The sequence below is a fragment of the Musca domestica genome, unplaced genomic scaffold (genome assembly GCF_030504385.1).
Source record: "Musca domestica strain aabys unplaced genomic scaffold, Musca_domestica.polishedcontigs.V.1.1 13, whole genome shotgun sequence".
Classification (NCBI taxonomy): Eukaryota; Metazoa; Arthropoda; class Insecta; order Diptera; family Muscidae; genus Musca; species Musca domestica.
The window spans coordinates 15,900,251-15,966,220 of record NW_026712172.1 but is presented as its reverse complement, the minus strand read 5'-3'; the positions used below and the strand labels follow the sequence as shown (position 1 = coordinate 15,966,220).

The window sequence follows — 65,970 nt, the reverse complement described above, 5'->3', positions numbered from 1 at the left end:
CTCAAATTTGTAGAGAAATCCCAGTATTTCATTCATATTTTGTGGGGTTTCCCCAATGTAGAAATTTTGTTGAAAAAGTGAAAGGATCAAAACCAATTGTTGCATGTTTAAAAATATACTTGACACTATAAGACTCCGGTACAGAGTTGCATTTTTCTTGTTTCTTGGAAGTTAAGCACTTGTTCTTACTGAGCCATGAGGTAAACCTACTTTAAGAGGATTTATTTCAAGCATAAGTTATGGATAGGAAAATTTTAATCCAAATTCACGCAGTGTTAAGCTCGCTCAAAAAATTTTAAACTTGAACGAAACGCTATACTTTATTTAATATATACTGCCCAATGCTCATGGCAAAACAATGGAGGTAAACTTATTCGCTAAATCGAAAATGGAAACCATCTTCTGACGAACTCACTTTTCAATTAACAGTGTATTTACCAAATATGGGTATTTCTGTGGAGTAGAAAGCTGGTTATACTGCTGTTTTGGACAGAAAACTATTCCGTGGAATTCGAAATATTTTACTCTCGTTTTGCAGATGTGGATAAGGAAAAAGGAAAGGAAATAAAACGAGCGTATTAGTTTTGTTTGAAAGAACAATTCTGGTTCTTTATTTAGAATTCAAATTTGAAGATTTGAATAGCGCTTACCAAATTCAAACAGTTGTGGTTGACGTTAAGGTAACAAGTGATTTTATTTGGAACAAAGGAAAATCGAAAAACCACAGAGAGGACACAAACGGACATATTGAGTGATTGAGCGCTACAGCACAAGCACAACTTACGAGTGCGCGCGAAACTTAACTTTTGAATTAGGGTGACCAGATCATCAAACTTTCGCATGAACATTACCGGCCCCCTTGCAGTATCACTGCAATAAAAGAATGAAACGGAAAACCCGTGTGTGTCCCCACTGCTTACAATACAAGCGATGTAAAGTAATGAATGAAATGGATATGAGATTATAGTAAGTAAGAAATATAATGATGAAACAGCGGGAGGATTACATCTAACATCAGCGCCGAAAGGAATCCGAACTCGCATCTGTAACTTCAGGAGGGACATCTGGAAAGATAAAGTTTGTGCTTTGGGGGAAAAGGAAAACAATAGTGCATTCTTCAGTTCATGTTTATTAGTAATTCATTTGAGTTTAGAAAAGAGAATAAAAAAAAAAAAATAGGGATGTCCCAATTATGAACATAGCCCATATATCGCCCAGCCAAACACCGTGCTCTGAGCCGTTGGCAACCCGCTCCTTGCATATACCCCTTCAGACACGACCTTCGGATATAGGTCTACTCCAATCACTATGTCGACCCCTGCAGATTTATAAAACGTGGGGTCTGCAAAGAACAAATGAGGGAAGTTCCTTTTGAACTCCTCCGGGAGCGATTCAGCTGGCGTCTTTGTCGTGATCCGATTGTCAACCCGGAATGTGCCCTCAATCTTCACCTTCGAATCAAACCTCGAAAATAATGTCAGTTGGCATACCGTCTCCTCTCTCAGGGTCAGCGTGTTGAACTTTATCTTCTCCACAAACGCTCTCGAAACTCTGCTGACCGGCGAAGCGGAATCCAAGAGACACCTGGCCACATTCTTCGCATCAATCCTCACCAGGACGGTAGGCAACAAAATGGTCCGATTCTGCTGGATCAAAGATGTTAGGGACCCCCTTTTCGCTGGTGCCGGTGCAGACGCAGGTTGGCGACGAGCCGCCGTAGAAGTCGACGGCTGCGGTGAAGGGGACCGAGAACTGGCTCCGGAACTAACCGAGGGCGCATGTCGTGGTAAAATCTGATCGCGGACTTTGGGATTGACGTGAAGGAGAGTGTGGTGAAACTTCTTGCGATGGCGACACCCCTTGTCACTGAAGCACGACCCATTTGAGTGATCTACTGCCAAGCAATTCACGCAGTATTTGTGCTGACGGACAGTATCTAAGCGTTCCGACATGTTCATATCCAGGAACTTGTGGCATCGACGCAACGCATGAGGACGCTGGCAGAGAGGGCATAGAAACTGTCGTTTATATGGAGCTGGATTGGAATGACTGCGTTTATTGTTGTTGGAAACGTGTTTGGGCATGGTAGCTAAGGACAAGGTAAGGACAGAACAACATAGGACGGAAAGAAATAAAAAGAAATTCGGAACTTAGTTATCGGAAAGGACAACAAGTTTTGTAATTGGACGAGTGATAACGCCTTTCTGAGTCACAAGATCTGCGACACGAACATGGCCATCAGAGCCGCGATACGTCTTGGAAACCCTACCCAGACGCCATGAATTTGGCGGAAGATTCTCATCATATATGGCGACCAGTGTGTTCTCTTCAATATCTTTCTCAGGAGTCTGCCACTTGTGGCGCTTTTGAAGCTCACGGAGATACTCTGTTTTCCACCGAGCACAGAAACTCTGATGGATCGCTTTCAAACGTTTCCAACGATTTATCAAGGAAATTGGACTCTCATCAATATTTGGATCAATAGGAGCTAAAATGGGAGTCCCGATGAGGAAATGACCTGGCGTCAACGCAGCAAAATCAGTTGGATCGCTGGAAATAGGAGACAATGGACGAGAGTTTAAACAGGACTCAATTCTGGAGAGAAGTGTCGAAAACTCTTCAAACGTGAACTTGTAGGAGCCGGCGAACTTTCGGAAATGGGTTTTGAAACTCTTAACCCCAGCTTCCCAGAGGCCACCCATATGAGGTGCTCCGGGTGGAATGAAGTGCCAACTCAGATTTTGGACGGAAAAAATTTCTATTAGCGCTGTGCGAGAGGCTTGGATAAATTCTCTCGCCAGTATTTTGGACGCCCCCACGAAGGTCGTACCGTTATCTGAATACAGATGTGCTGGACATCCGCGCCGTGAAACAAATCTATGGAAAGCCGCCAAGAACGTGGGAGTGGAAAGATCGGATGTTGCCTCCAGATGAATCGCTTTGGTCGAGAAACAAACGAAAACGCACGCATACCCTTTCGTGATCCGACATGCGCGACCGCAATAGCTCTTGATCTCAAAAGGGCCAGCGAAATCGAGGCCCGTGCGAGCGAAAGGACGAGAAATTTCAGTGCGCTCAGGAGGGAGCGCAGCCATGATCTGTCTTTGACATCGTTTCTTATACAGAAGACAAGTGCGACACTTATTGATCGTTGTTTTAATCAGGTTCTTGACTTTAGGAATCCAATACTGGGATCGTATTAATCGAAGAACAAGCTGATTTCCACCATGAATAGTGATATTGTGAATGAATTGAACGTAGAAACGAGCTAGCTTGCAATTGTATGGAAGAATGATTGGACGCTTCTCATCATCAGGAATGCCAGGAGCCGATTCTAAACGTCCGCATGAACGGATAATCCCCTTAGAGTCAAGGTACGGATTCAAGCATAGAAGGGAACTGGACGTAGAAATCGGTTTCCTGAGCGATAGGGATCTGTACTCCTCTGGAAAACTGAACTTTTGATACCATCGGATAAGAATATTCCGACCTCCAATGATATCGGAATTACAGAGTGGTTGTGCACCAGGAGAACGGTAACGAGGATGGAAACGATGAAGGAAACGATACACATATGAAAAAACTCGCAATGCTCGTTGATATGATGAAATCTTCCCCACAATATCGTCCGTCGCCTTAAAATAGGAAAAATGAACACGAACGGGTTTTCGTTCGACGCTGGTTACGGACAGTTCTTCAGTAGAAAAGTCTGACCACTGATCTGGAGACTCTCGTAACCAAACCGGCCCGTGCCACCAGAGATCATTATCAATGATATCGGATGGGAAGAGACCGCGGCTTGCTAAGTCTGCTGGGTTGGATTCGGAAGGAACATGATGGAACTTAGAAGGATCCACCACTTGAACAACATTGGAAACACGATTGGCTACGAACGTTAACCAATGGCATGGCGGTTTGGAAAGCCAGGAGAGAACGATTGTCGAGTCTGTCCAGCAGAACAAGGAATAGTTAGGAAGATCGAGAGTCGGAAGTAACGTATCAATCATCTCTGCTAAGAGGACAGCCCCACAAAGCTCTAGACGTGGAATGGATAACGTTTTGACTGGAGCAACTCTTGTTTTGGAATACACCAGGTGTGTGAATACGGAGGTACCTCGAGCTATTCGCACATATATAGCGGCCGCGTATGCCTTTTCAGAGGCATCGCAAAACCCATGAAATTGAACTTCAGCGGAAGGAACATAATGGAGCCATCTTGGAATTCGAACTTGATCAAGATTCGAGTAGTCGGATTGAAATATCTTCCACTGGGACAATGTGGCCGGACTGATAACTTCGTCCCAATCCGTACCATCGGACCATATTCTCTGCATTATAATTTTTGCCACAACGATGCATGGGGAAAGCCAGCCTGCAGAATCGAACAGTCTGGAGATCTGAGAAAGAACTTCCCTCTTGGTATAGGAACATGAAGACGGAAAAGGCGTTGTGACAAAGAAAAATGAATCTGAACGAGCGTTCCAACGAATTCCTAGCGTTTTCGCTGTGCTACTATCGTCGAAGTTTAGGAAATCTTCACACAACAAATGGTCATTTGGAAGACCCGCTAGAATATCCTTTGTGTTCGCTGTCCATTTTCGAAGGGAGAAACCAGCCGATGCCAGAGCGGATTTAAGCTCGTTTCTGGATTGAACTGCTTCGGAAATTGAATGTGCACCAGAAAGTACGTCATCCACGTACATATAATTACGGATAATCGAGCTTGCCTTCGGACAGAGGGCGAAGCCGATGTGAAATTCTCGGCGGCGGCGGCTAAAGCAATATACAGCCGGCGGCGGCTAAAAGTCGGCTGCAGCCGACGACTTTAACGTGAACAAATAATTTCGGTTGTTTTAATAACTGTCAATTCATTTAATTTAAAATAAAAATGAAAATATAAGTTTATATGCACATTTGTTGCTTATAGCACATTAAAAATTATAATAAAAAAAAACTTTAATTTGATAAAAATGGTTCGACGACCGCCTTGTTATCGTGAACAAACAATTGTTTCTTTACTGTTGCCGGATGCAGGCTGCTTCTCTTTGCATTTACACAATTCCCGGCATATGAAAATGCTTGCTCTGAAGATGTAAATGAAGAAGTAAATGGTCAAAACGTAACATGCTTAAAACAAGTTTAAGATGTGAATCTTTAACGTACTTGTTTGTTCTGTCGCCACCAATCTAGAGGCTCAACCGCCTCGACTTTCATTTCCAAATATTTTCTTATTTCTAACTCTACGTTATCTTGTACATTAGAAGAATCAACAGATTCGTCTGAATCGGATTCTGATTTAGTCAAAACTGTTTGACCCTTTCGGTCAGCGGAAAAATAATTTTTAATATTCCTTTGGCACATTTTGCATTATTTTCCTTGAACAAGCAAAAACACAACGAATCTTTGGCAAACAATATGGTTGCCACTCCATTAAAATTCGTAAGTTACAAAAGGTTGCCAAAGGTTTTGTGATAAAAAAAAAAAACAAATCTACAAAGACATAATACCCTTACCACTATGTGGTGTAATATAAATAGCCTACACGTTTTTGCCTCTCGAAGACGAGTGCGCAATGTAAATTATCGTCCAATAATGAGCATTATAATATGTTAATTTATCGATAAGATTAAAAGACATATTTAAACAAATTTGCTGTATAAATTTATATTTTTCAACGGCTTAGCCGACTCAGTCGGCTAAAAATTTGAGCCGATGAGAGCCGCATACATCAGCGGCGGCTCAGATCACTTAAAAAAAGTCGGCGGCGGCTGCACGCCGACTGCGAGCCGATCGGCTTCGTGCTCTGCCTTCGGATGGCTAACTTGGACATCATCAGCTAGTTGAAGAAGTGTGCGAATAGCCAAGTACGGAGCACAATTGACACCAAATGTGACAGTTTGTAGCTCGAAATCTTGGATGCTTTCACCTGGGTGGTTGCGGAATACAATTCTTTGGAACGGAGTATGATCGGAATGGACGAGAATTTGGCGGTACATTTTTTGGATGTCAGCATTGAACACGTAGCGGAATAAGCGCCATTTGAGAATTATCATTCTGCAACACTGGACCTGTATGCAAAATGTCGTTAAGACTTTGACCATTGGATGAAGCAGAAGACGCATTGAATACCACACGAACCTTTGTGGTAGAACTCTCCGGTTTAATAACGGAATGATGAGGCATATAGTAGTGGAGGGTATCGCTATTGGAACTCGGAGCCTGAACCGGAATCATATGGTTCAGCTGTATGTACTCTTTAACAACCTGATCATACTCTATCTTGAAATTTGGATTTCGGAGTAGGTGGCTCTCGTTGCGAAGGAATTGAGAGACCGAGCTTGGACGGGAGTGTCCTAGGAGTTTACTATTCGGAAAACCTTCCTTAAAGGGAAGACGAACGACATACCTGCCATCCTTATTCCTCGCGGTAGTTGAAGCAAATAATTCTTCACAGAATTTATCGGAATTAGAAACAAATTTCTTTCTGGGGCAATTCTCTACCTCCCAGAAACGGCAAATATCCTTATCAAGAGAAATCTCACAGAAGTTAGAGACGACAGTGGAAGTAGTCGGACTCGAAATAGGAATTGGACCAGTGAGAATCCATCCGAAGATGGTCTCTTGGCCCATTAAGGAATCGCACACATTGTGCATAACCCCTGATCTCATTATTTCCGGAATAAAATCACCTCCAATTAGCAGATCAATAATGGAACTCTTATAGAAATGTGGATCTGCTAGCTTGATGTTGGGAAGACGAGCGAATAAGGACGTCGGCAGAGTCTGTGATGGTAGATCTCCCGACAAATGGGGAAGTACAAACGCCTGCACGGAAACTTGCATGGAATTGTCAAATCTGGAGCATAAAAGAACACTGCAAAGTTTTCGAACGGAAGCTGCAGTGGTATTATTGAGGCCGGAAATCTGAACGTTCGTTCGTTCATAGGGAAGCTTTAATTTGTTGAAGAATTTCTCGGATACAAATGTTCCTTGGGAACCGGAATCAAGAAGAACCCGTGCTTGATATGAAACTCCTAAGTGCATGACATTTACAAGCGCGGTCCCCAATAATACTCCCCTAGAACTCGTCGTGAAGCAGGATTGGATAACTCCGTTCCCAGAACTAGTGGACTGTACGGAATTAGGAGTGAATGGAACAGAGCTGGCGTTCAGATTGGCGCTACTATTTGAGTTGGAAGAAGGGTTGGATGGTCGTGAATGCACTGAACTATCGTGAAGCATTGTGTTGTGTCTCTTTTGGCACTCGAAACAATTGTTTTTGCTAGTGCAATTCCGGACATGATGTGTTTTGGAGAAACAATTCAGGCATAACCCCTGCTTTTTCACCTCGGACATACGATTTTTAATGTCCATTGCTATGAATCGAGGACACTTCCGAAGAATATGCAAAGAATTGGTGCACAATAGACACTTCGGAGCAGAAACCTTAGTCTGGAAAGAACTGAATTTCGAACCTTTCGGATTTGGTTTGGAATTGGATTTACCTTTGTTGTCCTCAGATTTTGAATTGTTTCGCATTTCTGAAACGGACTCAAGGGTACGATACCGATTTGTGAGGAAGGAATCAAGGTCTTCCCACCTAGGAAGTGATGTTTTGTCTGTCAGACCTTGCTCCCACAACGTCAGAGTTGAGTCTGGAAGGCGATTGGAACAAAGGAAGACGAAAACTGGATCCCAACTTGTGACGTCGATATCGTATAATGCCAGCGCAGATATACAGGAATTAATATCGCGTTGAAGGTCCTTTAGCGCAGAAGCAGATTCAGATTTAATGAAAGGAAGATTGAAAAGAACCTTCAGTTGACCATTTACCAGAATTCGTTTATTTTCGAACCTCGAACACAAGTTCTGCCAAGCCAATTGGAATCCCTGGTTAGTCAATGGAGACCTTTGGACTATATCACGTGCTTCACCTTTGGTCTTCTGAGACAAGTGGAATAAACGCTCAACTGGACTGAGCCTGGAATTTTTGATGTACACAGCCGTGAACATGTCTCGGAATGTTGGCCATGACATATAATCGCCATCAAAGATTTCCGTGTCGCACGGAGGAAGGTGGAACGAATGACTAGAGCTTTGCTCTGCACGGTTGTCTGAAATGGGACTGCCGCCGGTTGACGCTGGAGAAGCAACCGGATCTTTTGAAACAGGTGGAGGCTGAAAACTTTCCAAAAGTTCTGTCAACCGCGCTAAACACGTACAATAAGTCACATATGTGCTATTGTACTTAGCCTGGAATGTGTCTCGATTTGAAGCTACATCCTCACCACCCTCTTCCTCATCACCTTCTTCATTAGCTTGCTCAATCATGAAAAGATCAAAGGAAGACTTTGCCTTTTCCCACAAGCCCGTGCACTCGGAAATATGGACCTTGACTAACTGAGCGGAAGTCGCCGGGATAGTTCCATCGCCGATACCAGCATTGAATGCAACCAGCTGGTCAGCATTACGAATGAAAGCGTCTAACGACATTGTTGGAAGGAGTTATGAAGAGGAACTTACGAAAATTGGAACTTTTCTTAAGTCGAAACTCAGTAGAAACAGCGAAATTGTTGGAATTCTCGAGAATATTGGGAAAAAAAAGTACGAAAATGAACGGAAATTCGGAAAATCGAGTGGTTTGATGATGTTTTCTTATAGAAAATACGACCTCTAGCGGCTAAATTCACAAGTATACAACAGAACAGGAAAAATAATTCACCGAAGTGTGAAATTTACAGAAAAAAAATTCAAAAACAAGACGTATTTTGGAATTTTGAAGCAAAAATCAGTTTTTCCAGGTCTTTTCAGCAGTTAAAAGCGACCTCTAGCGGCGATATGGAGCACTACGTATCTGAGACAGCAAATAAGCCCAGCAGGATTGAAGAAATGTTCAAAAATTATTACAATTCACGAAAAATCTAGAAAAAACAGCAAAAAATGGGAATTTTGGAGATATTTCCTTATTTACAGGGCGACACCTAGTGGCGATTATGGACACTTCAGATGACGACAAGTGGTAGGAGAATACTCTGGTGTAAACGGACCCGTAATAATGGCGGAAACCCAGAAAAAATCGGAAAAAATTGATAAAAAGTAAGATTTTTCGGCTATATTCGATTAAAAATATTTAAAGGAAAATTTAAATATTTTATGATGATTTGGAAGTAATTTTAACTTTAAACTTTGGAGTTAAAAAATCGGAACACTGTGCGTTGATAGAAACAAAAAAAGGAAAATATCAATTTGCTGACGGCAAAACGCACTTTGAGTTAATCACTTGGATATTGAATCGCACTATTGAATTTCACTTTTGGATGATTAAAGCACAAACTTACCTTGATTTTGATGGAAAAAATGGATAAGGAGGATAGTATGGATGATTGGCAATTTTGGCACGGCAGTTAAATCCGGTTCGAATGGACCAAATGTATTTACCAAATATGGGTATTTCTGTGGAGTAGAAAGCTGGTTATACTGCTGTTTTGGACAGAAAACTATTCCGTGGAATTCGAAATATTTTACTCTCGTTTTGCAGATGTGGATAAGGAAAAAGGAAAGGAAATAAAACGAGCGTATTAGTTTTGTTTGAAAGAACAATTCTGGTTCTTTATTTAGAATTCAAATTTGAAGATTTGAATAGCGCTTACCAAATTCAAACAGTTGTGGTTGACGTTAAGGTAACAAGTGATTTTATTTGGAACAAAGGAAAATCGAAAAACCACAGAGAGGACACAAACGGACATATTGAGTGATTGAGCGCTACAGCACAAGCACAACTTACGAGTGCGCGCGAAACTTAACTTTTGAATTAGGGTGACCAGATCATCAAACTTTCGCATGAACAAACAGCGTTGCCTAAAATTCGACGAAGCGTACAAAACTTCAAACTTCACCACTATGGTAAACTGTTTTCTACGTCCATATTACCCAAATATGTCAGGTCCATATCTTAAAATCTACCATATATGCCTATCAACATTTTCAAAACATTCAAATGAAAGGGATACCTAATATTTTAATTTTTTATTATTTTTTTTATTTTTACTTATATTTATTATTGTTTAACAAAATGAAATTAATAACTTATAATCTTATAATTTAGTATCAATATGGCATTTTGGATAGCCACTTTCTCCGATTCACATAAATGCTTTTCGTAAAATATTGAAAAATTAATGCCAAAGCAACTGTGATAGAGCAGAAAAATAGATATTTTGAATACAAATCAAGTTTTGTAAGCCGAATATATATAGCTAGGAATGCATATATTTTGATGTCTTATTCTTCAAAAGGATTTAAATTAGAATCATATTGATTTGCAGGTGTTGCTTCATCAGTTTCATCATCAAAGGGATTTGTTGATTTCGAGGAGGATACTACTTTAAATTGTTGACTCTTTGGTGGCGTTGGATTTTCAAATGGATTATTCGTGGCTTTCATTTGTATTTCCATAATTTTCGATTTTCCAAAATCATTGATCAATGGTTTAATACTTTGTATTTGTTGAAATTTATTTGTGTTTTGAAGATTTGGACGTTTGTGTGCGAACACGCCCAGGCATAGTTTTTCGGAAATATGTTGTAAGGGTGTTGTGGAGCCTGTCTCATTCCTGGCCACAACTAAATCCGGGGATTTTGTATCAGAATACTTTTGTGAAATGCTCAAACACACCAAACATCCACTGATTTCCGAATAGGAGGACAAACATTCCCTGTGATATGCATGCTGGCAGAGATAATATATCGCCGGAGGTTTCAGTAGTTGCTTGCAAATATCACATTTACTATTACGAAATTCCATGGGTTTTTCCTGATAGTCAGAGAGCAATGATTTAATTTGTTTAAGTTTCTTATCGGCCGCCATGACATCCTGGAAATTTTCAAATGCCAATTGTTTGAGGAAAATATCCTTGGGCAAGGCCTTATTCAAGTGCGATAAATTGAAATGGGTATTTGCGGAAATCTTTTGGAGAATTGTCAGTGTGTATTGCGTGTTACAGTGCAGAGTTTTACTTAGAATATATTTAACAAAGGCCGAAGATTGGGCAGATTGCAGATTATCTTTGCTCAGGGTTTGCATCCACATCAGAGAATACTTGTTGGTATCCAAATCAATGGCACTGGTATCCATGGGTAAATCAAAACAACACTTCAAAAAGCTACTAAAATTCAGGGCATTCAAACCAAATGTTTCATACATTAACTTAATGCCGGGCAGATATTTATGGCTGCGACAAATGATGAAAAGATCATTGAGACTCAAGTGTAAACCATGCTCCTTGATGGTGTCCATGAGTGTGGTTGCATCCATGCCCGAAGATTTCCATTTTTGTAAAAGGATTTCTGCCCATATTATGTTTATGGCTGCATTTTGGCGATATTCCAAATCTAAAGTGTCCAATACCTGTAAAACTAAATCTTTTTGGCTCAGCAGCAGGGGTAGAATAATTTTAATGAAAATTTCAATTGAGACTTGAACATCCAATTTTTGGGACAAAATGTGTTTGATAACTTCCTTTATATCCGAGGAATAATGCCTCACTAGCCAATTTCCATATTCGGCAAAAACTTCAATGGCCTTATCATCGCTTAATTCTGAGAAAAATTTACGTATATCTTTTTCACGGCAAATGGAATCAAACATACCCATGTGTCCACCATTTTGGAAAATTTTATTCATATCTCCAGGCAATTCCAGACGGCGATCACAATTTCTCAATAAATCGAAATATTCCTGGGACGCCACTTCTGTTTGCATCAAGCTTCTTAAATATTGAATTAAAAATTCATTATATCGGAAATTTAGCAGTTTACTTATCACCCGAAAGGGTGGCACTTGGCCAATAGTTTTAATATACATGTTTACCGATTCGCCGATATCACCTTTTTGTAGCAGATGATCACCATAATTTAAAAACACATTGGCCACCAAATCGGGATACATAACCTGGCCTTCGACCAATTTCAAAGCAATATCATAGAGATTTTTGTTGTACAGCAACTGCAGTTTATATCTCAGCTCCTGATCGCGTAGCGTATAGATCACACCATCTTTGGTGAAAATTAAACAATTATCGAAATCTGAGGTCGGAAAAATGCACTCAATCTCTGCAAGTTCTTCATTAAGTACCATCATATTATTCTCAATATTAATGATGACCAACTGGCTAGTTCTTCGACTGGAATTCACCTGGACATTGTTGGCCTTTACCACAATTAAATGTTTACCAAACCATCGAACAATCTGTTTAGAGCCGTTAATGGCAAAACAAGGACCTCGGCCCTCTATGGTGTAACAATAGAGGGCATCTTCCCGGGCCACCACAAAATAACGTTCAGCATTTGGATCTCTTGGCGGTTTTAAAGCACAGCAACTGATGGGTGCAACCATGTCATCAATGACCATTTTGGATTCATTGTAATTGCCATTGGCCAGAATGGTATAACAAAATACGCCAGCATCAGAACAAACAAACATGTTCAACTCCCCACTGCGGTCCTTGCGCAGAAATTCAATGCCCTTTATGGGCTTTACACATACTTGCAGGGTTTTACAATTGGACGAGATGTCCCGGGATATAATTGTTTTGTACAACAATATGTGGCCCTTTTCCAGACCAGCTGCCAAATACAATTGGTTGTCCATATAGTATGATTTCAATACCGAAATTTTACAGTGTCTTGCCAAGGTGGCACAACTAACCGGCACAGCAGGACGTCTTTTCAACAACTTGGAAACACTATAGACTTTCAGCGCACTTTCTGTGGGCGATATCTCCTCATGTATGGTCAACAAATCCGAGTCGTCGGTGATACAACAGTGATTAATGGCATTATTGGAAGCCTGAAATGTTATACACTCCCAGTCGCCCAAGAAGACATACACGAGACCATCGACAGTACAAAATATCTTGTACTGCATGTTGCTGCAATGGGCTGTAATGGTGTCACGTATGTTTACATATTTGCTGTGGACATTCAAGACTTCCAGCTTGAAGAAATTACACATCTTCCACTCTAGCACACCCATTTTCCCAACTCTTCGATTTTCTCACACGGCAACCGATTGGAATTTTAATTTTTTAATTTGATTCTTATGATTTCCACGTCCTGTGCGTGGAATAAGCACAGAAAACAATTTTTTTTGTTAATGACTAAATTTTCCTGCTATCTTTGTTAGTGTTTAGCAAAAAAGCAAAAAAACACAGGCCCAATGACAGTTTTGTCAATTAACGGATTAACAGGGTTGCCAAATTAACAAAAATAACTGCGAAAGCCGGTATGTTTATATTGGCATGTTTTTGGTAATTGGAACTTTACTCCGCGCTATAGCCTTAGATACACACACTTTATACTAATTTAATTAATATAGTTGTTTCCAGTGTAAAAAAATTGTAAAATTGATATATCATTGTAAATTAACTTTTCCCACAGCCTATAAATCTCTCTCCCAATTCCCTCTCTCTCTCTTATTAAATTTACCTTGGCAATACTCTTTGAGGAAACAAAAACAATAGCAGCTGCTCAAAACAAAAAGAAACACACAAAAGGGAGCAAGCAAATATGAAGAACTCATTCTGAACTGAAAGAAAAAAATCTAATTGTGAAATAATTATAATAAAGTGCAGTGCATTGTTCAATAATGGCTGGTTTAATCGACAAAAGGTGACGGGATGAAAATGTGCAATAAAAATATTTAAATTTATTTATTTTCGAATTACAGAAAACGTAGCAGGGAAGATGATGTCTCCTGCGACTCGACGCCCTTATCGAAACGCATCAACAATTTACATTTATCTAATTTCGAGGAAGCTGCTCATGATAACCTGCATAACAATAACAACAATCATTTGCAACAGGTAGTTAGTTTTGAATACAAAATTTGGACAATAGAACATTTGTGTACCCAGTTGTGGTAGGATTTTTTTGGTAGGACCCACTACAGTTTTGTGTCGAGTCCGTCCATGGGCTCTCACCTTTTTACATTGTGTAAAAATAGTAGAACTTCTACAACAACTCGTTGATAAAATACAGTTGCGATACTGTTCGTAACCTAGGTTTATATCTATGAAGACGACCTCTGCTTCCTCGTCTCTTCCATTATAGATATATTTGAAGAACAACCACTTAATTTCGATAAAAATTAAAGCTGTAGGTTGATAAACAATCCCCTGGGTCCGATTAAGGTCAGAATCCATTGTTTATTAACTAGGATGAGTCCCCAGTACTTGGTCCATTCCTCAACGTCTCTGTTCCATTTTCTTATATTTCACTTTATGTACCTTTATGTATATCTACCATTCCCGATGTTAAAAAATAGTAAAAAAGGAAGGAATGGTTGATGGAAGAGAGTGAAGATAAATGCTGGAATTATAGGGTATGATCTACGGCTAAAGAATTAGCCGTGTCGTCTTTAGACACTTGAATCTTCTGGCTAATTGAAGCATTAATGTAGGATCAGTGTTAGAAAAAGAAGACAGATCATGTGACACTAGTTCCCCCACCAACCTGTGTCTCACATTAATGAGTGTTGGGCAGTGGCAGAGCAAGTGTTCGACTGTCTCGATTTCTTCTTCAGATCAGATAGATCCTACAGTAGTCAATGTCATCGCTATCCCATTTCGAGGTCATTGCCCTCACCTTACAGTGACCTGTGATGATACCCACATGTTTTAAATCAGGTTTCGACAATGACAGACTTTGTTCTCTTCTCCGAGAGTATGGACCAGATTCTTTTGGAGATGGTACAACCCATTTCGTCCAGCCATTTTTGTTGGATTCTCTCAGGGTAGTGTCTGTGAATAACTTGTAGAAAGTGGCACAGTGGTGGTTTATCCGTGTTATCTACTTCAATGGTAGTTGATTCGGATCCTAGCCTGGCAAATTCGTCTGCAGTCTCGTTGCCTGATATATTTTAATGACCAGAAGAACACTTAGTTTGTTCCAGAAAAGAAATTTGTAACTTAGTAGATGCTTGCAAGTTCTAAACAAATCCCTTACTAACTAACAATAACAGCGGTAAATACCATTCCATCTGTCCCGTGCTCAAAATCTAAATTTATATAAATATTTTAGAATAATTCTAAATTAAAAAAGATATATATTTTTTCAAAGATTTTTTATGTATCATTGCCGTTGTTAATTTACTTTTCTTTTACAGCACATGTCCAAAGAAGCTATGCACATGCATCATGCCACAGCATCGGTTTCGAAACCACCACCAATGAATACTCCTAATGGAGAGACAAATAATGCCATATATCATCCTGAATTAAACAAATCTGAAAATCCATTTTACTATGATAAAAACAAACTATTGCATGAACTTCATTTGGAACGTTTAAAACGATGTACGGTATAAAAAAGCTTTCTTTGTGTCATTTAATTTTCTAAAAAAAAAAACAACTCCTGGAATAGAGTATTATGTTAAGTTTATTCGTTTCATTAAATATTTATGTTAATTTTTTTGTTTATGTGAATTATCAATATTTATTTTCTATGTACATGCATGCTACGACAAGAAAAATTGATTTTATGTACCTAATTGGCTTGAAATCGTTCATCACTTAAACATAATCAATTGAAATTCGAATCCAAATGTTTTAGTTAAAAAAAGCCCATACTTGTAAGAAGCATATGTGATTAACAAATGAAAAATATAACTAAATGATAATATCTGTGATTTTGTGTTATTTGGATTTTAGCCAATCGCCATAATCTTTCAGATCTATAACCGCTGTTCTTGAGTTGTTAAATCTTAAAAGAAAATCATTTGGAGCAACAATGGCCTCTGTTTTTGGAATAGTCAAAATTTGCTTCTTATGGTTGAGACACATGAGCATTATATTAGCTTTGTATTTCTGGTAAAAGAAAAAAGGTGCATGTACATAAAAAGCTTGAAGCTTCATTTCATTTATTTCATTTATTTACCTTACAAAGAAATATAAATAAGCCCACAGGGCCCATAACTTATATTATCTATCTACAATACCCTAACATAATACAAATTCAATGATTAATTCAAACTTAACAAATAACATATTAAACCTAATAATTTATCTTAATAATTCACGTGATAATTCGAACCCTACACCTCGATTCACCATCACCAACTAAACAATAGTCTAGTAGAGCAGTGAAAAAGTGTAGCAGAAACGAGCTAAAAATAAGAGATAACTATTTTATTACTCACAAAACAGAGTATAAATAGTAACTCACATTATACCCTACAAATAAAATTAAGAAGATAATATAGTGGCTCCCCAGCCCAAACAAAAAGAAAAGCAAAAAGAAAAACCCATAATAAACCGACGCAACCACTACAAAAACATAGCCTACATATTTAGGCGAAGGTATTCAATTACTTTAACCCTAAACAGATAATTGGTATGGGCAAAAGTACGTAAGGCCAAAGGCAGCTGATTCCACAATCTCACCGCCCTAACCACAAATGATCTCTCACCAATGGAGGACGAAAACCTTGGACACAACAATTGAGGATTTCGAGATGATCTACAAAACACAAAGTTGTCACGAAGAGGCGAGTCAAAATTGCACATAACACTGTAATGAAATTGAAGAATACGAAGATCAACGTAGCTGCTAAATGGCAATCCCAGGAGATCATTAACAAAACAAGAAACATGATCACCACGACGCAAGCCATACACATAACGAACAATCGAATTTACCGCCCTACGGATACGTTGCATTTGAGAAGAAGTAGTACCGGAGACTACCTCTAGACAATAATTTACCTGCGATAGCAGCAAGGATACAACCACTCTCTTCCTAACATGACAAGGCAAATAAGCATTAAGACAATACAGCCTCCGCAGCTGAAACCTTATGCGACAAAGCAAGGAATCAATGTGTCTCTTAAAGTCCAACTTCCGATCAATTATAATACCAAGACATTTCATTTCATCAACAAATTTCACTAACACAGAACCCACAGTAATATTAAGAGAACCACCATTACCATGATCATTGAACAGCATAGCTTTAGTTTTATTCCAATTAATCATAAGGCCATTTAGCGAAATCCACGACGAAAGAGACAAAACAATAGAATTAACCAATCCTTCCAACCCAGCAATATCAGCCTCTCTGAAGAAAACATGAATATCATCTGCATACAAAAACAGACAACACCTGTCATCAACCACTGAGTGCACAATGTCATTAATGAACATAATAAATAACAACGGTCCCAGTACAGAACCTTGCGGGACTCCACATTGGACACTACAAACTTCAGACGAAACACCCAAATGAACAACAAACTGAGACCTACCTTCCAAATATGAAGCCATTAAACGACACGCAGAAGATGAAAAACCAAACTTAACCCTCAGCTTGTCAAGTAAAAGGGAATGGTTTATCGAATCAAAAGCCTTTGACAAGTCAAGGCCCAATAATAACCCAACATCAGATGAATTAAATACATCTCTAATCATGTCAGTAAGATATAATAAGTGCGTGGTCGTACTACATCGTCGCCGAAAACCAAACTGAGAACTACTCAATAGCCTACGATCATCAAGGAAGTCAACAATCGCTTCTTTAATAATATGCTCAACGACTTTTGACATAGCAGGTAGAATGCTAATGGGACGCAGATTCGGCAAATCAAATGATTCGCCAGTTTTCGGCACAGGAACAATTCGTGCAACCTTCCACGCCCGAGGAAAAGTAGATGTCATAAAAATCGAGTTAACAAAATGCAGGAAATGACAGGAAATGTATGGAAATATAAGTTTAAAAAACTTTACTGGCACGCCATCAACCCCCACAGCTCCCGACTTAACTTTATTTAATGACCTTACAACATCAGAATAAAATATGCAATAAAACCGAAAAACATCATCTCCCACATGACCCTCACTATAAAGAGACTGACCACGCTCACCCACAAAACCAGGATTCCCACTGGAAAAATAATGATTAGCAGCATTGACATCAATTGGTGGAGCTTCATTATCACTACCCAAAACACCAAACGACTTTAGAGATTTCCACAGCTGATTATTATTCATACGACCAAAGAAATCATTATAGTACTTACGCCTCTCATTCCTCATCACAGCCTTACAACGATTCCTATACATACAATATATTATTCTATTACCCTCCATAGGTCGCTTGCGCCACTCAAAGTACGCAAGATCTCTAAACATCCGTGCCGATTTTACCACATCAGATTCCAACCATGCATCATTCCTGGGGTTGACCTTACGAACAGAAACAGGAACGAAAGACAATAGCGCGTTAAACAACAAATCAAATAGTGAAAGTTGACAATTCACATCAGAAGTGGAATATAAGGGGTTGAAGTCAAAATCGGATATGAAATTTAGAATGCCCAACCAATCCGCTCGGCCAAAGTTACGATACTCAATAAATCTCTCCTCTGAAAATACAGGCAGGTTAAGCGAACCAAAAACAAAGGCATGGTGTGATATACCAGGACATCGACCCTGAGACGAGAAACCCAAGGACAAATTATCACTAGTAAGGCAAAAATCAATTAACGAGGTAGAGTTATGGGCCAAATCATAATGGGTAGGTTTCATGTTATGCACAATAGTTAGCCCCAATGATCTGCATAATCCTCTCATCGAAACAGAGTTCGAAGACACAAATAAATTACAGTTAAAATCGCCAAGGACAATGATATTAGAGAAGCGATCAAACAAACTCTCATGTACATCACAGAAAGACTGAACATCGCCATGGGGAAGATATACTACCGCCACAAGCAAAACCAATGCCCCAATATTCAACTCAACACACACCGACTCACAAACACCAAAATTATTTGAACGAAAAACTACCTTATAAGGAATGCCACTACCAATATAGAGACATACCCCACCACCAACACGACCAACACGATCACTCCGCACCAGCTTATATCCTGGAACAACCAACGATTTCGATGAGACTGCAGAATTAAGCCAAGATTCAGTGACACCAAAAATGCTGATACCACTACCAACCAGCAAGGATCGAAGCTCATCAATTTTATTATTGAATCTCGATGGGCGAATACTTTGGCAGTTCAAGTGGCCATACGTTAGTTTACCAGACAAACCCTCAAATAAGGGTTTAAAAAAGTGAGCGTCATTAATTATGGGTCCCAGATTATCATCAAGTGACATCAAACCAAATAAAGGGGCTGGGGAGCAAAATTATGTAAATTCGATTTCGCATCTTATACTAAAAATTGAAAAATATAAATATATAAATAAAAAAAATAAATAATAAATAATAATATGAAAGATTATTTAGAACAAATAAGCAATAATTTGCATCAAGAAAACAATTAAATTGCCAATGAGATCAAAACAAAATTAATATTTACATTACATGACTACACTCCCAGCAGCATATCACCAACCAACGGAGCACCACCCGGTTGCAGAGGACAACTACGAGCAAATTCAAGAAGCTCTTGTCGCTCAAAAATTGTTTTACTTCCATCAGCAAGTATTACCTCAACTTGAGGTTCATCACTATTTAACAACCTGAATTTCTTAATCTTCTTCTTCTTGAGCTGCAGGCAAAGACAAGACTAGATGCCGATTTAACAAGATGATCATTTAAGTAGATACGGGACTCCAATAGACAATTCTCCATAACTTCTTTTAGGGTTACCTTCCCTCTTTTAACAAATCGGCGGATAAGGGAATCTCTGAAGAACAAAGGAGTTTTAGGTTTATTGAGTTATATTTTGGCCCTATGTTCTTTTCCGAAGAAGCCAGCCGATGACTTAAGCAAGTCAAAAAAAAAACGTTTTATGTATTCTCACCTTTACTCTCACATTTTATTATTTCCCCTTAAATGCTGTGACATTTCCCCACATTAACCATTTTAAAATTTATCAATTTTTACAACCTTTATAGGGGGTAGATTTTAAGATATGGACGGCGTATTTATGTGATACGGACGCACAAATAATTTCACCATAGTGGGGAAGTTGAATATTGGCGTACCCTATGTCAAAATTTTGTTATTTTGATATATATAATTTTAATCATCTCGATAATCTTGTCTTTTGTAAACATAGGGTTATTGGTCGAAAGTCGACCTACATTCCTTTAATGTTTATATCTATTTACCCCTACTTTCCCAGCTGATTTCGTTCGTTCTTGTCTTGTTCGTAGACAATAACAGTTTATGCGGTTTGTCTACCATTATGCCCTACACATATGTTGCGAATGTTGCTCTGCGGTGTTTTGGCCCAATCCCAGCGAAGCGCTTGTTCACCACTTTCGGCCAAGCGAAGCAACTCTTTAGCTCTTTTGAGTCTATTTTCTTTCTGTTGCGGTGTAAGTTCTTGCACTTTTTGGAATGTTAATGGCTTTACCACATCGAGCTCATTTTTCAGTATTTGCCGAATGGAATATTGCTGTTCTTTCCCTCCACTTCCTTGACGTCGGGCTACGCTACGCCAGTATCACGGTAACGAGCGATGGTACGAGACACAAAGGATTTATTTACATTTAAATGCTGGAGTGTTCTAACGATAGCCACTTGTGGTTTTCCAGCCAAAAATGTAGAAAAACCACACTATTACGCTTGAATTCCGTCACGAATAACATTTTTTCTGGAAAATTCTCACCAAAATGCTTTTGTACGCTCGTAAACATTAAAATGAGCTGTCATGGGAATAATTTTAACAGCTGACGGACAAGGACTGCTTAGAAGTGACAGCAGTCTGAAATTGGTTGCAATTTTTTGATCTCACCCTTTATATTATGCAAATATGTTCCACTTCATTTTGTCCTTGGAACGCTTTTAAATTTGTTGAGTCAAATATAATGATGGGCTCGTATCGGAAATATGTTTCATGATAACATGTAATATGTAATCACATAGCCTCCCAATTTCTATTTACGAGAACAATTGAAAAATAAAATCGAGAATAATTTGAAAAAGTTTATTAATCTACAACGTTAATAATTAGCCGCCAATCTATGAAAACAATCACTCGTCGGCGCCGAAAAAAATCATTCGACTTCGGTTTCTGTCTGTCTTTATTCTTTTTATTTTTAGTTTTCATTTCATTTGATTCCCATGTAAAGTTGTGTTTGATTTTGTTTTCGTTTTTTTGCAATTGGCTTGCAGTGAAATATTAAAAGAAAATAGGCCCAGCTGTGCTAAATTCCATAAATGTTATGCAATTGCAAACATAAGTGCCTTTCGAGGGAATACAACGAATGAATTATGGGATTTCTGGTATGAGATCGCGATCAACAGCAGCAGCAACATATAATTGAACTTTGTCGACATGCACCACTATTTATCCATCAATTGAAGCAACAACACCACACACACACATTCACCCAACAAGGAACAACAACAACAGGTCGAGAAAGAAAACAAAAGGTCGCCTCTATTGAAAAATGCGTGCATTTCGCAGCAAAAAAGTCTTCCCCGTCAAGGTAATAACATTCGACTCGGAATTGGAGTTTGAATTGGAAAAGAATTCCAGTGGCCAGGATTTGTTTGATCTTGTTTGCCGGACAATCGGTTTGCGTGAGTATTGGTACTTTGGTTTGCAGTACATAGATACCCGCGACAATGTGACCTGGTTGAAAATGGAAAAGAAGGTGAAGGATCAACGCATAAAACTGCAACCCAACGGTTTTTACGTTTTCAGTTTTTATGCCAAATATTTTCCGGAAAATGTCAGCGAGGAGTTGATCCAGGAAATAACACAACATTTATTCTTTTTACAAGTGAAACAAAGTATTTTGTCCATGGACATTTATTGTAGGCCAGAGGCTTCAGTGCTTCTGGCCTCCTATGCAGTGCACGTACAATATGGTCCCTATGATGCCGAAACATATCAAGATGGCAAATTGCAGGGTATGGATTTGCTGCCAAAGGGTGTGACTGATCAGTATCAAATGACACCAAAAATGTGGGAGGAACGTATTAAGACATGGTTGGTATTGCGTGGCATAGAAAATTCGATTAAAATTAACTCTAGCGTGTGAATCTTTGTTAGGTATATGGACCACGAACCAATGACACGCGATGAAGTTGAAATGGAATATTTGAAAATTGCCCAAGATCTTGATATGTATGGTGTTAATTATTTTCCTATTACGGTATGAATTCTAATTCTATAGATTTATGCATTCATTTAATTTATTTTTTTCTTTTTTTCAGAATAAGAACAAAACAAAACTGTGGCTTGGCGTAACGGCTGTCGGTTTGAATATCTATGATTATCATAATAAGTTAACACCAAAAACCACATTTCAGTGGAATGAAATACGTCACGTTAGTTTTGATGATAAAAAATTCACCATACGTCTGGTCGATGCTAAAGTCTCCAGTTTTATCTTCTACTCACAGGATTTACACATAAATAAGATGGTAAGGTGTTACATTCAATTTCATGACTATACATAAGCAACTGGTAGCTTTCAAAACCACCTTCTTTTGGGTTGTGTTTTTTATGCTTTATCACTAACTCATTCGAAGGTCATAAGCATTTAATTGAGGTTTATTGTTTATTATACCTTTTTCTGTGCTGGTGTTGGTGGTACACAAATGCTCTACATTTTTAAGCTGGGTCAATGATTTAAAACGAAAAACGATAGGAAATGAGTTAGCAACAAAGTGATTTGGGGCGAGAGTTAGCGTAATACATATACAGGGTGAGATGAAAAAACCGCACCCAACTTTAGACTACTGTCATTTCTAAGCCACTCGTCCGACAGCTGTTAAAATTATTCCAGTGAAAGCTCATTATATTTTTTACAAGCGTACAAAAGCATATCGGTGAGAATTTTCCAGAAAAAAAATTATTCGTGATGGATTACAAGCGTGATTTCTTTGTATTTGGCTGGAAAACCACAAGTGGCTATCGGTAGAGCACTCCAGCATTTAACTGTGTATCAATCGTTTGTGTCTCGTACCATCGCTCGTTGCCTAGATACTGGCAGCGTAGCCCGACGAAGTTAAAGAAGTGGACGGAAGAAAACAGCAACATTAGCAGAAATGGTTCGCAGAAAGTAAAAAAACGACTTGATCGAAACCGAAACCGCGTCCCAGTGGCCGAAAAATGGCTCGTGGCCTGAACATATCGCAATATTACATCCGGCAAATATTGAAAAAAAAGAGCTTGGCCATTGAAATTCCAAGTGCAAGAACTTACATCGCAACGGAGAGGAAATAGACACAAAAGAGCTAAAGTTGAGACTTGCTTCGCTTGACCGAAAGTGGTTTTCTCCGACGAGAAAACATTCGTTGTCCAGCAGTTTGTAAACAAACAACAAAATAATCGTGTTTACTTGCCAAAGAGGTCAGCTGAAAATGTGCCACCAGAACTCAAGCGACGGCCATGCTAATGGTGTGGCCGCCATAACAGCCGCATCAGAATAAATGCCGAATATTATCGCGAAAATATTCTTAAGGGTGTATTAAAGCCTTGGACATGCAAACATTTTGGCCGCAGACCTTGAACATTCCAACAGGACTCAGCACCATCGCACTCAGCACGCGCCATCCAAGAAAAGTTACAAAATGATGTTTCTCGCTTCATTTCCAGTGCATAATGGCCACCAAAAACTCCGGATACCAATCCGTTGGACTATTGTGAAAGCATTTTGGGAAAGCAAGATTGGCGCACTAAAAAATACCAAAGTGTCGATCACCTCAAGCAAGCGCTTCGCCGGACCAAATGGGCCAAAGTACCGCAGAGCAACATTCGGGCAGCGTGTGACGGTTTCATTGGCCGTTTGAAGGCCATAATTCGTGCCAACGGTGACCAATTCGAACAAATCTAAACTTATTCAAAAATTTGATGCTATTTCCGACATTTTTTGCTTTCATTCAAAAAAAAAACAAAAATGTCAAAACTATGGCGATTGACTTTGTTACAGTCTTTTTATCTCACCCTGTATAATGTTATAATTTTACTTAGGGTCTCAGTCGCCCATTAAAAACTTTAATAATTCACAAAAAGTATTTGGAAGGTAAATATTCTTAAAAATAAATGAACGGAAAATATAGAAGTCAGTGCGAAATGCATTATTGAAAATAACAAAAAAAATCTCTAAAAATATTCGTAAGATTTGCAAAAATTTAAAAAACGGAATTTTAACATTTTAAATATTCCAAAAAAAAAAAATATTAAGATCTCACAAACTTGAGCTTTAAAATATTGAAAAACTATTAAATTCTTTCAAAGCTGTTTTCTAAAATAAACGGTGCTTATTTCAAAAACAGGTTTAAAATATCTACAATATTTTTAAATACCATTGTTTTTTTTTTTTTCAAGTTTCTTAATGTATTCCAATTACAAGTATTACTTTTTTACATCTTCCAGATATTAGACCTCTGTAAAGGCAATCATGATCTGTACATGAGACGTCGTAAACCCGATACCATGGAAATTCAACAAATGAAAGCTCAGGCTAAAGAAGAAAAACAACGGCGTCAAATGGAACGCAAAAAATTCCTGCGTGAAAAGAAATTGCGTGAACGTGCCGAACAGGAACGTTATATGTTGGAGGCCCAGCTGGAGCGGTTACAAGAAGAAATGCGTTGTGCCAGTGATGCCTTACGCCGCTCCGAAGAAACAAAAGAGTTGTATTTCGAAAAGAGTCGTGTCAACGAAGAACAAATGCAACTGACCGAATGTAAGGCCAATCATTTCAAAAGCGAAATGGATCGTCTGAGGGAACGGCAAATGAAAATCGAAAGAGAAAAAATGGACTTGGAAAAGAAAATACGGGAAGCTGATTTCTTTGTGCATCAGCTGACCATGGAAAAGGATAAGCGAGAAGCTGAAGCCGAGAAACTGCGCAAAGAACTCATATGTGCCAAATTAGCTGAGAGAGAGGCCACAGCACGTCTGCTGAATTTCCTCAATCGTGGTCGTAAAAACTCTCAGGACAGAATGCTGCCACCGACAATTACCATTAACTCCTCGTCTAGTTCTTCCAATAACATAACCGCCTCGGTTAGCACGCCATCGCTGACAAACAGCAACTCAACTGCCGACATTAACGAATCTTCCACCGCTGCTGTTGAATTGACAACCAATGATCTGAATGATCACCACAACCATCTCCACCACCATAATCATCATCAGCAGCAGCTGCATCATCCACAGCTAGAGGATCAAAGTGATCAACATGAAGATTCAGAAAATGAATTCGAAACAAAGGAATTCATTTAACCGACAGCGAAATGGAACAGATCACCAATGAAATTGAACGCAGTCGTCTCGAGTATTTGAAGAAACACAAACAGGTGCAAAATCAATTACAAACTCTGCGCTCAGAGATTGAACTATTGAAAATCGAAGAGAATCAAACCAATTTGGATATTTTAAGTGAGGCCCAGCTAAAAGCGGGCGAAACGAAATATTCAACGTTGAAAAAACTAAAATCTGGCTCGACCAAAGCACGTGTGGCCTTCTTTGAGGAGCTGTAAACAATTGCGGGGAGTGGTTGTTAAAACTAAAATGTGATTTTAAATCATTATATTTTTTTTAATTTTTAATTTACAACAAAAATATAGTTATACGAAAGGAGCTGGTGCTCTTGGCCAATCATGAAATGTAGCGCATACACACACACTCACTCACTCACTGAACATACTATTTTTACAAAACATACATATAATTATACTATATGCACACATCGAGAACAACAACAACAACAAAATGTATACCATAGATTAAGTTTTAAACGATGATAAGAAAAAAGCATCACAATCAAAACAAAAATTAAAGAAAAAAACAAAAACAACAATGTTTTATTATGAATTTACCGATCATTTTTCTCACATAGAAAATATGAAGTATTAAAAAGATAGAAAACAATAAAAAATAAATTATAAAAAAATAAAGAAAATATATTTCTATATTTAATTACTTCGGCCGGGCCGAACTTTGAATCCCCTCCACCATTTGGAACGAATTTGGCAATTCACAAAAATAATAAAATCCGTTAAAAATTCTATTAAAATCTTAAAAATACCGAATGTAGCTGTTATATTAGGGTCTATACGACGACATGGACCTGCATAGGTAACTTTTGTCATAAGTCATAACAATATTCAAATGCGAAACTTATAATGAAGCTAAAATCATTAAAATACCGAATATCGGGGGTATCGTTATATGGAGCCTATACGAAGACGTGGACCTGTACAGACAATTTTCTGTCTTAGGCTGTAGTATCCATTACGAAACTCAAATACCAAATTTGAAACAATTCCGGTGAAAAATGTCGCTAAAATCAAAAAAATACCGAATATGGGGGATTACCGTTATATGGGGGCTACATGAAGACGTGGACGTGCACAGACAATTTTCTGTCTTAGTCTGTAGTATCCATTACGAACTTCAAATACCAAATTTGAAACAATTCCGGTGAATAATGTCGTTAAAATCATCAAAATACTGAATATCGGGAGGTATCGTTATATGGGGGCTATACGAAGACGTGGACCTGCACAGACAATCTTCTGTCATAGGCTGTAGTATCCATTACGAACTTCAAATACCAAATTTGAAACTATTCCGGTGAATAATGTCGCTAAAATCATCAAATACCAAATATCGAGGGAACCGTTATATGGGGGCTACACGAAGACGTGGAGCTGCAAAGACAATTTTTTGTCTTAAGCTGTAGTATCCATTACGAACTTCAAATACCAAATTTGAAACAATTCCGATGAATAATGTCGCCTACATCACTAAAATATTGAAAATAGGTAGGTACCGAATATGGGGGCTATACGAAGACGTGGACCTGCAAAGACAATTTTCCGCCTTAGGCTGTAGTATCCATTACGAACTTCAAATTTGAAACAATTCCGAGAAATAATGTCGAATATCGGGAGGTACCAAATATGGGGGCTATACGAAGACGTGGACCTGCAAAGACATTTTCCGCCTTAGGCTGTAGTATCCATTACGAACTTCAAATTTGAAACAATTCCGAGAAATAATGTCGAATATCGGGAGGTACCAAATATGGGGGCTATACGAAGACGTGGACCTGCAAAGACAATTTTCTGTCTCAGGCTGCAGTGTCCATTACGAACTTCAAATACCAAATTTAAAACAATTCCAGTGAATAATGTCGCTAAAATCAACAAAATACCGAATATCGGGGGGTACCGAATATGGGGGCTATACCAAAACATGAACCTACATGGCTCATTTTCAATACCAAAAGTCCTGCAGACATAATATACATTTGAGTAAAATTTTATCAATCTACTTCAATTCGTTCAGAAGCTAGAGTGATTTCCGCAGACGAACGGACATTGCTAAATCGACATAGAATTTTATGCTGATCAAGAATATATATACTTTGTGGGGTATAAAATGTATATTTCGAGGTGTTACAAAGGGAATGACAAACTTAATATAACCTCCATACTATGGTGGGGGGTATAAAAAGATGTATGCATGAAGGTAGGTTCAAACTTCTGAATTTATTTAAGTTATACTTAAGTTCGAACGGTATTAATTACAGGTTGAGATAAAAAAAATACTGCAACAAAGTCAAAGGCCATAATCTCTAATTTTTTTTTAATTTTATTGAATGAAAGCAAAAAATTTCGGAAATAGCATCAAATTTTTGGTGCTATAAGGTCCGTCAGAATTTTTATATTATTGAGAAGCATGTAGGAAATCTCTTCATAATTTATATCTTAAGCATATTTCAAGGTTTGCTTCATGATTTCGCACCACAAATTAAGTGATTGAAAAAAAAAAATATAAGTTGGTTTTGTAGCATAGTTTTAGGCAGAAGAAAATATATAGTTTTATTCATTTTCAAGAAAAAATTGAAGAACTACTGCTGTTGCCTTCTAGCAGCAGGGCCAAAAATCGTTAAAACTTTTAGATTCCTCTTCAAATAAATATTCAATTATAATTCAATTATGCGGTCTTTTAATGTCCCTTTTTCATACCCTCTTTGGCTGATTGTAAATAAACCCTTATTATAATCTTCAAAAACGTCCATTTTTAAAATGGAAGCAGTTGCGAAAAGTTCTGTTTTCTTTCTTTTTTGTGGACATTGTATTCCTCCAAGTTTTTGATAGGTAAAAAAATAAAGATCTAAATCTTTTGTAATTCAATTATGGGGCCTTTTAATGTTGTCCATTTTTCATACCCTCTTTGGCTGATTGTAAATAAACCCTTATTATAATCTTCTAAAACGTCCATTTTTAAAGTGGAAGCAATTGCGAAAAGTTCCGTTTTCTTTTTTTTTTTTGTGGACATTGTCTTCCTCCAAGTTTTTGATAGGTAAAAAAATAAAGATCTAAATCTTTTGTAAATAGAAGACTTCCTCCGGGTTTAACAAAAAGCACAGGGGTTTTACCAAAAAACTTCTCTTAGACATTCTATAGAAAGTGCAACTTTTCAGTAACAAAAACATGTCTCTATTATATTTTTTTGTTTAAATTTTATTATCTTTTACAAAATTATAAATTAAACAAATGTTTTTCTTGTCTTGAATGAATGAAAATAAAGTTTCTTATAAAAATGGAAATGCTGAGGTTGAAAAGACAAATTCTTACAAAGATGGAAACTCTACAACTTCCTCCTGGCATAATTCGGCTATGAAAGTTCATGTAATCTCGCTTATGTCTATGAAAAATAGTATTTACTAATTAATAGATCGATCAATGCCAGACAAATTCACAAATATTTATCGGAAAACATATTGTATTTTGAGGATGTTGTATATAAAACCTTATGATGTATTAACATAAAAAATAAACATTTGAAACGGATAATCCTACGTCTGTGTTATTGTTTTGGATACAAACAAAAGTGGGAAAAGCTGATGCAGCCTTAGAAAGTTGTGTGTTGTATTTTGGAAACAGAGAAGAAAATCCATTTCTATGTTGTGACTTATGAACCGACAATGATGTTGTTGATGGGGATGTGGATCAGCTTGACGAAGAAACCAATGAAGCCCATAATGCAGAAACCAATGGCGGTGGCAATGGCAATCTTTTGGAACTCTTTGCGATCGGGTTTGGTGCAACGTTTGACCAAACGAATGGAGTCCTTGGCGAAGACACGGCCAGGTTCACAGAATTTCACAACTTTATCCATGGCGGGTTAGTTTAGCTAAAAGAAAAAAAGAAAAATCTTAGAATAAATTGAAAAAAGTGCTAATAATAAATTGAAAAGAAAGGGGAAAACAGAAAGTGTGAACGAACAACTTGTTGTGATTGGCTATGACGTTGGGAAGTTTGTCGTCGTGGCATACGTCACACATTCGTTTAAATGCAGAAATTTCCCCAAAACGCATATCTGCTTCTTAGAAATTAATTCCTCACAAAAATGTAAATGTTTATAAACATTTTATTTCATATAATTAATAATAAATAATTCTTTCACATTTTCACACGCAACAGCACACATTTCTTTTCTCCTCCTCTCACAAACACACACACATTTATTCGCGACTTTTATAGCAAAATATCAGAGTTTTTCTTTTGATATATTTAGAAAACAATACACAATTTATAGAAAAACAAATATTTATTTATAATTACACGTAACAATTTCCTATTTTAACCAAAAATTATACTTTTTTTAATAATCTTTACAAAAACACAACGCACCTAGTTTTCGCTGCAGCAAGAGAAGTAACACGAATGAAGTACGTTTTAATTGTTGTATTGACGAAGACACGAATAAGATTGTTTGACACTTGTCAACGAAGTATACGAAGACACGACAAACGACGTGGCAACAGTGTTGCCAGCTTATTGGAAATAAATCAAATAAAAATTGCTCTACATGTTTTTTTCTTTTATTGATGAATAAAAGTAAGGTCAATAAATTGAATTACTTTAACAACAAAACCACAAATAAATAAATCATATTCTATTTAGGTTTTTTATTCATATTTCTAAAAATTTATAAGCCGTATTAGCAATAATTAATGTGGCAACATATCATCTTACAAAGACAGCTGTCAAATTATTTTTGTTATGTCTTTTGAACTGTTTGACATTAAAATCTTTAAAATGTTGCCAGAAAGTAGATTTTGTGTACCTAATCTTCAACTGCGAAGGGTATTTTTATTGGAGAATTCATGGTAGAATCAAGGATGTAAGGTCATGCAATCAAATGTTTAGAAAATGCAGAGATTGGTATGCTTATTTGAAATGACTTTACCTTCTTAATTTTACCATGGAAGAATTATGAAAGTAACATTTTTAAAAAAAAAAAATATTAATTTAACATCATCTCATTGCCAAAATGTATATTTATAAATCGATTGTATGTACACATATCAGAGATGGAAACCTGTTTTCTATACGATGCAACTCGACAATGTAACAGAAAATGCCAAAATGTATATGATTACTTGCAATGACTCACTAATTCCCAGAAATACAGGGTGGGAAGAAAAAAAACTGCCACCAACTTTAGACTGCTGTCATTTCTAAGTCACTCGTCCGACAGCTGTTAAAATTATTCCAGTGACAGCTCATTATATTGTTTACAAGCGTACAAAAGCATTTTGGTGAGAAATTTCCAGAAAAAAGTTATTCTGAGAATTCAATAGTGTTAGTGTGATTTCTTTATATTTAGCTGGAAAATCACAATTGGCTATCGTTAGAGCACTCCAGCATTTAAATGTGAATAAATCTTTTGTGTCTCGTACCATCCCTCGTTCCCGTGATACTGGTAGCTTAGCCGGTCAGAAGAAAACAGCAACATCAGCAGAAGAGGCTTGAAAAGTAAAGAAGCGACTTGACCGCAGACCTTGGACATTCCAACAGGACTCAGCACCATCGCACTCAACACGCGCCACCCAAGAATTTTTACAAAATGAGGTTCCTCGCTTCATTCCCAACGCACAATGGCCTCCAAAATCTCCGGATACCAATCCGTTGGACTATTGCGTCTGGAGTATTTTGGGAAGCAAGTTTGACACTAAAAAAGCGCTTCGCCGGGAATGGGCCAATTACCGCAGAGCAACATTCGGGCATCGCCAAAGGTGACCAATTCGAAGAAATCTAAACTTATTCTAAAATTTGAAGCTATTTTCGACATTTTGCTTTCATTCAATAGAATTTAAAAAAATGTAAATATTATGGTGTTTGTCTTTGTTGCAGTTTTTATATCTCACCCTGTAATTTGTCTGTTCAAGAACTGCAAGAATGTAAAAGTGTCTACTACGGTAACCGATATTCCCTTTATGATATCGAAAAAAATTACAAAAATAGTAGTTACTTGCAGGTTCTGGAAAAGAGCAAATGTGTATACTAATTTACCATGTTATAACCATGGTACAATAAAAAGGTAAGGTAGAGCTACCAGCTGATTACAATTTTTTTCTAAGTGTGCTCGACTTCTGCCTATTTTGTGTATGTATTTATAGTTTCGGCAAATAGAAACAAAATATTTTCAAAATTAATGATTGGTAGAAACTTAAATTGCGGGACGCGCATTATTGATATAAACCAGTATTGCGGTTCTCTACAGGTTCAAGTACATAAGAAGCTTAAAGTCATGGCTACGCATATTTTCCGACATTTTATAAAGGGATTACAGAGCCGCACTAAAATTCTGCCGTCGTTTTCCATTATAATTTAACATTAGCCATGACTTCAAGCTCTTTGTGTACTTGCACCCTAACTCATTTTTTGAGTTACCGACAAAAATCGGTAACTTTCAAATGCAAAATTTGATATACCAAAGAAATAAAAGTTGATAACATTGGTATCTATCGGTAGGCCTTAGCGACTACTTTAATTTCGTCGCTAACTTACCGACAAATATCATTAATTACCAAAATTATAAGCATTTTAATTTTATTGTACCATGGTTATAACCATGGTAGAAGAACATAGGTAGATGCATTAACGCTTGGGAAGATTGATATGTCAAAATTTTTAAAATGTTTTGCGAAAACTAAGTAGATTCTTATATGTTTTCTTATACGACGATATCGGCGGATGTTATCATATGTGTTTTTCAACATTTTTTACAAATTTCAACAATTTTTCATTCAAAAATTTTCAATTTCAAAATCGGTTTGACAGTTCATTGTCCCAGCAGCTGTGTCGATGCGACTACCTGCATTTTTCTACCATGATTATAACCATTTAAAGTTGTTTGAAAATAAATAACTGTTTGACGTTGCACGGAACTTTGAAAATCAGAGTTCATTTATAGTTATAGCCATGGCTCAATAAGATAGTTTGTTCAACTTCACAGAAACTAGAAAAATGCAACTCTGTGCTGGAGTCTCATAGTGCCAAATATACTTTTAAATATGCAACAGTAGGTTTTGTTAATTTTTTTTAACAAAATTCTTATATTGGGGAAACCCGCGAAACAAAAATGGAATTTCGGGGTTATTCCACAAGATGAAATCTAAAATAGTAGGATAATACAGTTTGATCACAAAATTGTACAATTTGTCATCTATTTACGTTGAAAATTTGCATTTATTTTGCAACCAAATTTGAAATAATTATTGTATTTTTTATTCAAAACAATAGACACACATACACAAAATGTGTATATGTTTATTCGGGGCACCAAAAGAAAAAAAATGTATTTGGGGGGTAGATTTGTTCTACCTTCTGTAATTGTTATGGTTACAGCAAAATATAAGCAATTCGTCATACGCAAATATTTTAGATATACTGTACTTGACTTTTTACTGTTTCCTTATCAAAAAAAAATGTAGTAAAACCCAAGCAAATGTGTATGGCATTTTCTTTTTTGTTTTCTTTCGAAACGAGCTTAATTATCTGTAATTTGGAGTGAAATGAACGGTCCGGGTGTTAATTGGTAACAGTGTGACATCTATTGACGAATAGTAAAGGAGAAACGGTATGATATGAAGAGCATTGCCAGACGTAAAAGTCTTGACTGTTTTAGTTTGCTTTTATTCATGAATTCAAAATGTTATTTATAAAATATGGGGAATATGGAGAGTTGTTTTACCCAAATTCAAGGAGCTAGGATCAGTATTCAATCTTTATTACATTTATTTATATATAACTTCAACATAACACTATGCACCAATGTAGGTATAGTGTTTGTTATTGATCATCGTATCCGCTTATCTTTTAAATATTTTGGAATTTGTTGATAAGAGACAATAAAAAGCCATTGCACTAAGTGTCTGATTTCGTTGATGCGATACATTCTTTTTGAAAAATTGGTGTAAAACAAAATAAACAAACGACAAATGTTTGTCACAATAAAAATACGCTTATCAACGACGACGCTCACTCATTGTGTGATACGATTCTTTGTTTGAGTCATTGATATGTGGTTTTTGTTGTTGCTATCGTTAAAAAGAAAACAAAAAAGAAGAAGACGGAAAACAAACTAATTGTATTACTAAAGAAAACAACGAAAAAAATAACAACAACCAGAACAATGAACAAATAACTACTGACGTACTTGCATATGGGTCTTAAAAACTATTAATAGGTATGTCTGTATGTATGTACACTTGAGTGTGTAAAAAAGTGAGAATTAATTGAATTGACGAAAAACGGAAATGCATATAGTGTTTACACAAACACCCACGATATGTTTGTACTTACACACACATGCACACACTAGCACACTGTATACTTTGTCAAAATTTGCTACAGATGACAAATACAGCATACCCAGTCTCGTCTCTAATAAACCTCCAGCCATTGTCCATTAACATGTACCTCACAATATTGTTTATTCTTTATTTAATTTAATTTTGTTTAACGCACACACACACACATCCACACATTAAGAGATTATTTCTTCTCTCGTTTTGTCTCAAAAAACATCGAACGACAACGACTAGGGAGGTTTGGAAAATTTTGCACTGCACTACAGCCATTGTCACGATTTTACAAGCGACGACAACATCCAAGTCTCATTCGTTTCGTTTCATTTGAAAATTGGCATTCGTTGGGTCGAGACACAGGTTTTATTCTTTGCCTTAACGCGTAGTTTCTTTCCATTAACAAAGCAGAAGTGTGCATTTATCTACACAACTTAATAAAAAAAAACAAATATTATTAAAAATGAAACAACAATTTGGAATCCTGACCATTTTCATTGTAGCTGGATTATTTTTGGATAATATCAATGCATTACAGTTTACCGATTGTGGTGAGTATTGAAAATAAAGACAATTTTTCGGAAATAGCAATGTGAGAGAGTTAGGATGTAGGCATGGTACAATAAGGAGGTAGAAAAGCTTCGTAAAATTACAGAAATACAGCCCTGAGGCTATGCCAACTTACTGTCAAATTGTTATTACCTATTCAATATTCTTCCTCATTTTTAAAATTAGTTAAACAGCGCGAAAAAGGAATGAAATGCCAGGAATTTCTTTCAAAAATATGATTTAAATAGTTGGATTTTTCAACTACATGGCAAAACTGGCGAATAGCTTAAATGTGCGTCCCGCAATCGGACGCGTCATCCAATTATTGATTTTGAAAACATTTTGTTTTTATTTTTCAAAAGAATAAATACATACACAAAATTGGCAGAAGTCGGGCACACTTAGAAAAAAAATTGTAATCAGCTGGTAGCTCTACCTAACCTTTTTATTGTACCATGGGTGTGAGTACATAAAAGCTTGAAGTCATGGCTAGGCATATTTTGTGACAATTCATAAAGGGATTACAGAGCCGCACTAAAATCTTGCCGTCGTTTTGCATTATAATTTGACATTAATATGCCTAGCCATGACATCGAGCTTTTTATGTACTGGCACCTCAATATTTACCTATATTGGGTCTGTCTGGTTACTTTTCCTGCAGGAATTGTCCAGTAACATCTTTCTGAGAGAGAGTAAGGTAGTTTTTATTCTCTTTTGCAACGAAAATGCGAAAAGTAAACAGACCTGCAGAAGCTTGCAACTAATCAGCTGATTTGTCAAAACAAATCAATTTGTCCCCCATTAAAAGAAAGAAAGCACCACCAATTTTACAATTTTATAAATAAAAAGGAAATTATCAATAAAAAATATGAGTAATAAAAGAAAGAGAGATCCGGAATCCTTTAAACGTGTTGCTAATGGCATTTGTCTAAAAATGTTGGAAATGTTCTTTTATTTTCTTATTGCATATTAATATTTAAACAATTAGTCTCGCTAATTCGAAAAACATATTTTCAAATTGAAAGCACAAAAAGAAATAAACAAACAATAGGAAACATCTGATTGAATGTCGATGAATGAGAAGAAGAAGAGTTGCAAGTGATTGCAAGAATAAATTTGTCGAGCAAGAATTTGCAAACTCTCACTGAAAGAACTGTCAAAATTTCTCTCTCCAAACGCTATCTTTTTCAGAACTTTCGGGTTAACAGACAACTTTCAGTAAAAATTTGTAACCATTGTTACAAATTTTAGGGTATCCAGACACACAAAATAACTTTATTACAAAATGCAGGGTGAGATAAAAAAATGCAACAAAGTCAAACGTCATAATTTTTTAATTTTTTTATTTTTAATTTTATTGAATGAAAGCAAAAAATGCCGGAAATAGCATCAAATTTTAGAATAAGTTTAGATCTGTTCGAATTGTTCACCATTGGCACGAATTATGCCCTTCAAACAGCCAATGAAATCGTCACACGCTGCCCGCATGTTGCTCTGCGGCATTTCGGCACATTCCTGGCGAAGCGCTTGCTTGAGGTGATCGATCGACACTTTGGTATTTTTATTTAGTGCCAACCTTGCTTTCTAAAATACTCCAGACACAATAGTCCAACGTATTGGTATCCGGAGATTTTGGTGGCCATTGTGCGCTGGAAATGAAGCAAGGAACTTCATTTTGTAAACATTCTTGGGTGGCGCGTGCTGAGTGCGATGATGGTGCTGATGCCTGTTGGAATGTCCAAGGTCTGCGGCCAAAATGTTTGCCTGCCCAAGGCTTTAATACACCCTCCAGAATATTTTCGCGATAATATTCGGCATTTATTCTAATGCCACGGTCGATTAATAAAAGCGGAGAGGGACCATCGGCTCTTATGGCGGCCTACATGGCCGGCGCTTGAGTTATTCTGGTGGCCAAACGAAGGTGAACACTTTCAGCTGACCTCTTTGTGCAAAAACACGATCAATTTGTTTGTTTACAAACTGCTGGACAACGAATGTTTTCTCAACGGAGAAAACCAGATTCAGCAGTTCACGGCCAAGCGAAGCAACTCTTTAGCTCTTTTGAGACTATTTTCTTTCTGTTGCGGTATAAGTTCTTGCACTTTTGAATTTCAATGGCGAGCTCATTTTTCAAAATTTGCCGGAATGGAATATTGCGATATGTTCAGCTCGCGAGCCATTTTTCGGCCACAACAATGCGGGTTTTAATCAAGTCGCTTCTTTACTTTCTGCGAACCATTTCTGCTGATGTTGCTGTTTTCTTCCATCCACTTCCTTGACGTCGGGCTACGCTTCCAGTACCACGGTAACGAACGATGGTACGAGACACAAAAGATTTATTCACGTTTAAATGCTGGAGTTATCTAACGATAGCCCCTTGTGGTTTTCCAGCCAAATATAAAGAAATCACACTATCACGCTTGAATTCCATTACGAATAACTTTTTTTGTGGAAACTTATCAACAAAATGCTTTTGTGCGCTTGTAAACAATATAATGAGCTGTCACTGGAATAATTTTAACAGCTGTCGGACGACGAGGCTTAGAAATGACAGCAGTCTGAAGTTGATAGTAGTTTTTTCATCGAAAGAACATTTTAGTTTATTGTTTTTAGTGTTTCCGAATTGAGCCAAAATGTTTAAGAATTCTTCATTTTAGGTGAATGGAAGAAATGTTTCACATCAAATTTCCCGAGAGGTCATCAAGCAACAGAAACCTGAAACTATAATTAAGCTGTTTCAAAACTACAAATTATATAACATTTTACTATGATAGGCGATTTTCCCTTTATGATATCGTAAAAAAATCCAAAAATTGTTGATTCTTGCAGGTTCTGGAACAGAGCAAATATTTTATTACAATTTTTTTAATGGGTTCATTATAAATAATAGTTTTTTACCTTAATCTCTTAGACGTTGTGAACCGGGCCATAATCATTTAAGTTCATCAATAATCAATAATACCATATTACGCTGGCCAACAGAAATCTGTTAATAATAATAAAAATACATTAAGATAAAAATTTTAAAGAAATTTGAAGTTCAATGAAGTTTTCTTGTTTTCGCATTTTTTTTAAATGAGTTAAAACTCTCCAGATTTATTCGTTGTAGGTAGGTAGGTGGTTGCAAGAGGAGATATATTCCATATCTAATTTTACTTTAAGCCTTAAAGTTTAAGGCGTTGATCACAAGTAATAAAAAAATATAAAATTTATCCTTTAAGACAAATATATTAAATTTGAAGAAACTGTTGAAACAAAAACCAAACTGTGATTCTCATATGAAAAGAGAAGAGAGAGGTGAAAATCAAAACATAAACCCTCTATAGGTTATATGAATCACTTGTGTATGCAGTAACAAGAACCCACAAAAAACAGAACTGTTAATCACATAATTGAACAAGCTTTAATTAAACAATTAATATTTTCTTAAAAATATCACGTAATCTTGTTCTAGAAAAACATGATCCCTTTTTTTTTCTTTTGTGAGTAATTGTAAACATCTTTGCTATCGTTGAGGGCCGCTAGTTTTTCTTATTTATGTACACACACATAAGTATATACGTGCATAAAAGCTTAATTGATGTTTTCCTTTTCTTTTTTCTCCTCTTTTATAGGCTCCAAAACGGGCAAATTTACAAAAGTCTCGGTCTCCGATTGTGATACAACAAAAAATGAATGTATATTGAAACGCAATTCGACGGTGTCCATTACCATTGACTTTTCGTTGGGTAAGCAGAGTGTGATCATGAACCTACGATAAAGAGAAAAAAACATTAATTATTTTGTTTTTAGCTGAAGATGTCAAGGCAATCCAAACAGTGGTGCATGGCAAGGTGATGGGTGTTGAAATGCCATTCCATTTACAAAATCCTGATGCCTGTGTTGATAGTGGCCTCAAGTGCCCATTGGATAAGGGTGAAACCTATGAATACACAGCCAGTTTGCCCGTCTTGAAAGCCTATCCCAAGGTTAATGTTATGGTCAAATGGGAATTGAAAGATCAAAATAATGAGGACATTGTATGTGTAGAAATTCCCGCCAAAATTCAATAAATCCTGACTTCAAGGAGTATTATACAAAACCAAAAAAAAAAAAAAGAATTCTCAAATCTACATTATTATTTTTAATGAAAAAAGAAAATAAATGTTTTATGTTTTATAAATAATATATACGGATTTTTCTTGTTACAAAAGCGTGAGCAAAACCATTGTACACTGAACTATCTAACAACTTTTCTATAGAAACATTTTTTATCGAACGACTTTTCTATCAAAAGAGGCTGTCATCGAATAAGTTTACAAAGGAAAAAGTTGTAATCGAATGATTTTTCCATTGAAAAAGTTATGATCGAAAGATTTTGCATTGAAAAATTTGTCATCGAACATCTTCTCTATAGAAAAATTTGTTGTTCGATAACAACTTTTCCTATAGAAAAGTAGTTCGATAACAACTTATTCTGTAGAAAAGTTGTTCGATAACAAAATTATTGATAGAAATGTTGTTCGATAACAAAATTATCTATAGAAAAGTCCTTCGATAACAAATTTACTATAGAAAAAGTTGTTATCGTACAAATTTTCTATAGAAAAGGTTATTATCGAACAGCATTTCTACAGAAAAATTTGCTATCGAACAACTTTTCTATAGAAACAGTTGTTATCGAACAATTTTACTACAGAAAAAATTGTTATCGAACAACTTTTCAATAGAAAACGTTGTTATCGAAACACATTTCAATAGAAAATGTTGTTATCGATCAACTTTTCTATAGGAAAAGTTGTTATCGAACAACTTTTCTATAGAAAAAGTTGTTATCGAACAACTTTTCTATAGAAAAAGTTGTTATCGAATAACTTTTCTGTAGAAAAAGTTGTTATCGAATAACTTTTCTATAGAAAAAGTTGTTATCGAATAACTTTTCTATAGAAAAAGTTATTATCGAACAAATTTTCGATAGAAAAACTTGTTATCGAACTACTTTTCTATGGAAAATGTTGTTATCGAACAACTTTTTTATAGAAAATGTTGTTATCGAACAACTTTTCTATAGAAAATGTTGTTATCGAACAACTTTTCTATGGAAAATGTTGTTATCGAACAACTTTTCTATGGAAAATGTTGTTATCGAACAACTTTTTTATAGAAAATGTTGTTATCGAACAACTTTTCTATAGAAAATGTTGTTATCGAACAACTTTTCTATGGAAAATGTTGTTATCGAACAACTTTTCTATAGAAAATGTTGTTATCGAACAACTTTTCTATAGAAAATGTTGTTATCGAACAACTTTTCTATAGAAAATGTTGTTATCGAACAACTTTTCTATAGAAAATGTTGTTATCGAACAACTTTTCTATAGAAAGTTTTGTTATCGAACAATACTTCTATAAAAAATATATTTATCGAACAACTTTTCTATAGGAAAAGTTGTTATCGAGAAAATGTTGTTATCGAACAATTTTTCTATAGAAAAAGTTGTTATCGAACAACTTTTCAGTAGATAATGTTGTTATCGAACAACTTTTCTAAAAAAATATTTTTATCGAATAACTTTTCTATAGAAAACGTTGTTATCGAACAACTTTCCTGTAGAAAACGTTCTTATCGAACAACTTTCCTATAGAAAAAGTTGTTATCGAACAACTTTCCTATAGAAAAAGTTGATATCGAACAACTTTCCTATAGAAAAAGTTGATATCGAACAACTTTCCTATAGAAAAAATTGTTATCGAATAACTTTCTTATGGAAAAAGTTGTTATCGAACAAATTTTCTATAGAAAAAATTGTTATCGAACAAATTTTCTAAAGAAAAAATTGTTATCGAACAACTTTCCTATAGAAAAAATTGTCATCAAAAACTTTTCTATAGGAAATTTTGTTATCGAACATCTTCTTTAAAAATAAATGTTTTCGAATATATTTCTAAAGAGAACATATGACATTTTTCCCTAAAAAAACAAAGGGTTAAAAAATTGAAAAAGCGGCTATCGAGCAATTGTTCTTCTCACAATAAATATGACTTCCAGCTTGTAAAATAAACAACAAATGTATAGAACATATAGAAAATTCAATTTATTTTTGCATAGCACATATTTTTATGTAAAATATATTCGAATTATACAATGTAATATATATCTGTAATATTATTGACATTTTAAATTCTTGCGGCTTACCTTATAAACAATCAAATCACTTAAGGTTAGATGAGGCGAATGTTTGTCAATAGAAAATTGTGGATTTTAATGAAATTGAAAGTTATTAATAATATGTTTATGAAAAAAAATGGTTCAACAAACTAAGCACAGACGAAAGGAATCTAAAACTAAAGAAACACTTATACACTAAAACTGCAATCTTAAAAAATATTTAAGTTGTGTTAAACGTTCATTAACATTCTATCTCCTAGGAAAAGTTAATTTTATTCCATTAGAATATTCAGTTCAGTTTGAATTTTTTTGTATATAAATTGTATATTTATGTGAATTAGGCGAGTTACTTTTTTTTGGGTCTATGAAAAATAGAAAAACAGAAAAATTTGTATTGTATAAAATTTTAAATTATTTACAAATATTTCTTATATAGTTATAGTAGTTTTAGAATTAGAAATTACAAGGGTCTACAGAACAATATCTTTGCTGAAACGTTGTAAACATTTGTTTAGGAAAAACTTGTTTTTGACAAAAAATTTATTTATAGACATTATTGTTATCGAAAATAGTTTTTCGAAAAAAAATTTTTCCAAGAAAAATTTGATATCGAATCATTTTTCTGTACAAATATGTTGTTATCGAACAAAAAATTTGTTATCAAACTATTTTTCTACAAAAAAAAATGTTATCGAACTATTTTTCTATTGAAAAAATTGTTATTGAACTATTTTTCTATAGAAAAAATTGCTATCGAACTATTTTTCTATAGAAAAAATTGTTATCGAACTATTTTTCTATAGAATAAATGGTTATCGAACTATTTTTCTATAGAAAAAACTGTTATCGAACTATTTTTCTATAGAAAAAAATTTTATCGAACTATTTTTCTACAGAAAAAATTGTTATCGAATTATTTTTCTACAGAAAAATTTGTTATCAAATTATGTTTCCATAGAAAAAATATGAATTCGACGACATTTTACTAAAATTGTAGATATTTTCAAATTTGTAGACCCAGAGTTTTGCTGATTTTTTTTTTAAATTGTTTTATCTTTGCCTTTACTATGTATCTGCAATTTGAAACAATATTTTGTTTGTTTTGAACTTATAGCTGCAAAAAAAAATGTTTTTTTTTCTAAATTACTCCATGGCATAATCATCCCAGTTATACCAACCACCTGTTCTGTTTGTGCCAACCATAAACTGTGTAAAAGTTGATGATGCTGGGATTGCCTTGTTTTTTCCTTGCCGATTTGTAGCAATGTCATTACCATCAATGGACGACTTCATATCCATTTGTGTACTATCGAAACGATTCAAGGGGTTACAATTATCCAACAATGAATGGGCATTTGCATATGTGGAGGAAATGGAACAAGCTTGGTCGAGATTTGCATGGCTGTTATCGGCAGCATAATCTTCATGTGACTTTTTACGTTTTAAAATTGCGGCATGCAATTCGCGGGAACAGCTATGGCCTCTTGACTGGGCACGCTGTACTTGTAAAATTGGTTCATATTCATATAGCTGGCTAGTATAGAAACGATCCAAATCAGCTTTGTTGTAAAATTCTTTAAGGCGGGCAAAGGCATTGCTGTAATCGAAATAAAGGTCATTTTTCATTTTTTACACAGTGATATTGAGGTTAAACTTCAACTTACCTAAAACTAATATTATGTTTATACATTAAGTAGGCAACAATGATGGTTAGACATTTCTGTTCGCCACCATTACAGTCAATTACTAAAATGGTACCACCACGCTGCAGGGCTTTGTTGATAAACTTAACCGCCCTATAACAGTTGGGTAGCACGGTTGTTAGATATGATTTTTCGCCAAAATTCAAATCGATAACATCAAACTCTTTGCCAAAATTTAATGCACCACCACTTGGACTGGGTTCGTAGTCGTCATGAAGATCACTTGAGGTCGATCTGTTACTGCCGTGTGCAGTATCATCATTACGGCAAAGTTTGAAAATTTCAAGCTGTTGGTTTGGATAGTAAAGTTCCTGTATGTGTTTATCAATAATGATGACATGTGTAAAACCATGAGCCCGAAGTTGTTCCTTTTTCCATGATATGAAATTTTTTGTCAGATATATGCCAGGCATTACATTCTCCACCATCAAATCTGTGTGTCCCGAGACCGGTGGGGACTGTTGTCCAATTGTTGAAGTCGTGTTAAACATTGTTGTTTGATTTAGTGCAGCCGAATTTCGAGGCATAGAAGTATTTGCGGTATTGTGGTTTACAATTTCCTGTTCCGTGTTGAGTGGTATTTGCTGTGCATTAGATGTTAAAACATGACTGACGGACGATTCAAATGACATTGTATCAAAATTATTAAATTCTTTTGAAGTCAAAGTGAAAATTTTGGGCAGTGTCTAAAAATAAAGCAAAAGAAAAGTAAAAAAATTATAAAATATTGGCATAAATTTGTTAATTTTTTTTATTGTTTAAATACGATTTTTAAGATAAAGATTATAAAATTGTTCAACATTGAAGATGGTTTAAAAAAATTCCTTTGGGAAGATATTATGGCTTAACGCTAGTTTAGTAAAATCTCGGTCTTTTTATTTTTTTTTTGGCCCGGGGTTCAACCTGCGTCATAGACCCGGACTTTTGGATTGAATATGGGGGTCCGTCCCCAAGAAAAAAATATTTTTCCGGGATCAGGGTGCAAATATTTACCTCTCTAAAAATCCGAGAGTTGTTCCGGTAATATATGCACAGACAATTTTCTGTCTTAAGCTGCAGTGTCCCTTTCGAACTTCAAATACCAAATTTGAAACAATTCCGGTGAATAATGTCGCTAAAATCGTCAAAATACCAAATATAGGGAGGAACCGTTATATAGGGGCTGTAAGAAGACGTGGACCTGCACAGACAATTTTCTGTCTTAGGCTGTAATATCCATTTCGAACTTTAAATACCAAATTTGAAACAATTCCGATGAATAATGTTGCTAAAATCATCAAAATACCGAATATCGTGAGGTACCATTATATGGGGGCTATACGAAGACGTAGACCTGCAAAGAAAATTTTCTGTAATAGGCTGTAGTTTTCATTACGAACTTCAAATACCAAATTTTAAAAAATTCCGATGAATAATGTCGCTAAAATCATTAAAATACCGAATATCGTGAGGTACCGTTACATGGGGACTATAAGAAGACGTGGACCTGCACAGACAATTTTCTGTAGCAGGCTGTAGTATCCATTTCGAACTTTAAATATCAAATTTGAAACAATTCCGGTGAATAAAGTCACTAAAATTGTCAAAATACCGTTTATCGGGAGGTACCCTTACATGGGGGCTATACCAAAACGTGGAACTACATGGCCCATTTTCAATACCAAAAGTCCTGCAAACATAATATACATTTGAGTAAAATTTAGAGTGATTTCCACAGACGGACGGACATTTCTAAATCGACATAGAATTTTATGCTGATCCAGAATATATATACTTTGTGGGGTCTAAAATGTATATTTCGAGGTGTTACAAAAGGAATGACAAACTTAATATAACCTCCACATTATGGTGGAGGGTATAAAAGCAATACAGCGTTTGTTTGTTTGTTTTCATTAACGGGCAACAGATTAAAAAAAGTCACAAAAATAAAAACAAGAAAATAGCAAAGAAGAAGGTGGAGAACTCATTCCCCACCGACTAACCAAGCAATGGACGAAAAATAAAGAAAATATCTCGCTTCTCGCTCTATCAACATTGACCTCGTTTGTACCTCAAAAGAGGGAAAATAATGGAAACTTTAATAATGAAAACAAAAAAAAAAGAAAACACAAAATAAGCAAAAAAATATATAATAATTATAAAATTTAACTCACCATTGTTTTGCAAACATACAAAGTTATGCATTTAGTAAATATTTATAGACATTTTCTCCAAAAAAAATTGTAATTATTTTACAAACTGCTGTTTCCAACAAAAAGCAGCCCTCAATTAAATCGCCTTTGTAGAAAGTTTTCTTTGCAAAAAATTAACTTGTTTCGCTTTTCTTTATGACCGTCGCAGCAGCTACACTTTACTACACTACAATAACTTTACGGCGTTTGTTTTGCTTCTTTTTCTTATCGGCTTCTGTTTTTACTGTTATTTTCCCCCTTTGTAATAAGGCTGCAAATTATTATTTTGATGTGTTAGGAAAAATCACACACATTTTACGCCGCGCCGATTCCTACGTTGTTGTACAAACATATTTTTGTTGTGTCTGCTATGGTTTTTTCGCGCAATTTTTTGTTTCTTTTATGCGTTGCTTCCCATCCAAATGCTCACTGCTGCTGCTTCTTCTTCTCCTTTCACATATAAAAAAAGCCTTGACTTTTAATTCGAAATAATTGTGATATATATGTTTTGTTTCTTGTAAACTATATAATTTTTAAGGTATGATGTTATTGTAGTTTTAAATTCTACAGTGGAATTTCTTAAATCTGAAAATATTTAATTGTTTTCACTAGTTTTGGTCGTTTCTTGTGTGCGCTTTCCTATTTTCTTTATCAAACTAGGGATCTGGAAATCCATTCATTCATAAAGGAATCTATAAATCGACTATCGCTTACGCTTACAAAAAATCGTTTATTTTGCAATCGACTTTTCAGTCCTCATAGAGCGTTTACATAGATTTTGAGATAAATTACTGAACAATGGAATAATTACAATAAATTTAACGTTACATAGTCAAAGTAATCATCGTGGTTAACCAGATAGACATTTAAATATGCAGAACCTAAAAACTGAATTAATATTTTTAAGGAACGCGCATTATTTATGTAATTATGTTTACAGAACAAGTGAAATAATTAACATACGGATAATATATAGGGTGAGATGAAAAAACTGCAATCAACTTCAGACTGCTGTCATTTCAAAGCCACACGCCCGACAGCTGTTAAAATTATTCCAGCTCATTATATTGTTTACAAGCGTACAAAAGCATTTAGCTGAGAATTTTCCAGAATAAAGTTATTCGTGATGGAATTCAAGCGTGATAGTGTGATTTCTTTATATTTGGCTGGAAAGCCACAAGTGGCTATCGTTAGAGCACTCCAGCATTTAAATGTGAATAAATCTTGTGTGACTCGTACCATCGCTCGTTACCGTGATACTGGTAGCGAAGCCGCCCGACGTCAAGGAAGTGGACGGAAGAAAACAGTAACGTCACCAGAAATGGTTCCAAAAGTAAAGAAGCTGCTTGATCGAAACCCGCGTCGCAGTGGCAGAAAATGGCTCGTGAGCTAAACATATCGCAATATTCCATTCGGCAAATATTGAAAAATGAGCTCGGGATAATAAAGCCATTGAAATTCCAAAAAGCGCAAGAACTTACACCGCAACAGAAAGAAAATAGACTCAAAAGAGATAAAGAGTTGCTTCGTGCCAAAGGCGACCAATTCCTACAAATCCAAACTTGTTCTAAAATTTGATGCTATTTCCGATATTTCTTGCTTTCATTCAATAAAATTAAAAAAATGTCAAAATTATGACATTGTTGCTGTTTTTTTTTATCTCACCCTATATATGGTAATCGGATTGCAGCATGGTAGAAGAATATAGGTAGTCGCATCGACACAGCTCACGCTTTTTTGAGTGACTGAAGTCATCGACTGGCTTCATCGGAAAAGAACAAAGGAGCATAGGGCCAAAATCGAACTAAGTCAACCTAAAACTCTTTGTGCCTCTACGAAGAGGCCAGCCCATGATCCAAGTATAAGGGTGGAAATACATAAAGCGCATATTTGACTGGCTTAAGTCACCGGCTGGCTTCTTCGTAGATGAACAAAGAAGTATTAGGTTGACTTAGTTCGATTTTTGCCCTAGGCTCCATTGTTCATTTCCGAAGAAGCCAGCCAGATAAGCGCTTTATGTATTCCCGCCTTAAGGTCCCCCTTCCAGCTCAGCTGATTACCAAACGATCTGCCAATTAAATTTTGAGTTCGCTGCAACCAAAACCAGCTTCAAAACCATGGTAGACGAATACAGGTAGCGGCATCACAAAGCTGCTGGAACAATGAAATGTCAAACCAATTTTAAATGAAAAATTATTCAAATTTTTCAAAAATTGTTGAAAAATGCATATCATAACAACCTCCGATTGGTGTCGTATAACATAACTTATAAAAATGTTTTTTTTTTTGAAGAAAAAAAAAAAACATTTTAATTTTTTTACATATCAATGTTCCCAAGCATTGATACATCTACCTGTATCCTTCTACGGTGCAGCAGAGCTGCAAACATATTCGCCACAAAATTCTTCTGTCAAGGCGAAAATATTTATTTTCACCTTAAGCATGAATTTTGACAAAGAGGACTTTATAATTGGGCCATGGGCCAGCCAATGACTTAAGTCAGCGAGGAAAGCGTTTTATGTATGCTCACCTTTGAATTGGCGTCGTATAAGAAAACATATAAAATTATTTATTTTAGAAAAGAAACTCTTAAACAAATTGACATATCAATGTTCCCAAACGTTGATACGACTACCTGCATTCTTCTATGAGAAGCTTGAAGTCATGACTAGGCATTTTTTGTGACATTTCATAAAGGGATTACAGAGCCGCACTTAAATCCTGCCGTCGTTTTCCATTATAATTTGACATTAATATGCCTAGCCATGACTTCAAGCTTTTTATGTACTTGCACCTTAAATACTGAGAATATTTGAACATTTTTTTTACTTTAGAAAAACTACTGTTGTCAAAAAAATCAATAAAATAACAACAACCAATTGAGAATATTTGAATTTCATGTTAGTGGTCAGCGCCATCCCTTCCGTTTTGGCGGCCATCCATTAAATTGAGAAGACAACCTTCGGGGGAAATTAACATACACGTGTGATATGATCTCGTTTAAGTTGGAGTACTTTTTTATGTATGTATGTATATTAATGCGTTTAATTTGGAAAGCCGTACAGAATATATAACTTGCCAGAATTGAATGTTTATTTATGCATTACTTCATGGTATCTATGAATATTTTGTAATGCTGATGACTTTTGTGTGTAAAATAATACTTTTTTTATCCATTCATTTGCCGAAACATAACCGGGAAGTTTTCCATATTCCGAAATTGGTAAGTTGGCCCACCAAATTGTGTTTACCAACAAAATTAAACCCATTTCTAAGCAGTTTCATTTACACCACACTAATTGCAAATGCTAACAACAACTTCACACTTAATTGTCTATTTGTTTTATTGATTAACAAATATGTATCGATTATTTCGAACCCGCCCCCAAAAAGTGATGGGCACAATGTAAATAAATAGGTTTGTATCAACATTTCATATTTTTTATGATTTGACGCGAGAGGAGAGAGATTTCACAAACTTGGCGTTTACATATGTGCTGTCACTTTTATTATCCATGCGTATTTCCATGTGTATGTCAAAATAGCCATTTTGCATATGTTTTTTTTACTTCTTTTGGTTAAATTGTTTTATAAAAAAAGTATAATACCATGGTCAACAAATATAGGTAGATGCATCAACGCTCGGGAACATTTTCAAATATAAGTAGATTTTTATATGTTTTCATATACGAGGTTAATCAGATGTTATTATAATATGCGTTTTTGAAAAATTTTTACAAATTTGAATAATTTTTCATTCATAATTTTCAATTCCAAAATTGGTTTGACAGTTCATTGTCCCATAATATGTGTCGATGCGTCTACCTGTGTTCTTCTACCGTGTATACTACTTTAGGCATGACTTTTTAGCGCAAATTTAACTTTTACGCAACAAAGAAACAACACTTTTGACGGAAACAGGGCTTGCTGTGATCGAAAAAGTACATATGCACTTTACTCATGTTTTTACAACTGAAATATCGTCCATGTATCAAACGATGTGTGCAACTTCTACATATCGAAAATTTGACACTACATATGTAAAACTTTTATCGCCTAATAACAACTTTAGAGAATTGCACAACTGATTGCAATGCTCTGAAAACTTTATCAGACGGAAGGAGTTTTACATACAGGGTGAGATAAAACAAAAATGCAACAAAGTCAAACGCCATAATTTTTTTTTATTTTTTTTTAAATTTTATTGAATGAAAGCAAGAAATGTCGGAAAATTTTGAATAAGTTTACATCTGTTCGAATTGAACACCTTTGGCACGAATTATGGCCTTCAAACGGCCAATGAAACCGTCACACGCTGACCGAATGCTGGTCTGCGGCATTTTGGCCCATTCTCGGCGAAGCGCTTGCTTGAGGTGATCGACACTTGGGAATTTTTTAGTGCCAACCTTGCTTTTCAAAATACTCCTGACAAAACAGTGCAACGGATTGGTATTCGGAGATTTTGGTGGCCATTGTGCGCTGGAAATGAAGCGAGGAACCTCATTTTTAACTATTCCATTGGGTGGCGCGTGCTGAGTGCGATGGTGCTGAATCCTGTTGGAATGTCAAAGGTCTGCGGCCAAAATGTTTGTGTACCCAAGGCTTTAATACACCCTCCAGAATATTTTCGCGATAACATTCGGCATTTATTCTGATGCCACGAGCGGACAACGATTTTTTTCCATCGGAGAAAACCAAGTTCGGCATTTCACCACTTTCGGCCAAGCTCTTTTGAGTCTATTTTCTTTCAGTTGCGGTGTAAGTTCTTGCACTTTTTGGAATTTCAATGGCTTTACCCCGAGCTTAGTTTTCAATATTTGCCGAATGGAATATTGCGATATATCAGCTCATGAGCCATTTTTCGGCCACTGCGACTTAGGTTTCGATCAAGTCGTTTCTTTACTTTCTGCGAATATCATAAAGGGAAAAACTGGAAGTTCTAGAACAGACCATTACCATTTCCATCACAATTCCTGTCGAAAACGTTGTTACCATAGTAGAAGAATACAGGTAGTCTCGTCGACACAGCTGCTAGCATAATAAACTGTCAAACCTATTTTGGAATTGAAATTTTTGAATGAAAAATGGTTCAAATTTGTGAACATTGTTAAAAAATGCATAACAACCTCTGATTCGCGTCGTATAGGAAAACATATACAAATCTACTTATTTTTGAAGAAACATTAAAATTTTTTGACATATCAAGGTTCTCAAGCGTTGATGCATCTACCTGTATTTTTCTACCATGCCCCAACATGACATGACGAGTAAATTAATCTCAGTTTATTTGCAAATGAACAATTTGGGATATCTTAAATACATTAATGCAAATGGAGTTTTTTTTAATGAATTATGTATATATTAATGTATTCGAAGTGTTATTAAAATATTTTCGTTAGCGAGAAGCTCAAAATAGAGTTAAATATATAAATACCTATGAACCTAACATGATTTTAGAATAAAAAATACTAACACACTCAACAACTGCGTTTTTCTTCTCTCCCTCTCTCTCGGACCAAATTAATTGACCACACTCAGCCTTTATGAGGCAGCTCATAAACAACCAAAACAAAACAAATAGTGACACTCTCACAATGATTGTTTTGAAATTAAAATATCTACGCAGAACAAACAAATCTATGGATGATGTCCCATATTTTTATTTCTTTGGTTTGAAAAAGATTCATTCGCATGTAATTTATCCCCTAAAAAGAGAGTGAGAGTGACATACATAACTCTTCTCTCAGAAAACGGCAATGTGCACTCTTTTGCTTTGAGAATTTTGAGGTAAAAGGGAATGGAGAAAATAAAAACAACGTGTTTCAGAGTTACGCCGTAACTCATATGACTGGAATTGTTTTGCCGAAAAAAAACAACAAAAACACGAAATCTAGTGTTTATAACAAAGCAAGATACAGTGTTTTAGGGAATACAGATACAGTGTTAAAATTGTAAAAATTGTTGAAAAACACGAATTATAATAACCTCCGAATGACGTCGTATAAGAAAACATATAAAATCTACTTATATTTGAAAAAACATTTAACATTTTTTCACATATCAATGTTCCCAAGCGTTGATGCATCTACCTGTATTCTTCTACCATGTCTCTTGCCCAAATAAAAAGTTGTTATCAAACACAATTTTCTTTGGAAAATTTTGTTATCGTCGAACTTTTCTATTGAAAAGAGAGTGAAGAGGATTTGAATAGAAAATTTTGATTTACATCTTAGAATCTTCGAGGGGCAAGTACGAGTAAAACACCAAAAAACTAGAGATGTACTAATAATTTTCAACTATTGTTTCTATAAAATAATTTTAAAGCGAATTTCGATTATATTTTTGTTTTAAAAAAATATCATCAACAGGGTGAGATGAAAAAACTGCAAACAATTTCAGACTGCTGTCATTTCTAAGCCACTCGTCCGACAGCTGTTAAAATTATTCCAGTGACAGCTCATTATATTGTTTACAAGCGTACAAAAGCATTTTGGCGAGAATTTTCCAGGCAAAAAAGTTATTCGTGATGGAATTCAAGCGTGATTTCTTTATATTTGACAGGAAAACCACAAGTGGCTGTTCTTAGAGCACTCCAGCATTTAAATGTGAATAAATCTTTTTGTGTCTTGTAACATCGCTCGTTACCGTGATACGTAGCCCGACGACGTCAAGGAAGTGGACGGAAGAAAACAACAACATTAGCAGAAATGTTTCGAAAAGTAAAGAAGCGACTTGTTCGAAACCCGCATCGCAGTGGCCGAAAATGGCTCGGGAATTGAACATATCGGAATATTCCATTCAACAAATATTGAAAAATGTGCTCGGGGTAAGCTATTGAAATTCGAAAAAGTGCAAGAACTTACACCGCAACAGAAAGAAAATAGACTGAAAAGAGCTAAAGAGTTGCTTCGCTTGGCCGCGAAAGTGGTGAACTGCCGATTTTGGTTTCGTTGTCCAGCAGTTTGTAAACAAACAAAATTATCGTGTTTGCTTTCCAAAGAGGTCAGCTGAAAATGTGCACCTTTGGTTGGCCACCAGAACCCAAGTGCCGGCCATGGTGATGGTGTGGGCTGTCATAACAGCAGATGGTAGCTCTTCGCTCGTATTAATTGACCGTGGCACCAGAATAAATGCCGAATGTTATTGCGGAAATATTCTGGAGGGTGTATTAAAGCCTTGGGTACGCAAACATTTTGGCCGCAGACCTTGGGCATTCCAACAGGACTCAGCACGCACCACCCAAGAATGGTTACAAAAGAAGGTTCCTCGCTTCATTTCCACCACACAATGGCCACCAAGATCTCCGGATACCAATCCGTTGGACTATTGTATCTGGAGTATTTTGGAAAGCAAGTTTGGCACTAAAAGACACCAAAGTGTCGAATGCAAAATACCGCAGAGCAACATTCGGGCAGTGTGTGACGGTTTCATTGGCCGTTTGAAGGCCATAATTCGTGCCAAAGGTGACCAATTCGTACAAATCGAAACTTATTCTAAAATTTGATGCTATATCTGACGTTTTTTTTTTTTCTTTAATTCAATAAATTTAAAAAAAAGTAAAAATTATGGCGTTTGACTTTATTGCAGTATTTTATCTCACCCTGTATATTTCCATTGATGTACTTTCTGAAACTACAATCACCCCGTGTTCATGAATGTCATTTTGACATTGTCTCAGAGACAGGTAAAGAGAGTACTCTGAGAGTTGACATTTCACAAGAAATGTACACAATTTTGTAAGTAGGCACCTACCTATCTCAATACTAAAAAAAAACAAGAAATATCCTGTCAACAACACCTTATAGCATGTTTCCATTGGAAACCGAACAACGTTGTTCGTTCTCAGAATTATGTACACGAATTAACCCGTTCATACGGCACGATGCGTAATTCATAGTAAAATAATTCCTTTTTTCAAAAATATTGTTTGTTGATTTTAATGGGAATTTATACGAAAATACATGAAATTCTTACTAATATGAATAGAAGAAATGATTGTTTTTCTCCCAAATATTTATTATATCATTAATTTTATAATTTTCATTCACGTTTTCAACTTTTTGTGTAAATGTTGACATTTTGAACATATTTTTGTATTTTTCTATTTTTAAATTTTGCTGGAGAGACACTTGTCAAACATTTTTTCTGCCGATACAAAGTTTTTGAAAATATTGCCTGTTTTGTTTGCAGTTTTCTGTGGAAATTTCAACTTGTGGATAAAATGCGTACCTCGAATGAGAGAGAAAACAAAATGTACTTTCGTTTGAATGTACATACGCCATTCAACATTGTAGTTTTCATTCATAATTTTAAGTCTTCCCAAAAATTTTTAAAATTTCATTAAATTTCTCTATATTTAATTTTTAAATGTCATAATTTATTTTTTCGATAAATGCTCTCATTTGTTAGGGATGGGACATATTTTTTCGTTGTTCTGAGAGTGATTTGATTTGAACAACGTACAAATATGAGTGTTCGCTCAGGAAATTTTGTGTGAAGAATAATGTAGTTTTTTCATAGTTAAGGGTCAAACAACGAATAGAGAGCGAATCAAGTGCAGTGGAAACGCCACATTAAATATCAAAAAAAGAATAAAAAATTTGTATACTTTCCACTCTCTTTTGTTCGATTTGTTTTGTTCTTGCCGAAACAATGAATCGTTGAGAATGAAACTCTCTCATCTCAATTTAGTGTTTGTCCATTGTTGAATAAAAAACAAACAAAGTGTTGTCAAGTGCTATTAATTTCTTTAAACGCAATCTATCAACATTTGTCATTTACAAAGGACAAGATGATTGAGTTCTCCATTAATTGTAAAAGTAAAGAACTTTGTCAATGTTTGCGTATTTCAAAAACAATTGTTCCTAATTTATCACTAGTGTTGGAAATTGTTAGCATTTATTGCCTTGAAAAAAATGCTGAAAGTGAAGAAAACAAATAAGTCCAGAATAGATGGATTCTTGTTGTATATATTTACATGATAAAATTAAGAAGGTAAAGTCATTGCAAATAGGTATTCCCATCTCTGAATATTTTGTAATTTACCTTGTTAATTTTCACTGAATAAAAAACAGGTTCCCATCTCTGATTTCTGTGTATACAATAGATTTATAAAAATAAATTTTGACAATGAGATGTCAAATAAATAATTTTGAAAAAAAAAATAGTAAACATATGATTGCATGACTTTACCTTATTAATTCTACCATGTTTGTTTATTTCACAATGTGTAGAACAAGAATTAAACCTTGGTATGTATCAGAAGTTGGTAATCGTACTAAATGGCTAAAATCTGTATTGTGGCACAAGAACTAGGTGTTTCTGCAAATTAAAAAAAAAAAAAACAGATTTAACCATGATACAATAAGGAGATAGAACAGCTTCATTAAACTAGAGAAAAACAGCCCTGAGGCTATGCCCGCTTCCTGTCAGACTCATTCAAAATTATATGCAGTAAGTTGTTTTCATTTTTTTTCATATTTTCCTCATTTTTGAAATGAGTTAAATAGCGTGAAATGCCTGGATATTCGCTCAAAAATATGATCCAAACTGTTCAATCTTTAAATTTCATGGCTAAACTGGTTAATAGCTTTAATGCCCGTGCCGAATTCTACGTGTCTCCTAATCATTGGTTTTGAAAATATTTTGTTTTCATTTTCATTAGTTTTTTTTTTCAAAACAATAAATACATACTGTAATATAGTGAATGATGGCAACCCTAAAAAAATGTCAATTGACGTTTGCTGACATTTCATAATCCTCGACCTTTTCCATTTGTGACTGGCTTTGAGTAAACAAGTATTCTTTAACATTAAATTGTAATTTTTAAGACATAACTATTATTCAATAAATGAATTCCAAATAATAAAAGTTAAGCTGGAAATACATAAAGAGCATATTTGGCTGGCTTAAGTCATCGACTGGCTTCTTCGGAAATGAACAAAGGAGCCAGGGCCAAAATCGAACTAAGTCAACCTAAAACTACTTTGTTCATCTACGAAGAAGCCAGCCGATGACTTAAGCTAGCCAAATATGCTCTTTATGTATTTCCAGCCTTATGTCACATACCATGGTAGAAGAATACAGGTAGATGCATCAAAGATTGGGGGCATTGATATGTCAAAAAAAATTTAAACGTTTTTTCAAATATAAGTAGACTTTTATAAGTTTTCTTATACGACGTCATTCGGAGGTTATTATGATTCGCGTTTTTCAACAATTTTTACAAATTAAAATAATTTTTCATTCAACATTTTCAATTTCAAAATTGGTTTGACAGTTCATTGTCCCAGCAGCTGTGTCGATGCCATGGTAGAAGAATATAGGTAGACGCGTCGACACAGCTGCTGGGACAATGAACTGTCAAACCAATTTTGGAATTGAAAATGTTGAATGAAAAATTGTTTAAATTTGTAATAATTGTTGAAAAATGCGAATTATAATAGCTTCCGAATGACGTAGTATAAGAAAACATATAAAAATCTACTTATATTTAAAAAACGTTTAAAATTTTTTGACATATCAATGGTCCCAAGCGTTGATGCATCTACTTGTATTCTTCTGCCATGGTCGATGCGTTCACCTATATTCTTCTACCATGAGTGTGCCATTGACAGCCATTTTGGTTGGTTTCCTCTACGACAACGGGATTATATATGTTAACATTATAGCTTTTTGCCGGGTTAACCTCCTTTGTGAGGATTTATTTGACGTACATGGTGTGATGAAAAAACCACAAAATCAAACGCCATAATTTTTACATATTTTTAAAAATTTTATTGAATGAAAGCAAAACATGTCGGAAATAGCATCAAATTTTTAGAATAAGTTTAGATTTGTTTGAATCGGTCACCTTTGGCACGAATTATGGCCTTCAAACGGCCAATGAAACCATCACACGCTGCCCGAATGTTGCTCTGCGGTATTTTGGCCAATTGCCGGCGAAGAGCTTGCTTGAGGTGATCGACACTTTGGTATTTTTTAGCGTCAACCTTGCTTTCCAAAATACTTCAGAGACAATAGTCCAACGGATTGGTATCCGGAGTTTTTGGTGTCTATTGTGCGCTGGAAATGAAGCGAGGAACCTCATTTTGTAAGCATTCTTGGGTGGCGCGTGCTGAGTGCGATTATGGTGTTGAGTCCTGTTGGAATGTCCAAAGTCTGCGGCCAAAATGTTTGCGAGCTCAAGGCTTTAATACACTCTCCAGAATATTTTCGCGATAATATTCAGCATTTATTCTGATGCCACGAGCGGGGAGCGACCATCGGCTGTAATGGCGGCCCACACCATCACCATGGCCGGCGCTTGAGTTCTGGTAGCCAACCGAAGGTGCACATTTTCAGCTGACCTCTTTGGCAAGTAAACACAATCATTTTGTTTGTTTACAAACTGCTGGACAACGAATATTTTCTCATCGGAGAAAACCAAATTCGGCAGTTCACCACTTTCTTCGGCCATGCGAAGCAACTCTTTAGCTTTTCTGAGTCTATTTTCTTTCTGTTGCGGTGTAAGTTCTTGCATTTTTTGTAATTTCAATGGCTTTACCCCGAGCTCATTTTTTAATATTTGCCGAATGAAATATATATCGCAATATTCAGCTCAGGAGCCATTATTAGGCCACTGCGACGCGGGTTTCGATCAAGTCGTTTTTTTTTTTTACTTTTCGAACCATTTCTGCTGATGTTGCTGTTTTCTTCCGTCCACTTCTTTGACGTAGTCGGGCTACGCTACCAGTATCACGGTAAAGAGCGATGGTACGAAACACAAAAGATTTATTCTCAATTAAATGCTGGAGTGCTCTAACGATAGCCACTTGTGGTTTTCCAGCCAAGTATAAAAAATCACACTATCACGCTTAAATTCCATCACGAATAACTTTTTTTCTGGAAAATTCTCACCAAAATGCTTTTGTACGCTTGTAAACAATATAATGTGCTGTCACTGGCTTAGAAATGACAGCAGTTTGAAGTTGGTTGCGGTTTTTTATCTCACCCTATATAAAAAAAATCTTAGTGAAACATTAGGTTCTTGTGTAGTCCTCAAATTGCGTATCTCAGACGACATCTTGTTTTGTAAAGCCAGTTCGACTGAAATTCGGCCGCGATATTGACGATATGACGCAAAATAATACTTTGAAAAAAATTTCAACCATTCCATAATCAAGCCTTGCATGACTTATGGGGCTAATATTTAAGTTTTTATATTCTTCCATGGTTTGTATACCCTCTAAAAGACGTGAAAATTACAAAATATTTCTTTCCATATTTAAAAATGTATTAAAAAAATATTTTAACCATGGTACAATAAAAAAGTAAGGTAGAGCTACCAGCTGATTATAATTTTTTTATGATGATGATTCTTAAAAAATTTTACTTCCGATAACAAGTGAGCCTCACTTTCCAAAGAAACTGACGATGATAATTTATTGAATCTTTGTAATTAATTTGCAATAAATTATTACTTTTTGTTAATTTTTTGTCTAAAATATAATATAACATTAGTTTTAATTGTTATCATCAAAATATGCAGTGAAATCATTAGTCACAATTGCACAACTTCCAATTATTTTTAACTGGGTTATTTCCTTAGAACGCGTAAATGAAACGATTATCAACGCTTTTTTCAAATTGGCGATTTAATGACTTGGATGCATTGACAACACCTGACACACTCTCTCTCTCTCTGGCAACAGTAAATGACACATGATGATGTGATGCGCGATTTTTGTTTTTGTTATTTATTGCCGTTTTTGTTGTTTTTTTTTTTTGGGTTTGTTTTGTTGACGATTTGCGCGATTGACGGCAGCGACGTAATTTATAATCTGTTTTGTGCCTTACAAGCAAGCATACGGTTGCGTTTTTCGCCCAAATTCTTTCAAAACTAATCTACAATTTGTTAGATGATATCTATAAACTTATTTACTAGAAAAAAAAAACAAACAAAAACAACAATAAAAATGTGAAGAGTTCAAAGGAAACATAAGCAAAATTGCAATTTTTTCGGTGTTAAAGAAAAAGAAAAAAACACATTAAAATGTGAAAGAAACTAAAGTCATGAAAAAAAAAACTTGAAGAAAAAAATGGCTATAATCTGTGAGAACTGTAGAAATCGCATATATTAACACAATAACAAGAATAACAGAAGAAAACGAAAACAAGTGCAATATTAACCTCCCAATATACACCCCATGAACAACATTCTGCCGTCTATCGCCGTAACAAAATACCGAAAAAGAAAAAAAAAAACAACGGCTACACACAGTGAAGCTTACAATTGAAACTTTTTGGTAATTTTTTTTTATTTTCAAATACACACAAACAAGTGCAATAAGATTGTCGTCGTATGTGAATGGCTGTAACATTCAATACTTTTACACGACAGCAAAAACAACAACAACACAAATATACAAAAAAAAACTGCAACAAAGAAAAAAACGACGACAAAAAGCTGTGTAAAAAAGTCCACAACAACAAAAGGAGGACATTCGTCTATTATTTTTGTTTTTTTTTCTTTCTTCTTCTTAAATGTGAGTACAAGTACAATTGAGAGTAATTCATTGTAATGTTAGAGTAAAGAGAAAGAGAGACACACAAACAATGCTGTTAAACAAAGCTATTCACACCATTAAGTTTGTTATACCAACTAGTTCAGCAGATGCGAAAGCAATCATTTTCCTTTTTTCAAAAAAAAAAAAACAAAGAATTTATTTTAGAATGAGAATTATTTTTAAAAATGAAAATTGTATTTAGTGACACCACACACACAAGGTATTCATGGCCTGAATTATGCTGGCATCTGTCGTTTACAGTGACTCACAGTAATATGGATTATGATATAACAAACGCGAAGTACACTGGCATTTTTACCCATGGTGACCAAGAAAACGGAATGTTCTTAATGTCAATGCTCTTAATGTTTGTTTTCGACAAAAAAAAATAAGTAAATAAAAAATAAAAAGTGATAAGGGTTTTGTGTAAAACCTTGAAAGTTTTCTGGCAAGAATAAAGCACATATCTAAAAAAATATTAAAAAGCGTTCCAACATTTTGTTATCTTGAGATCAAAATCATGGACAATTTCACTGAATAATGACTTTTAGGTTAAAATTCTTTCTGAACATCACCACCACCACTTTGGCCCACTGTAGTGTTTGTCTTCTCTACTCTGAAGTATGGCAAAAATGTCACAACACACATAATTGAATGTGTCATAACAATCACACCCTAGCCACATAATTAAAATACCCTAAATAAAATGTGTCATTTTTTTTCTAAGGCACATGCATATTAATAGATACATATACAGGGTGAGATGAAAAAACTGCAAGCAACTTTAGACTGCTGTCATTTCTAAACCACTCCACCGCAAGCTTTTAAAATAATTCCAGTGACAGCTCATTATACAGTTTACAAGCGTACAAAGGCATTTCGGGTGATAAGTTTGGTGAGGGAATTTAAGCGTGATAGTGTGATTTCTTTATATTTGGCTGGAAGAACCCCGGGTGGCTATCGTTAGAGCTCTCCAGCATTTAAATGTGAATAAATCTTTTGTGTCTTGTACCATTGCTCGTTACCGTGATACTGGTAGCGTAGCCCGACGTCAAAGAAGTGGACGGAAGAACAGAACAGCAACATCAGCAGAAATGGTTCGCAAAAGTAAAGAAGCGACTTGATCGAAACCGCGTCGCGGTGGCCGAAAAATGGCTCGTGAGCAAAACATATTGCAATATTCCATTCGGCAAATATTGAAAAATGAGCTCGGGGTAAAGCCATTGAAATTCCAAAAAGTGCAAGAACTTACACCGCAAACAGAAAGAAAATATACTTAAAAGAGCTTAAGAGTTGCTTTGCTTGGCCGCGATAGTTGTGAACTGACGAATTTGGTTTTGCAAACAAAAAACAAAATGATCGTTGGTCTATTCCAGAACGAGAGCAAGAATGTAAAATTTTTACTATGATAACCGATTTTTCCTTTATGATATCGAAAAAAATTGCATATGTTGGCGTGCCCAAGGCTTAAATACACCCTCCAGAATATTTTCGCGATAATATTCGTCATTTATTCTAATGCCACGGTCGATTAATACGAGCGGAGAGCGACCATCGGCTGTTATGACGGCCCACACCATGGCCGCCGCTTGAGTTCTGGTGGCCAACCGAAGGTGCACATTTCCAGCTTGAAGGCCATAATTCGTGCCAAAGTTGACCAATTCGAACAAATCTAAACTTATTCCAAAAATTTGATGCTGTTGGAGTTTTTTTCTCACCCTGTGAATGCATATCCCAAAAAAAACGGAAAACCGGAAAAGTTCAAAGATATTCACTAAGTAATGGAAATTTATTTTTGGGCTGTTCCAGAACTACAAGAATGTAAAAGTTTTTTACTTCGATAACCGATTTTCCCTTTAGAAGAAGATAAAATCATTTCAAATAAGCATACTCATCTCTGCATTTTCTGTAATTTAAATTGTCAAATTTCACTGCATAGGAAACAGTCTCCCATCTCTGATTTGTGTGTAAACAATGGATTTATAAAAATATATATTTTGACAATGAGATGTTGTCAAATGAATAATTTGGAAAAAAAAATTGTAAAAATATGATTGCATGACTTTACCTTCTTAATTCTACCATGATGATAGTAGATTCTGGAAGCAGGTTCTGAAACATAAACGGGTTTTTTTCAGTCTCACATTGCTCTAAAGAGGGTAGTCTACGGCAGATATAAGAATATATTCCCATTTTTAAAGAAATTCACTCTTACAGTAGGGTTTACCAAGTAATAGGTATTTCAATAGAATTATGCCAACTTAAAATTAATATTGAAAACCTTTTATGTTTGTGGCTTGACAATGGCAGACAATAACTTCTTCTTCTACATTTTGTTTACGATCCCAAAAATACCCATCTCTAAGGCAGCCCCTTTTTATTATGCTAATGACAATCGATTGCATATTTCATTAATACTAGCTTCCGATGTAAACAAACAACGTAATAGATAACGGGGCAAAACAACAACAACAATAACAAATCATAGTGTGTACTTACTACTGTGTGTCCCTACTTCCGTACCACGAGTCGCTATGGCTTGACCAATGACGACCCCCATTATTGTTATGAGGAAGTTAAAATACAAAAACAAAAAATGTAAATGAAACTAAATTTCTAATGAATGTACATACACATACATGGTTGTTTATTTGTATATACACATGTATACATAAAATGCATTTTTATTTCAAAAAAAAAAAAAAAATAAAATCAAAAGACAATTGCCATAAAAACCACATAATTTCATTAAACATAAAAAAGCATGCATGTCATCCAAATAAATATTATTTGTTGTGTTTTTCTCAAAAAGAAAAATACTAGATTATTAAAAAAACAAAAACAAGAAATGATTTGTGTAGGTGTTTGGTATTTTTCTTCCCATTCGTATGCAACAAAAATACCCGGAAACAATAACAAGAATAGAAAGCAGAATATTTGTAGATACATAAAAAAAAGACAAAAAAGAAAGACAAATGTGGAAATACAAATGAAAGTGTTTTTTTTTTTTCCCCAAAGCTGTGATCCAATAAATGTGCCAATAAGAAACTAAATTCGTTCCAAAGACATAGAAGTATAACGATGGGACAAGATATAGGCAATAAATGGCAACCCTGTGAAAATACCTCTGTTGTTATGATATCGTAACAACATAAGAACCTACAAATTAGTACTTATTAGTACTATTTCTGCTACAACGCGTTACCGTACTCCAAAAAATAGCAAAACTTGCAGCTCTCTCAAGAAAAAAATGGCGCTGAGTGGTGCATATTTCTGCTTGTTTTAGCTACATGAATTTGGCCGAGCAGAAATGTGCAAATTGTAAATTTGACATTTAATTGGTAGGGCTAACAAGGTTGAAAAATGTATTGATACATTTCAATGTTTGCGCGTCACAACAAAAATAAATAAAATGATCAACTTAAAAACTAAAGGAAAAACTAATATTTGTCGTGCAAAAAAACAAAAAGAGAAAATATGGAGCAACTGATGTATTCACTTTTGGATGATTCCAGCAGTGAAGAGGACTGGCTGAATGAGGAATCACATTATTAATAATTATTATAGATTATTAATTTAACTTATCGTCTTCATTACTCATATTTTTAAATTTTGGCATCCTTTTCAGTAAGGTTTCACCAGTCCGATTTAGACTGTTTACTTTTGGAATTTTTGGAAAGTTTTGAAATGGAATAGAATTTTGAAACCCAATATTTGGATTTTTCAAATTTTTGTTTGTCATTTTCTTCTATGAATGTATTTTTTTTATATATTAACATGGTTCTGTCATGAACTGTTATCTAAATAGTATAGATACAAAGCATTTGCTCAGAATGCATTTTGTCTCGTTTTTACCATTATAGATCTTTGTTCGTTCTGGGAGCTATTGCCCCAGTGAATTCCTACAGCCTGTTCCACGATATTGAAAGAAAATTTGTGCGAACGAAAGCAAGACACTCACTTTCGTATCAGAATTCGTTTCACTAACATTCGTTCGTTCTTTCGCACCTTTGAAAAATTAATCGCGAAATTAAACAAAAACAAGCAAAAAGAAGCTAAGTTCCGGGCCGGGCCGGGCCGAGCTTTTAATGCACTCCACCTTAGGGTAAGGACACATTTGAACCACAAATACCAATTTTTAGACATATTCTTGGGAAAATGTGACAAAAATCAACAAAATTCCGAATATCGGGAGGTACCGTTATTTGGGTGCTATACAAAAACAACACATACAATGTTTCGCCACACGAACTAGGACCCATTACGACCTACAAATACCAATTTTTAGATAAATCCGTGAAAAAAATGTGGTAAAAATCATCAAAATACCGAATATGTGGAGGTACCGTTATATGGATGCTATACGAAGACGTGGACATGCACAGACAATTTTCTGTCATAGACTGCATTATTCATTACGAACCTCAAATACCAAATTTGAAACAATTCCGGTGAATAATGTCGCTGAAATCATCAAAATACCGAATATCAGGATGTACCGTTATATGGGGGCTATACAAAGACGTGGACCTGCACGGACAATTTTCTGGCATATGATGTAGTATGTATTACGAACTTCAAATACAAAATTTGAAACAATTCCGGTGAATAATGTTGCTGAAATCATCAAAATACCGAATATCGGGATGTATCGTTATATGGGGGCTATACGAAGACGTGGACCTGCACGGACAATTTTCTGGCATAGGCTGTAGTATTCATTACGAACTTCAAATACCAAATTTGAAACGATTCCGGTGAAAAATATCGCTAAAATCATCAAAATACCGAATATCGCGAGGTACCGTTATGTGGGGACTATACCAAAACGCGGACCTACATGGCCCATTTTCAATACCAAAAGTCCTGCAGACATAATATACATTTGAGTAAAATTTTATCAACCTTATAAATATAAATTATATTTGTTGTTGATATATTTGTTGTTGGCATATTTCCGTTTTCAATTTTCATGTTCGTACAATTTTTCGTTCTAATGTCGTGTAAAAGGTCTGCGAACAACGTGTTCTTTCGATATCGTGAAACAGGCTGTTCAACTCATATTCATCTTCGTTAAAACCATGTCAAAAGAATAGAGGTAGACTCATTTGCTAAATCGAATATGGCAACCCTTTTCTGAGATACTCGATCATGTCATTGTTTAAATAAAATTTTATTTTGATATCTGTAATATATACGTATGACGAGTGGCATATTTTACAAAAATAATAAAGAATCTATTATTTTCGGCTTTCCTAGCCGTGTAAAAGCCGTTCTATGCTGCAAATCTTAGGAAGACGAATTTTATAATTATTGTCCTCTCATCTTCGCATCTTAAATTTATTATTGTAATTTATATATTTTACCTACCCTATTATATACATTTTGCCGAGTGAATACATATTAATTTATTTGTAAACAAACAAAATCTTTAAATTGACTTTTAATTTAAATCTCGTGACATTGTTTCAATAATTTCATAATCCAAATTGTATGCTAATTTTAGAAATACAAATTCTCGTGATTCCTTTTGTGGTGTGTTATATTTGGCAATATGACGAAATTCTTTTAGACTGTTTAAGAAAATATTGAAATATTCCGACACATTTTTTAATTGATATGCCAGCAATTAAAGGAATTGATGTTTTTTTATAATATGTTTAATGTAAATCTTGTCTTCTCTTTTCTTTTTTCTATTAATGATCTATTTGATATAATTCATATTAACCAAATAACGATACCTCTCTTTATCTATAATGTAAACATAACTTAAGATATGTCAACAGAAACAATGTTGCCAACTTTCATGAAAGCGGTATCGTTAAAGTTAAAATAAATATTCGTGGTAAAATAATATAGGCAGACGCATCGACACAGCTGCTGGGACAATGAACTGTCAAAGAATTTTGGAATTGAAAATGTTGAATGAAAAAATATTTAAATTTGAAAAAATTGCTGAAAAACGCGAATTATAATAACCTCCGAATGACGGTCGTTTAAAAATTTGTACATATCAATGTTCCATCCATGCTAGTAACAATGTTGCCAACTTTTATGAAAAGTTTGCGTTTAAATTTGATCTAAAGCAAACAATTTATGACTTAAGCAGTCAAAAAAAAGCGTTTATGTATTCTCACATTTACAGGGTGAGACAAAAAAAAACGGCAACAAGTCAAACGCCATCATTTTTACATTTTTTTTTAATTTTATTGAATGAAAGCAAACCATGTCGGAAATAGCATCAAATTTTAGAATAAGTTTAGATTTATTCGAATTGGTGGTCATTTTTGGCACGAATTATGGCCTTCAAACGTCCATTGAAACCGTCCCAAGCTGCCTGAATATTGCTCGGCGAAATTCTTCGGCTGGCTTCTTCGTAGATGAACAATTGAGTTTTAGGTTGACTTAGTTCGATTTGGCCCTAGGCTCCTTTGTTCATTTTCGAAGAAGCCAGCCGATGACTTAAGGGTGGAAATACATAAAGCGCTTATCTGGCTGGCTTAAGTTATCGGCTGGCTTCTTCAGAAATGAACAAAGGAGCCTAGGGTTAAAATCGATCTAAGTCAACCTAAAACTCCTTTTCTCATCTACAAAGAAGCCAGGCGATGACTTAAGCCAGCCAAATATGCGCTTTAGGTATTTTCACCCACCCTGTATTCCCACCTTAACGATAGATACCAATGTTGTCAACTTTAACTTCGTTTTTATATTAAAATTTAAATATATATTTTTTTAGACTATTTGTATGTGTATCTACTTAAAAGGCATAAGAAAATAGTTCATCTGTTGCTGTTTAATTTGTACCGCAAATGTTGGCACCGGCGGCAGTAGAGCAGCAGCAGCAGCGGACAAGAACAACTTTAAAAAAATACATAGTTTTTTTTCTGGTCATATTTCCCCCACCATACATTAAATTAATGATAATCACACATAATAGACTCGTGACTCGCAGATACAGAAAGTGAGTGCAGCGTCTCACCTCACCTCTCCCCGCCCCGGCCAAACAGTCAACAAATAGTGTATGTGTAATAGCAACAATATACTAATCATTCAACCACGAGACCCATCAGGACCCATATACCTGGCATGCCATACAGTAGAGACAGTTCGTACATGCTATAACAACGCCGCAATCATCAGCGTCACTGAAGATTTTTTTCTATTTTTTTTGGTTTGGCAAAGCCGCTACTTTGAGTAACCCATAGGTAAATAGTTATAACACCCCTCCCCCCCCACACACACACAAAAATGCATGCCTGAAGAGAAATATTTAGTTGCCGGGTGGTTTTTTGGGTGTTGATTTTATTTATTTTTTGTAACATCTTTTCGGCATTCTTGGTTCTCCTTTTTTTCTTCTTCATTTTATGTTTGTGCTACTTGAGTGACCAATAACAGAAATAATAAAACATAACACAAAAATGTCCCATATTTGCTTTGAACCTATTATGAAATGCCAAAATGTTTGTTTTGTTATGATCCAAACAGCGAGAGAGCGAGAGGTAAACGTGAGAGAGACATGCAAGTCATGTAGTTAATCAAATGTAATTGTAACGTAACGTATCGTATCAACTGATAAAAGGGCGATGTAAACAATTTTTCTAAATTATTGAAATTCTATGCTCATAAATTATTAACAGTTTGTAATAATAGTAACATTCTAAGCGATATTTTGTATTGCAATGATAATATCAGGGTATGTCATAAAACATTGGAAAACAACTCACACCTTTCTTGTTTTTTTTTTTCCTATTACAACAACAATCACAGTCATAAAACACGATTTTTTTTTGTTTTCTGTATTTTTAATACGCTTTTCGGCTATTTTTTACATTTATTTATTTTTTCTATTCATTCTTTCTGTCTTTCTTGATGTATAAAGTGGGGCAAATGCTAAGAATTGAATAAACAAACAAACCAAAGCGGTAAGATATGTATGCGTACGTACACATACACACGTACATGTGCACGACGTGTCTATGTGTATATCTTACGATGACAACAGAACAACAACAACAACAAGTCTAACCAAATATTGCGATAATAGCAAACATGTGGCTTTGAAATCGCACTGCAACTTGGACCTACAACTTTAATAACAAAAAAAAAAAAAGCGCGTGTCTCGTCCGATATTGATATTTACTTTTCATTCAGTCTTTCATTGCACATTCCAGCGTTTGCGAACTAGTTCTATGCCATCGTTTGTTTGGTTTTCGTAGATCGGTAATTAAGATAAAAGAAATCACCTCCTACAGTCCCAAAA

General features: G+C 35.4%; 7 protein-coding genes across 9 annotated transcripts; 3 read left to right on the top strand and 4 right to left on the bottom strand.

The window, feature by feature from the left end:
* Nucleotides 1-9,669: 9,669 nt before the first annotated feature.
* LOC101893268 (vacuolar protein sorting-associated protein 11 homolog) lies at nt 9,670-13,200 on the bottom strand. The gene has a single exon (XM_005187412.4). It carries the CDS (start codon nt 13,030-13,032, stop codon nt 10,282-10,284), a length of 2,751 nt encoding a protein of 916 aa, XP_005187469.1. The 5' UTR covers nt 13,033-13,200; the 3' UTR covers nt 9,670-10,281.
* A 306-nt stretch (nt 13,201-13,506) lies between these two features.
* LOC101893436 (uncharacterized) lies at nt 13,507-15,684 on the top strand. The gene is made up of 3 exons (XM_005187413.4): nt 13,507-13,667; nt 13,726-13,861; nt 15,163-15,684. The coding sequence occupies exons 1-3, from the start codon at nt 13,645-13,647 to the stop codon at nt 15,361-15,363; spliced, it is 360 nt and encodes a 119-aa protein (XP_005187470.1). The 5' UTR covers nt 13,507-13,644; the 3' UTR covers nt 15,364-15,684.
* LOC131800851 (uncharacterized) lies at nt 15,396-19,554 on the bottom strand. Of its 2 annotated transcripts, none has more exons than XM_059118666.1 (2): nt 19,369-19,554; nt 15,396-19,223 (listed from the first exon to the last, which is right to left on the bottom strand). In XM_059118666.1, the coding sequence occupies exon 2, from the start codon at nt 19,163-19,165 to the stop codon at nt 16,337-16,339; it is 2,829 nt and encodes a 942-aa protein (XP_058974649.1). In that variant the 5' UTR covers nt 19,166-19,223; nt 19,369-19,554; the 3' UTR covers nt 15,396-16,336. The 2 variants fall into 2 exon arrangements, with proteins under 2 accessions (XP_058974649.1, XP_058974650.1); XM_059118667.1 differs by having other exon boundaries at nt 19,374-19,554.
* Nucleotides 19,555-21,031: 1,477 nt separating this feature from the next.
* LOC101893601 (moesin/ezrin/radixin homolog 2) lies at nt 21,032-25,838 on the top strand. Its single transcript, XM_005187414.4, is given in 5 exon segments — nt 21,032-21,957; nt 22,021-22,123; nt 22,185-22,394; nt 24,352-25,198; nt 25,201-25,838. Coding segments are annotated over 5 exon segments (1,968 nt in total). The 5' UTR covers nt 21,032-21,412; the 3' UTR covers nt 25,464-25,838.
* A 2,838-nt stretch (nt 25,839-28,676) lies between these two features.
* Nucleotides 28,677-29,786, bottom strand: LOC101893770 (protein transport protein Sec61 gamma-2 subunit). 2 transcript variants are annotated; one of them, XM_005187415.4, is made up of 2 exons: nt 29,631-29,786; nt 28,677-29,130 (listed from the first exon to the last, which is right to left on the bottom strand). In XM_005187415.4, exon 2 carries the CDS (start codon nt 29,113-29,115, stop codon nt 28,909-28,911), a length of 207 nt encoding a protein of 68 aa, XP_005187472.1. In that variant the 5' UTR covers nt 29,116-29,130; nt 29,631-29,786; the 3' UTR covers nt 28,677-28,908. The 2 variants fall into 2 exon arrangements, with proteins under 2 accessions (XP_005187472.1, XP_019893724.1); XM_020038165.2 differs by lacking the exon at nt 29,631-29,786 and adding an exon at nt 29,562-29,586.
* Nucleotides 29,787-33,874: 4,088 nt separating this feature from the next.
* LOC101894052 (NPC intracellular cholesterol transporter 2 homolog a) lies at nt 33,875-38,306 on the top strand. Its single transcript, XM_005187417.4, has 3 exons — nt 33,875-34,143; nt 37,756-37,869; nt 37,934-38,306. Exons 1-3 carry the CDS (start codon nt 34,056-34,058, stop codon nt 38,191-38,193), a joined length of 462 nt encoding a protein of 153 aa, XP_005187474.1. The 5' UTR covers nt 33,875-34,055; the 3' UTR covers nt 38,194-38,306.
* A 1,885-nt stretch (nt 38,307-40,191) lies between these two features.
* LOC101894225 (uncharacterized) lies at nt 40,192-44,807 on the bottom strand. The gene is made up of 3 exons (XM_059118678.1): nt 44,146-44,807; nt 41,954-42,678; nt 40,192-41,886 (listed from the first exon to the last, which is right to left on the bottom strand). Exons 1-3 carry the CDS (start codon nt 44,146-44,148, stop codon nt 41,433-41,435), a joined length of 1,182 nt encoding a protein of 393 aa, XP_058974661.1. The 5' UTR covers nt 44,149-44,807; the 3' UTR covers nt 40,192-41,432.
* Between the last annotated feature and the right edge of the window lie 21,163 nt (nt 44,808-65,970).

What these genes read in the sequence shown, in the direction of transcription:
- LOC101893268 (XM_005187412.4), bottom strand. Translation starts at nt 13,032, where the DNA reads ATGGGTGTGCTAGAGTGGAAGATGTGTAATTTCTTCAAGCTGGAAGTC.
- LOC101893436 (XM_005187413.4), top strand. Translation starts at nt 13,645, where the DNA reads ATGGCTGGTTTAATCGACAAAAG. An exon ending in GCTGGTTTAATCGACAAAAG is followed by an intron (nt 13,668 to 13,725) that starts GTGACGGGATGA and finishes TTCGAATTACAG; the next exon opens with AAAACGTAGCAGGGAAGATG. An exon ending in ACAACAATCATTTGCAACAG is followed by an intron (nt 13,862 to 15,162) that starts GTAGTTAGTTTT and finishes TTTCTTTTACAG; the next exon opens with CACATGTCCAAAGAAGCTAT.
- LOC131800851 (XM_059118666.1), bottom strand. Translation starts at nt 19,165, where the DNA reads ATGTCACTTGATGATAATCTGGGACCCATAATTAATGACGCTCACTTT.
- LOC101893770 (XM_005187415.4), bottom strand. Translation starts at nt 29,115, where the DNA reads ATGGATAAAGTTGTGAAATTCTGTGAACCTGGCCGTGTCTTCGCCAAG.
- LOC101894052 (XM_005187417.4), top strand. Translation starts at nt 34,056, where the DNA reads ATGAAACAACAATTTGGAATCCTGACCATTTTCATTGTAGCTGGATTA. An exon ending in ATTACAGTTTACCGATTGTG is followed by an intron (nt 34,144 to 37,755) that starts GTGAGTATTGAA and finishes CCTCTTTTATAG; the next exon opens with GCTCCAAAACGGGCAAATTT. An exon ending in TACCATTGACTTTTCGTTGG is followed by an intron (nt 37,870 to 37,933) that starts GTAAGCAGAGTG and finishes TTTTGTTTTTAG; the next exon opens with CTGAAGATGTCAAGGCAATC.
- LOC101894225 (XM_059118678.1), bottom strand. An exon ending in AAACATAATATTAGTTTTAG is followed by an intron (nt 41,887 to 41,953) that starts GTAAGTTGAAGT and finishes TTTCGATTACAG; the next exon opens with CAATGCCTTTGCCCGCCTTA.